Below are 72089 nucleotides of genomic sequence, written 5' to 3'. Positions count from 1 at the left end.
CAAATCCACTGGCAGATTATTCCATACACGTACTACCGTCTGTGTGAAAAAGTTGCCACTTAGGTCTCTTTTACGTTTAGATTTCTTAAAGTGTGGAAACAAGTCTACTCTGACCCGCCAAAGCACAATCCACCCCCCTTCATTTACCCCTTAACCTAACACTACAGGCAATTTAGCATAGGCAATTCACCCAGCCTGCACGTTTTTGCAGGAAACTCACACAGACATAGGGAGAAGGTCCATACTCCACACATCCTGAGGCAGGAATTGATCTTGAGTCTCTGGCGTTGTAAAGCAGCATCACTAACACTGTGCCACCATTCCACCCAACATCTTCCTCCTCTCACCCTAAACCTATGCCCTTTAGTTCTGGAATCCCTGACCCAGGGAAAAGACTTTATCCAGTTATCCTCGCCATGCCCTTCATAATTTTGTACATCTCTGAAAAGTCACCCCTCATCCTCCAACGCTCAAGAGAAAACAGCCCCAGCCTGTACAGCCTCTCCCTATACCTCAGATCCTCCAACTCTGTCGACATCCTTGTAAATCTTTCCTGAACCCTTTCAATTTTCACAACATATTTCCGATAGGAAGGAGACCAGAATTCCACGCAATATTCCAACAGTGGCCTAATCAGTGTCCCATACAGCCGCAACATGACCTCCCAACTCCAATACTCAATACTCTAATCAATAAAGGAATTCAAACCAAACGCCGCCTTAACTATCCTATCTACCTGTGACTCCACTTTCAAGGAGCCATGAGCCTGCACTCCAAGGTCACTTTGTTCAGCAACACTCCCCAGGACCTTGCCATTAAGTGGATAAGTCCTGCTAAAATTTGCTTTCCCAAAATGAAGCACTCACATTTATCTGAATTAACCTCCATCGGCCACTTCTCAGCACATTGGTCCAGCTGATCCAGATCTTGTTGTAACCTGAGGTAATCTTCTTCGCTGTCCACTACACCTCCAATTTTGTTGTCATCTGCAAATTTACTAATGTTACGCTCACGTCCAAATCATTTATGTAAATGACAAAAAATAGAAGAACCAGCACTGATCCTTGTGGTACTCTACTGGTCACAGGCCTCCAGTCTGAAAAACAACGCTCCACCTCTACCCTCTGTCTTCAACCTTTGAGCCAGTTTTGATTCCAAATGGTTAGTTGTCCCTGTATTCCGTGAGATCTAAACTTGATAATCAGTCTCCCATGGAGAATCTTGTCGAACGCATTAATGAAGTTCATATAGATTACATCTACCCCTCTGCCCTCTTCGTTAGTTCTTCAAAAAACTCAATCAAGATTGTGAGATATAATTTCCAACGCACAAAGCCATGTTGACTATCCCTAATCAATCCTTGTCTTTCCAAATGCATGTACCTCCTGCTCTTCAGGATTCCCTGAAACAACTTGCCCACCACGGACGTCAGGCTCACTGGCCTATAGTTCCCTGGCTTTTCCGTACCACCCTTCTTAAACAGCGGCACCACGTTTGCCAAACTCCAGTCTTCTAGCACCTCTCCTGTGACTATCAACGGTACAAATGTCTCAGCAAGAAGCCCATCAATTGCTTCTCTAGCTTCCCACAGATTTCTATGACCCGTTTCAAGACATCCAGCACTTCCTCCTCTGTATTATTTTTCAAGGTGTAACCATCTATTTCCTGACATTCTATATCTTCCATATCCGTTTCCACAGTAAATACTCATGCAAAATATCCGTTTTGTATCTCCCCCATTTCCTGCAGCTCCACAAAAGTGCTGCCTAACTGATATTTGAGGGGCTCTCTTCTCTCCCTAGTTATGATTTTGTCCTTAATGTATTTGTAAAAACCCTATGGATTCTCCTTAATTCAACTTGCTAAAGGTATCTCATGTCCCCTTTTTGTCCTCCTGATTTCTCTCTTAAGTGTACTCCGACTACCTTTATACTCTTCTAAGGATTCGCTCGATCTATCCCATGCTTCCTTCTTTTTACCAATCAAACCCTTTAGTTAGTCAGCAATCCCTATAATTTCTAGCCTTTCCTTTCATCCTAACAAGAATATACTTTCTCTGGATTCTTGTTATCTCATTTGTGAAGGCTTCCCATGTTCCAGCCATCCGTTTACCTGTGAACATCTGCCCTCAATCAGGTTTTGAAAGTTCTTGCCAAAATTAGCCTTTCTCCAATTTAGAACTTCAACTTTTAGATCTACTCCATTCTTTTCCATAATTATTTTAAATCTAATAGAATTATGGTAGCTGTCCACAAAGTGCACCTCCACTGATACCTCAGTCACCTGCCCTGCCTTATTTTCCCAGAGTGGGTTAGGTTTTGCACCTACTCTAGTAGGTTCATCCACATAGTGAATAAGAAAATCTTCTTATACACACTTAATTAATTCCTCTCCATCTGAACCCTTAACGCTATGGCTGTCCCAGTCTCTGTTTGGAAAGTTATATTCTACTTCCATCATCACCATACCTTCTTACAGATAGCTGAGATCTCCTTCCATGTTTGTTTCTCAATTTCCCTCTGACTATTCGGGATTCTATAATACAATCCCAAAAAAGTGATCATCCCATTTTTATTTCTCAGTTCTACCCAAACAATTTGCTGAAGAAGGGTTCATGCCCGAAACGTCAACTCTGCTACACCTTGGATGCTTCCTGACCTGCTGCGCTTTTCCAGCAACACATTTTCAGCTACCCAAAAAACTTCCCTGGATGTATTTCCAGCAATATCCTCCCTCAGTACAGCTGTAATGCTATCCCTAATCAAAAACGCCACTCCCCCTCCTGTCCTGCCTCCCTTTCTATCTTTCCTGAAGCATCTGTACTCTGAAACATTTAGCTGCCAGTCCTGCCCATCCCTGAGCCATGTTTCTGTAATTTCTATGATATCCCAGTCCCATGTTGCTAACCGCGCCCTGAGTTCATCTGCCTTCTCTGTTAGGCCCCTTTGCATAGAAATAAATTCAGTTTACTTTATTAGTCATACGTTGTTCCTGCATGCCCTGACTGTTTGTCTCGTTTCTGTTCTCAATTGTCCAAATCTCAGATTGATGTACTTCCTCACTATCTCCCTGCGCCCCCGCCCCGCCCACTTTACTAGTTTATATCATCCCGAGCAGCTCTAGCAAATCTCCCTGCCAGTATATTCGTCCCCTTCCAATTTAGTTGCCATCCGCCCTTCTGGTACAGGTTCCTTCTACCCCAAAAGAGATTCCAGTGATCCAAAAATGTGAATACTTTTCCCATAAACCAGCTCCACAGCCATGCATTCATCTGCTCTATCCCTCTACTCCGGCCCTCACTAGCTCGTAGCACCGGGAGTAACCCAGATATAACTACTCTCAAGAAACTCCTTTTTAAATTTCTGCCTATCAGCCTTCAATCTCTGTCCATAATCTCAAACTTTTCCCTTCCTATGTCGTTGGTTCCAATGAGGACAATAACCTCTTGCTGGCACCTCTCCCTCGTGAGAACATTCTGCACCCTTTCTGAGACATCCTTGAACCTGGCACCAGGGAAGCAACACACCATTCCACTTACTTCTCTGCTGGCCATAGAACCGTCTGTCTGTACTTCAGACGAGCGACTGCCCTCGTGGAATCCGACGTTACATTAGCATCAGTCTCCATACCATAAACTTGCCTGTTCTTGCTACGTTCCCCTGTGAATCCATCACCCGCTACAATTTCCAAAACAGCATATTTGTTTGAAATCGGGACATCCCCTGTGGACTTCTGCACTAGATGCTGGACTCTGTTGCCTTTCTTGGAGTTAACCCATCTATGCAACTGCATCTGAGACTTGCCCCCTTCCTATAACTGCCATCCATCACATAGTGTTGCTGTTACCAATTCTTCACTTTCTTAAACTGGCTCTCCAGCTGATCCATTCGATCTGATAGGATTAGGAACATGAAGCATTTATTGCAGATATAATCCGCATTAACCCTGAAATCCTCCTTAAACACCCACATCTGGCAAGAAGCTCATATGATTCTACTAAGACCATTTGTGCTCCTTCACAATCTACAGACCCAGAAAAATAAAACAGCCTTATTCCCCTACAAAACACTGCCCAAGGTTAAATTGATGTTGATGGCTTATATTTTAAGATTAATCAAGAGACATATCTCAAAAACATATAATTAAGGAAGAACCCACTCTACTCACTTCTGCAGATTTTCTCTAGGTCACAGTTAAAACAATTCACTATCTGGCTGGGAACTTTGTCCAAACATTTCCTCCAAACCAGTAGTAAATTTCATTGTTTGTTAATTTTCCTAGAGGCACTCCGATATCCAGCGATACATGAATTCAAACAGCAAAGGCAGTAACTGTGCACGTATGCTATCCTGTGAGTTTCTTCCCCTCACCATGTGCTTCCTTTGTCTGTACTTTTCCCTCTTAAAACTGCTGTTGCTTTGACTTTTTCCCCCAAGTTCCAAAACAGTGCAACAGCATACAAAACAGTAATTGCTGCTTCGGGAATTCGAGGAAATCACCTCCAACACCTAAAATACCTCAAAAAAAGGAGCAGCTGTTCCAGCCAGAAATTTTTCCCGTCCACAATTCTGAAAATCCAAATGCACTACTTCCACTGGTTGTCTGTGGTCGATGCTGCAAGAAACAACTTCAGTAATTCCGAAGTTTGTCAGGCATGATTTCACTGTCAGAAATGCATTGTCATTCTCTGCAGTTTTTCTGTTCATTTCTAAGTATCCAATATCACATCTTATATAATGAATTCCAACTCTTTCCCTACATATGTCAAATTAATTGCTCTGCAGTCCTCCACATTATCTCTTCTTCCCTGTGGACATAGATGGATCATGTTTACTACCTTTCAGTTATCTACAATGGCTATGACCTTTGCAGGATCTGCAAGAAAATAAAACACAGTCACCGACATTTCAATTGATATGCTGTTTTATTTCTGACATTTTGCTATGAAGTATATATGGCCCATCAGACTTAACAATGATCAATTTAGCTAAACTTTGAAGTACTACCTTGTTGCTGATATGAAAAGACTTTATGTCTTAAGTTCCACAATCCCATGTGATCAATTCCTTTACACGGAGATTTCCTGGCGCTTTCTCCATGAAGAGAGATGCAAAGTAGCTGGTTAGTTTTTCTGCCATTTCCTTGATCCCGTAATAAATTCTCCAAAACTTAAAAAGTTCCACATTTGGCCATATTTTTGGTTTCTTTGGTATATGGATCATGGATTTGAGCAGTCTTTGTGTTTCCTGTTTGTTTGTTTTCATGTTCTTTTTGATTTCCTTAACACTTTCTTTGCCCTTATTTTCAGAAAAGTAAATGCCTCAGAATGCTCAGGTTTGCACAATATCTGGAATTCTTTTGAAGCTGCTTCCTTAGATTTAATGAAATCATTAATTTCTTACGTAAACCATCAATGAGTCACCCTCCCTTCCTTTGGTGTTTGTAACTTAGTGATATGTACGTATTTTTTCAGACTTTACAGTATTTCTATCACGAACAGCCAATGTGTGTCTTACACTAAATGTTATATTGTATTTTTCCAATTCACTTGACCCTCTAGCCTTCGGGTTTCCATGATATTTGAATGTAAAGTTCAAACATTCCATATTGCTTGCAGGTGCCGTGTAAAATGCAACATATTAATGTCACGATTGCCCAATAACTGCCTCAGAGCACGGTAAGAAATTAATCCTTCTGACCACACAACACCACGCCCGAAATAACCTGTTCTCCACTTTGGTTCACAACATGCTCTTCAACCTACCTCATATGCCCATGAAATTTATTTTTCACAGCATTAGCAATGATTTAGTTAACGCAGTTTAGATGCAATTTTAGACTACCCAGTATTACTGCAGCACGCACGATATTTGCATATTTAATTTCCAGAGAATCGGATGCAGAAAATTGCACAATAGTTTTGGTATAGTAAGGCACCAATGTGTGTTCCTCCTTGTTGTTTACAAGATCCATACAAACTGATTCTGAGGAAGCTGTGGGATGTGCTCTGTGGTGTTATTCGTGATAGACGTGGACAAGATGTTGGGGAGGCTCAGATGCTGAGATGATCTGAAGAGATGCCCGTCGATTCAAGACAAGTAACGATAACTTTCCCCGCTCGGCCAAGACAGATGTCTCCCTATTCTCTCTACTTGCTCACACTCTCTGTATATCTGTTACTGCACCTATCCCCGAACAAGGCTCTTGCTCCACCACTCTCACTATTGCATGCAACAGTCTCTTTCCATCACTCTGTCTGTCACTGAAAGCAAATCGAGATTGGATTTATTGTTTTGCCAACATTGAACCAGTGAGACAATTTGGTGCTGGGTACATAAAAATGCGAACATTTTGAAAATTATGGAGATAACAGATGCCATCGAGACGGGAGAAGCCTGGGGATCAATAATCTTGCTCCGCAAGAAATTAGGAAATACTCACTATCATATATATTTTTTCATATGACACATATTCACTGTAAATAGAAATACGACGACCCAGGGAATTCATCAGCCAGAAGAGTAACATCACAGAGGACGGTAGTGGCTGTGTGGTTTTGAAATTAAGTTGATGTAATCTTTCTCAGTGTCTAATTGAAACAGTGTATTGTTAGAGATTTGGTGGCAGTTGTGCCGGATGGGTGGGTTAAAGTTGTATTTAATTGTGGAGTAATTTTCATTTTTATAGTTAAAAATAAATTGGCGTTATTTTCTTTAAATGGAGAATTTGGGAGTTCTCTGTCACTCATACTCTAATAGCTTACGAGGTGAGGTGAGCTTTCCTGGGTGCTTGGTTTAATTAACAGATGCATTCCCACTATGTTGTAATACTCGCAAAGACTAACTGAGAGCAAAAAAAAAGAAATAAGGAGTGAGAAGATTAAAGATGAGGGTAAGTAAGCCAGTCATGTAAAGAAAGAGTGTTAGAGCTTCTTTCGATACATAAAGGGCAAACGAGAGGCAAACATGGGCATCTGATCGCTAGAAATTGTCACAGGAGAGATAGTAATGTGGAATAAGGAAATGGCTGAGGAGTTGAAAAATTACTTCGTGTCTGTCTTCACGGTTGAAAACACGAGTAATATCCCAAACATTGAAAAGACTTAGTGGACAGACCTGAGTAAAGTGGCCATCACCTATGAAAAGGTGCTGGGAAAACTGAATGGCCTGAAAGTAAGTAAATCACCTGGACTAGATGGACTCCACTCCAGATTTCGGAGGCAGATAGCTGATTAGACTGTGGACGCATTGGTGATGATCTTTCAGGAGATTCAGGGAGATTCCTAGAGGCCGAGAAAATCGCTAACGCGATACCCCTATTTAAAAAGGGAGCACAGCAGAAAACAGAAAATTACAGACTGACTAATCTAAACCTGGGTCTGGGTAAGATCCTAGAATCCATTGTGAAGGATGAGATTTCTGAATATTTGGGTGTGGATGGTGAATTAGAACAAAGTTAGCATTGTTTCATCAAGGGGAGGTCATGCCTGGAAAATCTGCTAGAAAACCTTGCGAACATAACGATCATCTTAGATCAAGGAGAGGCAATGGATGTCATCGACCTGGACTTCCAGAAGATCTTTGACAATGTGCCGACATGAGGCCACTGAATAAGGCAAGGGACCATGGTTTTAGAGGCAAGGTGCTATCATGGAAAGAAGTTTGGCTGTCTGGAAGGAAGCAAAGAGTGTCGATAAAAGTGTCCTTATCAGCATAACAGCCAGTGACAAGTGGTGTTCCATAAGGCTTGGCGTTGGGACCACAATCTTTCACTTTATACATTAATGATCCAGATGAAGGATCTGAAGGCATTCTGGCTATGTTTGAAGATGATACAATGATAAGTACAGGGACAGGTAACGTCGAAGAGGCATGCAGCCTCAAGAAAGATTTGGATAGTTTAGGATAATAGGAAAAGAAGTGGTAGGTGGCGTACAAAGGGGGAAATTGTGGAAACATGCACTTTGTTAGGAAGAATAAAAACATGGACTGCCGATAAAATTCAGTAGTCTGAAGTTTAAAGGGACTTGGGAGTTCTACTCCAGGATTCTCTCAATGAAAACTTGCAGGTTGAGTCAGTAGTCAGGAAGGCAAATGCATTGATGGAATTTATTTGGAAAGTATTTGAATATAAAAACAGGGGCGTACTTCTGAGGATCTATAAGTCTCTTGTCAGACCATATTTAGAGTATTGTGCGCTGTTCTGAGCCCCATATCTCAGGAAGCATGTGCTGACCTTGGAATGGGTTCATAGAACGTTCACAAGAATGGTCCCAAGAATGAAAAGCTTAACATATGAGAGCGTCTGAGAACTCTGGGTCTGTTCTTGGTGGAGTTCAGAGGTATGTGGGGGGATCTAATTGAAACGTTCACAATAATAAATAGCCTGGATAGTAGGAGACTCTTGCACCCAAGGATGCAGCCTTAGAGTAAAGGGAAATCCTTTTAGAACGGAGGTAAAGAGAAACGTCTTCAGCCAGAGAGTGGAGAATCGATGGAATTAATTTTCACAGAAGGCAGTGAAGGTCAGGTCTTTGTGTATATTTAAGATATAGTTAGCTTCTTGAGTATCAAAGGGATCAAGTGTTAGATGGAGAAAGCAGGAGAATGGTGTTGAGAAACTAGTCAGCCATAATTGTATGCTGGATCAGATTCGATGGGCTGAATGTCCTCGTTTCTGTTCTTATATCCGATTATCTTATGGCCGTCAGCCATAGTCTACTGCTACCCTCTCTCTCTTATGTTGTCCCTCCTGACAGCAAAATTTGAGAGTAAGAAATCCCTGAGTCATCTTTACCAAACTTGGAGGATTCCTTTTGAGGATTCATGGGAATCGCTCCACTGCTTTAAGGAAAGGAAATTCTGCCAAATCCAACTGTTCCAAGAAGAAGTCTTGCACCAGCAGCTTGTTTGAGTAGAATAACGTCGAAGACAGAGTATCAATTGGGACACATTATCTCTTTTCCATTTGAAATGAGTTAAACTACTATGAAACTCTGGAAACTTTTTCCTATTCTTTTTCCTCTTCAGACATGCGTGACTGTGTATGTGTCTTCACATGTGTGAGTCTGTGTCTCACATTTGTCGAGAGAATGACCTAGGCTACACTTCAAACCTGTTGTAACCAGTGGAGAAGTGGGGCTGGAAAAGGACACAGTGACACTCCAACATCGGTCGGAGCAGAAATGAGAAATTCCCATAGGCTGTTTAAATGGGAAGTCTCTTCCCTAGGGGTTTCATCCCAAGATGGCAGCTCAACATCACCACTTCCAGCGTAATTAGACATGGTCCATAAATGTTAGCCTGTCAACAACACCCACATTCCATGAACAAATCTAAAATGATAACGGCAGCAAAATTAATTGGATGGGAACAAGATGTTAGATAAATGCCTGTTGCCTTCCAGGATTGTGCTGCCTATGTACTTTGGATTTGTGCAGTTTCCTAGTATTGTGCCTGGGTGCTTGCATTTATTCAATGTTGTGTTTTGCAACATTTGACAGACATGTGAATGGAGGAAAATTGTGGACAGACTGAAAAGTGCTGCGCAGACCATAATCAGATCAGCCATGATCTTATTGTCTGGTCGAGCAGTGACCAAGTGTCTAATGACCCACTCAGGTTCCTCAGTACTCTGTTCCTATGTTCCATTCAGTCCTTAAAACCACTTATATAGGAGCAGATAGAGACCACTTGCTCCGAATATCTGGTCCGCAGTATTACAGGATATCATTCAGTCCCTCTACATTGTGAGGTTTGCTGTGGGTTGGAAAATGTGATGGGAAATCCAAGCTGGATATGAATGTGATCTCCCACCTCTTCAAAGAGTGTCTTACCTCTGCAAGTGGTGTTTCATTTGTTGGTCATGTTGTCGACCCAGATTCTCTGTGAACATCGGGACCATATCTCTCCCAGAGATGGTTCACAAAATAATTTTCTCTCACTGTCCTCAACATTCAATAACAACACTTCCAGGAAAATTAAAACCATTCACTTTCTAAAGACAGAATATGAGGACATAAGAAACAGGAATAGGTAATTTGGATGCTCACGCCATTGTAAGCTATCATGGCTGACTTACTGTTGGCATTACCTCTTCTTTAATGCGCAATTCATCACGCCCCTCATCTCTCTGACAGGTCAAAAATCCATCTACCTACTCTTTAAATACTTGGAGTGATCTCGCATCCCTAACTTTCTAGGCCTGAAAATTCCTGACCTTCAATACCCTCTATGAGACAAAAACACTCTCCACACAGACTCTATCACTTATTAACATTAACAAAAATGTTTAACTGACCTGATTAGGTAAGAGGGATTGACCCTGATATCAAGGCAGGATTTGATTGAAGATTTTATCCTCAGGGGCACTTAAATATCCATAATCATGTATCCCGAGTAAAATTAAGAATACAAGCCATGGAATGTATCACATTCTTCGTGCCTGCGTAGAACATAACGAGTCCATCTACATCATTTGTGGGCGGCACGGTGGCACAGTGGTTAGCACTGCTGCCTCACAGCGCCAGAGACCCGGGTTCAATTCCCGACTCAAGCGACTGACTGTGTGGAGTTTGCACGTTCTCCCCGTGTCTGCGTGGGTTTCCTCCGGGTGCTCCGGTTTCCTCCCACAGTCAAAAGATGTGCGGGTCAGGTGAATTGGCCATGATAAATTGCCCGTAGTGTTAGGTAAGGGGTAATGTAGGGGTATGGGTGGGTTTCGTTTTGGCGTGTCGGTGTGGACTTGTTGGGCCGAAGGGCCTGTTTCCACACTGTAAATCTAATCTAATCAAGTTTCAATGGAATGACCTCTTATTCTCTGACAGTGCTACAGATTAACTTTCAATCACTCCTCTTTTCCCATCAGCCCAGGGAGTAGTCTTGTGAAATTCCTTTACACAGCCTCTATTGCAATGAGATAATTCCTTTTAAAGGAGAAAAACATCTATCCATAATACCCCAAATACTGGCTCAACCACACTCTCAGTGATTATCACAATAATTCCTTCCCCTCACTGCCTGGTCTCTGTACCTTTATTAGGCACTGCCACTGTTGTCGAATTTAAAAGTTCCTTACGCCTGCATGTCAGCATCAGTAAAGCCAGCAAAAGAGGTGCCCGTTGAGATGAACATCACTACTAGGGAGAGACTGCACTTTAAATAGGAAGCGATCACCTACCTGAATGTAAATGAAGTGTAGTAATAAGGAAAACAGGCAGAGGAAGGGAGCTAACTTTACCTTTGTTCTTCTCTCAGAGGATGTGTGCAACCCTGGCCATACCAGCAGGTTATGCTGAGCCTGAACTGAATGGCTGGTTCAGCTGTTCCACAGGACAATAGAGAGTAAAATACATTGCTGTGGGTTTGCACAGACATGTCTGGGGAAGGATAATGCATTGACTTCTCTGAAGGACATGTAGCAAGCAGATGGGGCTCTTCTCACAAACGACGACAGTTTCAATTCAACTGCATCAATCAAGAGATACCAACAGATTATTATTCTGTGCCTCTAAATTATGTGTCAATGACTTAAGCAGCACGCAGTATCTGCCCATCTGACAGAATCTGTGCAATGAACAAGTTCAAAGTACTCAAGAGCAATTATTCTGTAATTGACATGGTTTAGAAGGGACTAGATAAATTATATCCAGATTTAACAAAGGCACAATTGATGATTTACTCAGAAGATGCACTGAGGCTGAAGAGGAGACGGGGATAACATAATGGTGGTACTGGACAGGAATCGAGAGTGGGGAGGATATAGAAATATAGATCTGTGCAGGGCGAGAAGTATTATGGAGTTTGAGAACAGTCTGGTTCTTCTCACACTTTGGTGAGTAATTTGTCCTGAATAATTTGCTCGATATAATTTGTGAGGAATGGAATATTTCATTGGAATCGAAAACCTTGACATCTACCTTGCTAAATTTTAAATTATATGAGCAGCAATTCAGTCCAACCTGGCTTCATGAACAGATAGAATGACGTACCAGGAACACCAACTGTAGCGAGGATGGGATAGTAACCAGCTTGAATAACATAGATCTATGATACATCATAGATCCGCAAAACTAACGACATCCAAAGATGCGAAAGCCAGTAAAAACTCCCAGATATACTCCTGTCCATTGTTGGAACATTCCAGTCTAATGTTCTCAGATTCTGATCCATTCTTGGAACATTCCAGTCTAATGTTCTCAGATTCTGATCCATTCTTGGAACATTCCTTTCTAATGTTCTCAGAATCTGATCTCATCTTCCCCTCTCTCTCAACCTGCTGATGCCTGATCGTGCTGTCGCTGATGCTCCCGCGGATACTATGGGATAACCCATTGAACCGAGACCCTAATTAATTGAAGAGGAAAGCCCTCCAGTGACATATTTAGGATGTAAGGAGACTGACATCAATCACAGTCGCTGAACAAATCACTCCCGTTGAACAATTTCACATCAATACGTTTTAAATAAAATTCAAAAATCTGATTAAAATTTACACATTCTGGATGGGATATGTGGGGGTGACTGAGTGACCAAATGTTGGGTCTGGTAGATCATTAGCAGAAAGTGAGGACTGCAGATGCTGGAGATCAGAGCTTAAAAATGTGTTGCTGGAAAAGTGCAGCAGTTCAGGCAGCATCAAAGGATCAGGAGAATTGATGTTTCCGGCATAAGTCCTTCTAATGCCCAAAACATCGATTCTCCTGCTCCTTTGATGCTGCCTGACCTGCTGCGATTTTCCAGCAACACATTTGTAAGCTATGGCAGATCATTCATGTGTAAGCATTCAATCTGCCTTGGATATGGGAGCAATGCCAAAGGTTTATTCGAACATGCGCATGCTTTTCAGTTTATAAATTTAAACATACATTATCTATCTACTGATCAGGCACTGCAATATCAGTAAGACATTGAGCGAACTTTTATCGTCCATGATCTGAGAAGGAAACATCCCTAAGACGACGTGCAGTTATAACAGACAACGGCATGGTTGTGTTAACAGCGAAATGTACCTAAGAGACAATGGGGACTGCAGATGTCTGATAATTCAGTTTATCAATGTCCTGCACAATCGCAGCATGCCTTCCCAACTTCTAACATCAAAGGTCTGAACAACGAACTAACCTAAAACACTCTGAGCAACAAACTTCATAGAATTACACATGCACTCCGGGTCCCTCTCTTCTATATAACTACAAAAGCCCAGCATTAATTGTGTAAGCCCTCCCCTTACTTGTTTTACCAAAATGCAATGCCTCACATGTATCCATGTTAGACTCCATCTGCCACACCTCAGCCCAGTGAGTTATATTACTGCCCCCTCACATTCCCCCTTCGGATTAAAACGACAATCCCCTCTCAAGAAGGCCCACAGACACCAGCCTTGAGTTTCCCAAAGCCCCAGAGCTTGGTTTGCCTTGCGCAGGCAGAGGGAGGAGTCGGTAAGCAAAAGCTGGAAAGGAAACAGTTGCTTTGTATCAATGCATGATTTTAGGAAGCGGGAAGCCACATGTTAGAGATTTGAAATAGTGACCGGTGTTTTGGGATCAGCATTGTGATCCTTCCCCATCGCTGGTGTTCAGTATTGATGTCTACTCGAGATCATGCAGAGTGTGTTGCAGGATTTCTTCCTCTAAAATAACTACTGATAATAGCCACTTAAACCAGAAATGATAGCCACGCAATTAAAGGTCTTCATTGTTTGTCTCAATGGCACAGCAAATGCTCTCAACATCCTGTAGTTAAGGCGAATAATTTGTACTTTTTTCAATGAGAAATGTCCCCTGTATAATTTGGTAATGTTAACCAGAACTTTATAAATCCATACAATTAAAATATTACCCAAAATCTGGACATGGTTTAAACCTTGTTTAATGGTTTGTGCCCACGTTTCTGAGGTGGAACTCTGGAGTCGATCCAGTCCATGACTGTCTGGTAGTGCCCCGATCACTGGAGAAGGTGGTGTGTATTTGAGTTTTTTGCTTCTGTCTTTATGAAAGAAACGAACTTTGCAGTGAATGAAACCTTTGACGAGCAGGTGTGCATGCTGGAATGGATAGAGATAGAGGACGCTGATGTGCTGAAAATCTTGTCAAACATTAAGATTGACAAGTCGCCAGGTCCGGACCAGATTTGTCCTCGGCTGTTTTGGGAAACGAGAAATGCAATTGCTTCGCCACTTGCGAAAACCATTGCATTCTCGCTCTCCACTGGAGTCGTACGTGAGGACTGGAGAAAGGCAAATGTTAACCCTCTCTTTAAGAAAGGAAATAGGGAAATCCCCGGCAGTTGCAGACCAGTAGGTATCACGTCTGTCGTCTGCAAGGTGTTACAAATAATTCTGAGGGATAGGATTCATGACCATCTGGAAGAGCGTGGCTTGATTAAATGCAGTCAACACGGCTTTGTCAGGGGCAGGTCATGCCTCACAAAATTAATGAGTTATTTGAGGATGTGACTAGAAGATGTGATGAGGGCCGAGCTGTGGATGTGGTGTGTATGGACTTGACTAAGGCATTTGATAAGGTTCCCCACGGTAGGCTCATTCAGAAGGTCAGGAGGAATGGAGTACAGGGAAACTTAGCTGTCGGAATACAGAATTGGCTAGCCAACAGAAGACAGCGAGTGGATTTCAGGGAAAATATTCTGCCTGGAAGTCTGTGGTGAGTGGTGTTCAACAGGGGTCTGTACTTGGGCCTCTACTGTTTGTAATTTTAAATAATGACTTGGATGAGGGGATTTAAGAATGGGTCAGCAAGTTTGCAGACAACACAAAGGTAGGAGGTGTCGTTGACAGTATAGAGGACTGTTGTAGGCTGCAGCGGGACATTGACAGGATGCAAAGATGAGCTGAGATGTGGCAGATGGAGTTCAACCAGGATAAATGCGAGGTGATGCATTTTGGAAGGTCGAAGTTGTAACGATTAAGTATTAAGGATAGGATTCTTGGCAGTGTGAGGAACAGAGGGATCTTGGTGTGCAGGTACATAATTCCCTTAAAATGCCCACCCAAGTGGACAGGCTTGTTAAGAAAGTGTATGGTGTTTTGGCTTTCATTAACTGGCCGATTGAGTTTAAGAGTCCTGAGATCTTGTTGCAGCTCTATAAAACTTTGGTTAGACAGCACTTGGAATACTGCGTCCAGTTCTGGTCGCCCTATTATAGGAAAGATGTGGATGCTTTGGAGAGGGTTCAGAGGAGGTTTACCAGGATGCTTCCTGGACTGGAGGGCTTATTTTATGAAGAGAGGAGAAAAGGAGGAGGAGAGGGGGCCTAATCGAGGTTTACAAGATAATAAGAGGCATAGGTAGAGTCGATAGCCAGAGACTATTTCCCAGGGCAGAAATGACTGACACGAGGGGTCATAGTTTTAAGCTGTTTGAAGGAAAGTATAGAGGGAATGTCAGAGGCAGGTTCTTTACACAGAGAGTTGTGAGAGCATGGCATGCGTTGCCAGCAGCAGTTGTGGAAGCAAGGTTATTAAGAACACTTAAGAGACTCCTGGACACGCACATGGTCACAGAAATTTGAGGGTGCATACATGAGGATCTGTGGTCGGCACAACATCGTCGGCTGAAAGGCCTGTTCTGTGCTGTAGTGTTCTATGTTCTATGTTCTATGTATTCATGTGGTGATTAAGGGTTTAGATAGGGTTGACCATGAAGACCTTTTTCCGTGTATGGAGTCAGATATAACGAGGGGGCATAGATTTAAATTAAGTGGTGGTAGGTGTGGGACTGATGTTAGTGGTAGATTCTTTACTCAGCGAGTCGTGAGTTCATGGAATGCCCTGCCAGTAACAGTGGTGGACTCTCCCTCTTTATGGGCATTTAAACGGGCATTGGATAGGCATATGGAGGAAAGTGGTCTAGTGTAGGTTAGGTGGGCTTGGATCGGCGCTACATCGAGGGCCGAAGGGCCTGTACTGCGCTGTTTTTTTTCCTATGTTTCTATGTCCTGGGGAGGTGTGTCACAGCATGTTACAACAGGCTGATGAACAAACCCACAGGCGCATCATATTGCAGTTTTAGCGGCTAAAGCTAAATGATCGTAGTGTCCCTATCAATGGGCCGAAAATTCCAGTTTTAAAGGCAACAGAAACGTTTCATAATATGTCTGAACAAGGTGATTAAACTCTTTTTGGAATCGTGCATTGATGGAGAAGGAAGAGGTGCGACTACTGAATTTTCGAATTTAGACGCAGGATGAATGGAAACAAAGCCATTCGTGTTGATTAGAGTCACATTTGCACTTTCTAGCAGTTTATAAAATGATGAAGCGCGTGGATAGGGTGAGTGGTCAAGGGGCACCTGAGGTACATCTGGAAATACAGAGTAGTCATCATTATTCATTTCGTGTTTGGAAAGCTGTAACTAGTGGAATTCTTCAGGGATCTGTGTGATGTTATCAACAAATTACAATCCATAACAATGAATTGGATGAAAGGGATGAGCTCACTTTGCTCTTGCACAAGGATAGTCATTCAATAAGATGTCAAATGGAGACAGAGCGTCTGCAATGGCATATAGACGGGGGGAGGGATGAGCGTCTGTAATGGGACACAGACGGGGGAGGGCAGAGCATCTGCAATGGGATAGAGACGGGGGAGTGCAGAGCATCTGCAATGGGGTAGAGACAGGGGAGGGCAGAGCGACTGCAATGGGATAGAGAGAGGGGAGTACAGAGCATCTGCAATGGGATGCAGACAGGGGAGTCCAGGCTGTCTGCAATGAGATGCAGACAGGGGAGTATACGGCGTCTGAAGTGGAATACAGACAGGGCGAGGGCATTGCGTCTGCAATGGGATGCAGACAGGGGGAGGGTAGGGCGGCTGCAACGAGACACAGACAGAGGGAGGGCAGAGTGTCTGCAATGGGATACAGATGGGTGTGAGGAGAGCGTTTGCTTTGGGATACACAGAGGGGAGAACATAGTGTCTGCAATGGGATACAGATAGAGGGAGTACAGAACGTCTGCAATGTGACACACATTAGGGGAGGTCAGAGCATCAAGCAATGGCATACAGACAGAGGAGAGTTGTGAGCAAACCTTCACCAGAAAAAAAAAATAACAAGGACAGTGCAGACATCAGTGGTACCGAGAGATTTGCGCGTTCTGGTACATGACTCACCAAATTACTCTGAAGATGCAGCACATGATTTGGAAGGTGAATAGAATGATTCTGTTTAGTGCAAGGTGTGTTGGGTTTGATCTTAGCGATGTTTTTCTGCATCAGGCAGGGCATGACTGAGATCACATCTGAAGTATTTTATGTAGTCATAATTGCCTAAAGTGAAAAAAAAAACAAATTGCTTTCGAAACGTTTCAAAGCTTTTTTTCTCTTTACACATTCTTGGGATGAAGGCATTACGTTATGAAGAATTAACAGTTCAGCCTGAGAATGACGGTTGTTGTATTGACCATATAAGATCTTGAGAAGAGTATAGTTAGTGAATACCGGATGGATATTTCTTCTTGTGTGGGAGAATAAAACTGGGGAAATAATTACCGAATAAATCAGTTTGAAAGGAAAGGTCATTTGACTGTAAAATTGAACTCTGATTTCTCTTCATACATGCTGCAAGAAAGGCTTAGCTTTTCCAGTAATTTCTGTATTTGTTTAACAATAAAGCATATTCATCTTAACACAGATATTGTGAAGATATGAAACGCTTATTTTTACATTATGCAGGCACATATTAACAGATCTTCAAAACAAGTAGGGCCATTTATTGTTAATAAAATTATTCTGTATACGACAACAGCAATAATGCACTGACCTGGAGTCGAGAATTTGATCGTGTCATATAATTCGGACAATATTCAAGGAGAGCTCACGTGGTGCAGTTTGGGGTCTGATAACGTTATTGATTTAACTTAGAGATGGAAGAAATGTAGCCTATCTGTGAAGGAACTGTCGATTGCTCCTTTTATGTTTCCCAGTCGCTTATCACCGTAACGTGTGGGAGTGTATAGAAACAGTCGCCTTTCCAAATTATTGAGGATTTATGATGATGATTCATTGAAATCTCCCCACTGCCTGAAGCAAAGCAATTCAGCCAAATCCAACTGTTTCATGAAGAAATCGCATTGTCAGAAGGTTGTGCGAGCAGAATAACTTCAGAAGTAATTATTCAGACTCGATAGTGATGGTGACAGACAAGAGATGCTCTGGCTGCAAATGGGAATCCCGGATGGTGTTTGGCGGTCCACGTGCCAAGGTCCAGGATGTCTCAGAAGAGATGTAGAACGTTCTCACTGGGGTGGGAGTGCAGCCAGAAGTCATTGCACACATTGGTACAAATGCCACAATTAGAAGTAGTGATGAAGGTCAGAGTGAGCATAGTGAGCTAAGAAAAAGCGTAAAAGACAGGATCATGACAGTGATAATATCCAGTTTACTTCCAGTGCTCCGAGCTAGTGAGGGTAAGGAACAGGAGGCTATGGCAGATGAATGGGTGGTTAAAGAATTGGTGCAGGGGGGAGAGACTTAGATTTTTGGATCACTAGGATATTTTTTGTGGCAGATGTGATCTGTTTGGGAAGGACGGGTGTACCTGAACTGGAAGGGGACCAATATCCTGGCAGGCAGATTTGCTCGTGCTGCAAGGGAGGGTTTCAACGAGTTTGGCTGGAGTTGGGGAGGGGTGATATCCTCAACAGGAGGGAGGTAAGTGTGAGGCTGGAAAGAGATACAGTAATCAGAAACAGTACAGTGAAGAAACAGGTTAGGCTGGAACACGACAGGGAGTAAGGAACATCTGTTGGATTAAATTGTATCTCTTTCAATTCACGATGGTTGACTGGTAAGGTTGAGGAACTCAGGGTGTGAATAGATATGTGGGACTTGGATATTATAGCCATTACAGAAATATGGCTAAGGGAGGGACAGGACTGGCAGCTTCATGTACCAGAGTGCAGGTGCTGTATGCGGGACAGAAATGTTGGAAGGAGAGGACGTGGAGTTTAATTTTGATTGAGGCGAGTATCACAACAGTAATCAGAGATAAAATAATTGATGGATCATCCAATGAGGATTTGTGGATGGAGCTGAGCAATACGAAGTGAATGGTGATAGTATTTGGGTTGTTCTACAGGTCCCCAATTAGTAAACGGGGATTCAGAGGAATAAAAATATGCAAAGTGATTGGGGAGACTTGCAGGGTCAATAGGATTGAAAATGTGTTGCTGGAAAAGCACAGCAGGTCAGGCAGCATCCAAAGAGCAGGAGAATCGACGTTTTGGGCATGAGCCCTTCTTCAGGTATTTTCTCCTGCTCCTTGGATGCTGCCTGGCCTGCTGCACTTTTCCAGCAACACATTTTCAGCTCTGATCTCCAGCATCTGCAGTCCGCACTTTCTCCTCTAAGCTTTTAACCGGACTGCAAATCCTCTTGAAAGGATGCCTATCTTGAAGGAGTTCTCTTCCAAAATCTCCTGCTCCTTGGATGCTGCCTGACCTGTTTCTCTTTTCCAGCAACACATTTCCATCTCTGATCTCCAGCATTTGCAGTCCTCACTTTTTCCAGGGTCAATAGGATTGTCATAGTAGGAGATTTAAAATTTCCGAACATAGACTGGGAATGACATAGAATTAAGGACTAGGTGGGCTGTAACTATTAATTGTGTTCAGAAAAGTTTTCTCAAACAGTATTTAGGGGTGAAACTCGGGAAGGACGAAACTTGACCTACTCTAAGAACTAGGGCAGGACAGGTGACTGAGGTGACAGTGGGCGAGCATTCTGGGACCAGTGCCCATAGTTGTTTAATTTTAAAATAGTTATGGAGAAGGACAAAACTGGCCCACATGTTTAAGTTCTAAATTGGGGCAAGGCGAATTTTGACGGAAGTAGGAGCTTGTAGGAGTTGGCTGGAGGAGTTTGTTTGCAGGTAAAAGGACTGCTGGCAAGTGGAAGGACTTTAAAAGTGAAATGTCTGCAGTTCAAGATGTATATGTTCCTGTGAGGGTAAAAGGCAATGTTGGCAGGAATACGAAACCCTGGATGTCAGGAGATACTGAGGCTTTGACCAGCAAAAAGGAGGCGTGGCTCAGATCCATGCAGCTGGGATCAAGGGAATCCGTGGCGGTGTACAGGGGATACAGGAATTTACTGAAGATGGAAATCAGGCGGGCGAAAAGGGGGCACACGATAGCCTTGGCTGAGAAGATTAGGGTGGATCCAAGGACGTTATTTATTGAAGTAAAAGGGATAACTAAATGAGAATATGACCCCTCAAGGTCCAAAGTGGACATGCATGACCTCAACAGTAGGAGATTTGCGAGATTCTCAATGATTATTTCTCCTCTGTCGTTACTGTGGAGAAATATATGAAGACTTGGGGGCTTAACAAAGGTAGTGTTGTTATTTTGGGGTGAGTCAATATCACAGGAGAGGACGTGTTGGATGTATTAGAATGTATGAAGGCGGATAAATCTCCTGATCCTGAACAGGTGTATCCAAGAACACTGCAAGAGGCGACAGAAGAAACTACGGGGACTTGATTGATATTTTGCATTATCGTTAGCTACAGGTTAGGTTCCAGAAGATTGGAGGGTACCAAATGTCATGCCATTATTCACGAACGGAAGTAAAGAAAAATCTGGGAACTATAGGCCATGAAGTCTAACATGTGTGGTACGTAGATGAATTGAGAAGTCTCTGATGGCTAAGATATACATGCATTTGGAAAGATAGCGTTTGAGTAGAATTTTTTTTTCAGATTCTCACAGTATGGAAACAGGACATTTGGCCCAACAAGGCCACACCGACCCTCCAAACAGTAACACACCCAGTCCCATTCCCCTAACCTATATTTACGCCTGACGAATGCGTATCACTCTATGTGTAACTTAGCATGGCCAATTTACGTAACCTGTACGTCTTTACATTGTGGGAGGAAAATGGAGCACCCGGAGGAAACCCACACAAACACAGGGACAATGTGCAAACTCCACACAGAGTCTCCCGAAGCTGGAATCAAGCTCAGATCCATAGGACTAAGAGGCAGCAGTGAGCCACCATGCCACACTAGCTTGTTGTCAACACAGTTCAAAGACACAGGTACGAAATCTATTCTGCCCTTCACCCATGATGCAAAATCCAATAAAACATACTATGGATAGTTTATTCTCCACTGAAAATGTCATATTATTATAATTATTAATTGTTTGTTGTTATCAATTTTAATAATTATTATTAATTGTTGTTTTTTTTAGACTGGCTTTGTATGTGGGAGATTGCGCCTCACAAATTTGTTTGAGTTCATTGATGAAGTGATTAGTAATCTTCATGAGGGCAGGGCGGTAGATGTAATCTGTATGGTTTTCAGTAAAGCCCTTGACAAGTTTACCATTGATAGGTTGTTCTGGAGGGTTAGAATCACATGGAATCCAGAGGGAGCAGGTAAATTGGATACACAGTTGGCTTGATGGTAATAAGCAGAGCGTAATAGTGGAAGGATGCTCTTGTACTGGAGGCCTGAGACACATGACGTTCCTCTGGGAACAGTGCTGGGTCCATTGCTGTTTATTATCTATGTTAATGATATTCTTGAGAACGTACAAGGCATGATTAGTAAATTTGAAGATGACACTAAAATAGGTGGTATCGTGGACAGTGAAGAAGTATATCAGAAATTGCAGCACAACCATGATCAACTGGAGAAGTGGGCCGAGCAATATTTTTGCAAAGTTAGATCAAGTAGGACTTTCATGGTAAATGGTAGGGCCTTAAGGAGTGCAGTTGAGCAGAGGGACCATGAAGTTCAGATGCACCGTACTCTGAAATTGGAGTCACACGGGGACATGGCAGTGAAGAAAACTTTTGGCACACTGGCATTTATCAGTCACCACATGGAGGAGAAAATTGGGATTAAATGTTACAGTTATACAGGATATTTGTGAAGCTGCACTTGTAGTGTTGTGTTCAGTTTTGGTCACATTGCGATAAGAAGGATATTTTTAAATTGGAATGTGTGCAGACGGAATTTACAAAGATGTTGCCAGGACTCAACAGTGTGACATATAGCTGAAAATGTGTTGCTGGAAAAGCGCAGCAGGTCAGGCAGCATCCAAGGAACAGAATAATCGACGTTTCGGGCATAAGCTCTTATTCAAGAATGAGGAAAGTGTGTCCAGCAGGCTAAGATAAATGGTAGAGAGGATGGACTTGGGGGAGGCGCATTGGAGATGCGATCGGTGGAAAGAGGTCAAGGTGAGGGTGATCGGCAAGAGTGGGGTGGGAGCGGAGTGGTCAGGAAGAAGATTGCAGGTTAGGAAGGTGGTGCTGAGTTCGGGGGATTTGACTGAGACAAAGTTGGGGTGAGGGGAAATGAGGAAACTGGAGAAATCTGAGTTCATCCCTTGTGGTTGGAGGGTTCCTAGGTAAAGATGAGGCGCTCTTCCTACAGCCGTCGTGTTGCTATGGTCTGGCAATGGAGGAGTCCAAGGACCTGCACGTCCTTGGTGCAGTGGGAGGGCCAGTTGATGTGTTGAGCCACGGGGTGGTTGGGTTGGTTGGTCCTGGTGTCCCAGAGGTGTTCTCTGAAATGTTCCCCAGGTAGGCGGCCTGTCTCCCCAATATAGAGGAGGCCACATTGGTTGCAGCGGATGCAATAAATGATGTGTGTGGAGGTGCAGGTGAATTTACGGCAGATATGTAAGGATCCCTTGGGGGCTTGGAGAGAAGTAAGGGAGGAGGTTTGAGTGCAAGTTTTGCATTTCCTGAGGTTGCAGGAGAAGGTGCCGGGAGTGGAGGTTGGGTTGGTGGGGGGTGTGGACTAGACGAGGGAGTCACGGAGGGATAGTCTTTTTGGAACGCTGATAGGGGAGGGGAGGGAAATATATCCTGGTGGTGGGGTCCGTTTGGTGGTTGCGGAAATGACGGCGGATGATACGCTGTATATGGAGGTTGGTGGGGTGGTAGATGAGAACCAGTGGGGTTTTGTCCTGGTGGCGGTTGGAGGGGCGGGGGTCAAGGGCGGAGGAGCGGGAAGTGCAGGAGATGTGGTGGAGGGCATTGTCGATCACGTCTGGGGGGAAATTGTGGTCTTTGAAGAAGGAGGCCATCTAGGTTGTACGGTCTTGGGACTGGTCTTCCTGGGAGCGGATGCCGCGGAGACGAACGAATTGGGAATATGGGATGGCGATTTTACAGGGGGCAGGGTGGGAGGAGGTATAGTCTAGGTAGCTGTGGGAGTCAGTCGGTTTATAGTAAATGTCCGTGTTGATTCGGTAGCCCGAGATAGAAATGGAAATGTCTAGGAAGGGGAGGGAGGAGTCTGAGACGGTCCAGGTGAATTTGAGGTCGGGGTGGAAGGTGTTGGTAAAGTGGATGAATTGTTCAACCTCCTCGTGGGAGCACTTGGCAGCGCCGATACAGTAGCGGATGAAAAGGTGGCGGATGGTGCCAGTGTAGCTGCGGAAGATGGACTATTCCACATATCCTACGAAGAGGCAGGCATAACTGGGGCCCATGCGGGTGCCCATGGCTACTCCGTTGGTTTGGAGGAAGTGGGAGGATTGGAAAGAAAAGTTGTTCAGGGTGAGGACCAGTTCAGTCAGTCGAAGGAGGGTGTCAGTGGAAGGGTACTGGTTGGTACGGAGGGAAAGGAGGAAGCGGAGGGCTTTGAGTCCTTCGTGATGGGGGTTGGAGGTGTTCAGGGACTGGATATCCATGGTGAAGATAAGGCGCTGAGGGCCGGGAAAGCGAAAATCATGGAGTACTCTGGAATCCTAACTTTCTCCTCGAAGATTCTTACCTATTGCAAGGATGCCTTCCTTGCAGAAGCTCGCTTCCTCCCTATACAAGGATCTTAGCCTGCTGGACACACTTTCCTCATTCCTGAAGAAGGGCTTATGCCCGAAATGGCGATTCTCCTGTTCCTTGGATGCTGCATGACCTGCTGCGCTTTTCCAGCAACACATAGTCAGCTCTGATCTCCAGCATCTGCAGTCCTCACTTTCTCCTCGAAGATTTTAACCTACTGCAAGTCCTCTTGCAAGGATACCTTCCTTGAATAAGTTCTCTTCCTCCCTCAACAAGGATCTTAGCCTGCTGGACACACTTTCCTCATTCCTGAAGAAGGGCTTATGCCCACGGCGATTCTCCTGTGCCTTGGATGCTGCCTGACCTGCTGCGCTTTTCCAGCAACACATCCTCAGCTCTGATATCCAGCATCTGCAGTCCTCACTTTCTCCTCCAGTGACATTTTGAGAGAGGTAGGACAATCGAGAACTTTTTTCTTTAGAGCGTAGTAGACTCAGCGGGATCCAATAGAAGTGCACAAGATTATGACAGGCGTGGATAGGGTGAATGGACTTAACCAATTTTCCAGAGTTGTGGAATTGAGGACAAGAGGACATCAGATTCAGGTGAGTGGGGAAGTATAAAGGGAAACTGATGGAAACTGTTTTACACAGTGAGTGGTACGCAAAGGGAATGAGCTGCTGGCAGCAGTGGTTGAAGCATTTATATTAACAATATTTAAATGGTATTTGGACAAGTACATGGGCAGAAAAGGAAGAGACATCTATGGGTCGAGTGCTGAGAAATGGGGTTAGTGTGGATGGATATTTATGTCAGTATGGACCCGTTTGGGCCAAAGCGCCTCTCTCCATGCTGAAGGACTTGATTACTCTATTAATAGAATAGCATTTGGGTCAAACTCTCGTTTTTCCTTTGGTCATGAGTTCGAATAATAATTGGACAAAGTTCTTTAAAGTTAACTTTGCAAATATTTTGCTTTTCAGTTTGTTATCAAACGTGTGTGTGTGTGTGTGTGTGTGTGTGTTCCCCAGTATTTTTCAAAGAGAAATATCAATGTACATATTTGCAAATCCTCTCGTCATTCTTGTTTCCATCATAGTTTGAGGAAATTTGTGTTTGTCGTAAACGTGTTGTTTTAGCAGATTAAAGAAATCCATGTGACTTGTTCCTAACACTGACTCTGACACACTCTGAGAACTATATCCTTGGCCATTTAACCATGCTTGTTTTTTTTATGGAGGAGTGGGACTAGAAAAGGGAACCGTGATACAAAAGCACATGAAATTATAGATTCAGTGAGCCTAATGTCAATATAGGGGAGTTTGTTGGAGGGGATTCTGAGGAATAGAACTTCCATCCATTTAGAAAGACAAAGACTGATTAGGGATAGTCAACATGGCTTTGTGTGATGAAAATCATGTCTCATTAATGTGATTGAGTATATTGAAGAGGTGGCAAAGAAGACTGAAGAAGGCACTGTAGTATATAATGTTTACACAGACTTCAGCAAGATATTTAATAAGGTTCCCCATGGTAGGCTGTTTACTAAAGTTCGTTCACAAGGAATCCCGGGAAAGCTAACCAGTTGGATACAAAATTGTCCTGAAGGTAACGGATTGTTTTCCAGATTGGAGTCCTATCGCTCGCGATGTGCTGAAAGAATCAGTGCTGAGCTCACTGCTTTTCATCATGGATATAAACGACTTGGATGGGAATAACGTATGTATGGTTAGTGAGTTTACAGATAACATCAAAATCATGGTGCAGTGGACAGTAAAGAAGATGATCTCAGAGTACAACGGCACCGTTGACCATCAAAGGGCCAAGGACTGGCAGATAAAGTTAAATTTAGATATATCTGAGGTTTACGTTTTGGTAAGTTAAAGCAGGGCCGTGCCCTGAGGAATGTTGCTGAACAAAGTAACCTCCGGGTGCAGGTTCATAGTTCCTTGAAAGTGTAGTTGGAGATAGACAGGGTGGTGAACAATGCAGTTGGCATGCTTGCCTGAATCGGTCAGAACATTGTGTATAGAGGTTGGGGGAGCATGTTGAGCCTGCACAGGGATGCTTGTGAGGCCACATTAAGAATATTGCGTCCAATGTGATTGGCTCTGCTAAAGGATTGATGTTGTTAAGCTTGAAAGGGTGCATAAAAGATTTATAATGGTTTTCTGGAACTTGATTGTTTCATCGACAGGGAGAGGATGAACAGGTTGAGACTTTTACCCCTGGACTGTCGAATGCTGAGGGGTAACATGAAAGTGGTTTATAAAATCAAAAGGGGTAAGGATAGCCTGAATGGCCAATGTCTTTTCCCCAGAGTCGAGGAGTCCAAAAGTAGACGTCATAGGTTGAAGGTGATGGGGTAGATACAGAGGGTGGTGCATGTACGGAAAGTGCTGCCAGAGAAAGTGATGGAAGCGGGTACAATTACATGTTTAAATGTACCTGGACAGGTGCATCAACAGGAATGGTTCAAGCTGAAATAAAGGATCTGTTTTAACGCTTTATGACTCTCTAATTGAATAAGAGGGATGAGGAAAAAATTTTATGGAGGGCCTTTCAAATGAAACTTCTCTTCTGCAGAAGTTTGAGATGCCTCTCTGATTACAAGAATTCAAAGCTGGGTTTGTTAAATATTTGACAGAGAAGTGAGTCACAGATAATGGAATGCAAACGTTAAAGTGGGGCTCACAACACAACCTGATCAGCCACAATCTTAGTGAATAGTGGAAAAAAACTCGAAGTGTCTCGTGACCCACTCCTGCTCCTCAGTCCCATGTTTCTGTGTTCCATTCAGTCCTTAAAACCTGCTAGACAGGAGCAGTTGGAGACCACTTGCTGCTGTAAACTGGTGCCAGACACTGAGGCTACCATTCAGTCACTTAATACTGTCACATACAGTTTGGGGTGATTTGGAAAATGTAATAGGAAATCCCAGAATGATTATGAAAAATAACCCGCATCTCTCCTTACATAGCTGTCCCTCTCTGCAACTTGTGTGTCATTTATTGGTCATGTTGTAGACCGATATTCATTGTCAATACAGCCCCCATACCTCACTCGAGATGGATCGCTAAATTCTCTGGTCTCCCAGGCCACAACGTTCAAACAAACCTTCCAGGAAAATAACACCCACTAACCTTCCAATAACAGAATGTGAGAACATCAGAAACAAGAGCATGTTGTTCACCCCATCCCTCGCCCACCCCCACCCAAGCCTGCCTTGCCCTTCACTAAGATCGTGACTGATCTTGTCTTAGTCTCAAATCCTCTTTAAAGTCCAAATCTTCATAACTCTCAACTCTCTGTTAGGTCAAAATCCATCTTCAACCTCTCCAAGCACATCCATCGAATACAGAACATTGAACTGTACAGCACAGTGAAGGCCCTTGATCCTTGATGTTGTACCACCCGTTTATCCTCCTATAAGATCAGACTCACTTACATTCTTCCGTGCACTTTCTTCCATGTCCCTATCCAAGACTCCTAAGTTTCTCTCGCGTATTTGACTCTACACCCACCACTCTTTGAGTGAAAAAAACTACCGCTGACATCTCCCCTAAACCTTCCTTTAATTACCTTAAAATTATGACCGCTGGTGATAGACATTTCCGCCCTGGTGAAAAGTCTGGCTGTTCACTCTCTCTTTGCCTCTCATCACCTTTTATACCTCTATCAAGTCACCTCTCATTCTTCTTAACGCAAATGAGAAAACCCCAGCTCCCTCAAACTTTCTTCATAAGACCTGCCCTTCAGTCCAGGTAGCATTCTGGTAAATTTACTCTGCACCCTTTCTCAAGCTACCTCATCCTTCCTATATTGGGTTGACCAGAACTGAACAAAATACACAAGGTGCGATCTAACCAGGTCTCTACAGAGCTACAGCATAACCACACGGCTCTTAAAGCTAACATACCATTCGCCTCCTTAACAACCCTATCAATTTAGGTAGTAACTTTGAGATATCTACGGACATGGACGCCAAAATCCCTCTGTTTTTCCACACTGCAAAGAATCCTGCCTATAACCCTATATTCTGCGAATTTGAGCTTTCAAAGGGAATTAATTCACGCTTTTCCAGCTTGAATTACATCGGCCACTTCTTAATCCAGCTCTGCATTGTCTCAATGTCCTGTTGCAACTTCGAAAAGCCCTGCAAACACCCATGCAAAACATTACAAATATTTGTGTCATCAGCAAACTTACTAACCCACACTTCCACTTCCTCATATAAGTCAGTTATAAAAATCACAAAGATAAGAGGCTCCAGAACTGATCCCTGCGGGACACCACTGGTCGCTTTCAGTGATTTAGCTCCCCTAACTCTCTGTGCAAGAAAATTGCTGACATTCACTATCCTCTGTGTGAACAAAACATTCTCTGCTTCTACACCATGACCTATTGATGTGAACAAAAGAGGAAACACGAGGGATTAGACAGAGAGAGACTAGCCCTGAACTCAAGGCAGTATTTGACTGAATTGACATCACGGAGTCTGAGGAAAATCGCACTTAATGAGAATTGATTATGGACTCTATACTGATTGGTCTCATTCACATCACAAGGGAAGATGTTTATAATCAGTGGACACCAGTCATCTCAGCGTGGTGCATCACTGTAAGAGATTCTCAGGGTAGCTCCCTCAACCCAGGCATCCCCAATTTGTCATGATAGAATCCTTACAGCGTGGAAGGAGGCCATGCAGTCCACTGAGTACAAACTGAGCAGATTTGGGGATATTCACTGACGTTTACATAGTTTTCAGAACAAGGTGAGTCTCAGCTCTTGAAGTAGACTGTGTCCATGTGTAACAAGAACTGGATACCGTTCAAGATCGTGCTATTAAAGTCTGGGTAACATTCATGTAACAGCACTGATAGACACGGTACATTTCCACAGTAAAATGTACCGCTCATTCGGCACCTCAATCTGTGTTCACAAGTACATTTGGAAGTCATTCAACTATTGGACAAGATGTGTGATAGCTCATTCAGTCCATCCTGCCAAATACACAGGAAGAGAAGGAATCTGCTCACTCCCTCATTTACATGGGATCAGAAAGAGAGTGTTTTGCACCTGGAGTTACTTACTGAGGGGCAGAAAGCGATAATTCAGCTTCTCAAGTCACTACCCCAGGAACAGGAAGGTGTCAGAGATGTTCCAACTTCACAAACAAATGCAGCAGGGACTAAACAGATAGACTGCACCATCTTGTTCCTCGTGGTTTAATTGCTCATAGTACATATGTGTAACTTTAACATGGTTTTCTGGCAGAAGGAATGCAGCCAACTTTTTATTGCCAGTCACCAAGGTGTTTTGCATCTCCAAGACATGGAGGTCAGAAGGTGGTGCAGAATTGTTAACTCTTTCATATCGATGGTATTGTGACTGCTGATTGGATTGTGTCCAAAGTGACATTCAATTCAGTGTCACACAGTAACAGTGCATTAAAATGTCATGGCTCATTCAGAGTCTGCATCTCACTGTCAATGGACATGAGGGTTCTGCACAGGTATATAAACTATCAGGAGTCAAGCACCCAGTTAAAAATACGGAATTTCCACCCTATTCAGCTGTTTGGGATGCAATGAGTATTTGTCTATAGCCATCAAGTTTCAACTTCTTATTCTCTCACAGTGCTACAGATTAAACACAGAGTTATACCCTCTCTCTGCATGATGCTATCATGCCAGGGTTTAGTCCGTTGAAACTCCTTTGCATTGTCTTGGTGACAGAGAGATCATTATTGGTAAAGCTGACCAAATGTGTACACAATGCAATAAAATACTCTCTCAACGAAACACACCATTAGGAAAGATACACTAACTCTGGCTCTTTGTACGAAGAGCCACATATCATTTACTTCCTGTCCCGTATGAATTCTGTTCGTGATTTATAACCAAGGATAATCAGGTCCTTTTCAACAACAGAACTTCCCAACCTCTCACCACTTAATAAATATAAAAGAGAATCATAATAGGAACAAGTCAAATACTCACACACACGGTGCACCCATTTAGTGCTGAGAATGTTTCTCTTCTTAGTGGAAAAAAGCCGTTCCATCTTTCCACAGTCGCACACTCACAGTTCCTCTCTCCAAAGAAGCAGGCAACAATGTAACATTACCTTTCTCTGTATCTCAGCAACTATAATGGCAGCACTTGCATTGCAGATGGAGTAGATCACCACACTTAGAGAAGAAGGACAGAGGGAATATAACTCAATTTAAACAGGGACACATCAAAATTAACATGATATTCAGGAATATGGGAAAAGGGGAAATCTGAGAATAAGCTCCCATTTTATTTTCCTTCTGGTTCATCATCAGCAGTCTCTTTGTTCGCTTTTCATTTCTCTCTCTCGCTCTCTTTATCTATTTTTCTCCTGACGCTGCCATACGTGCTGAGATTCTCCAACGTTTTCAGACACTGGAGAATTTTATGTCAGATCTCCATCATTTAGAGTTCCTTGGTTTATTTCACCTTTAATGCAGTTGTTTCACAGAATGTCAGCATCACTGGCAAGGGCAGCATTTGTCATCCATCACCAATTGTCGTTGACTGCGAGACCATTCGTTCAGACAATATGGAGCTGATCTTTTTTTTTTGTCATACGTAGTTTCTTTACCAAAGGCTATCAGTGGAATAATGAAAGAAAACGTGATTATTTACGGTTGCCGTTTGTAAAATGAGATTTCATTCCAATTGTTGCCAATCAAATTTAAGTTCTATCATCGGCTGTCGTCGGATTTGAATCAATGCTTTTAAAGTCATAACTTGCGCCTGTGAACTGCATCTGAATTACGTGGCCAGTGACATTATTAGTCTGATATGAGGTCCCTATGATGAAATAACTGGAGAGACAAAAAAAAAAGTTTGCGGTCAAAATATTTGTAACTAGTTAGAGTGGTCAGAGAAGAACGGGAGCTGCAAAATATGAAGTTATGAAGGAGGCAGATGATGGCTAATTCATCAACAGCACTGAGGTAGAGTTGGAGACTGGGGATAATATAAAGTTAGGTGTAGGCAGGTTTGATGACAGAGAGAGTACAGAGTTATAAAACATTTCAGGGAAAAAGGTAGACTCAACGGTCTGAACAGTTCCATCTTTAGACGTTTATGAGTGAGGAGTCCGATATTGATGTGCATGAAGTGGAGTTTGTGACTGAAACTGAAGATAACAATTTATGTATTTTTAATATTGAAATAATCGAAATAGCAATAACCTTCACCATCGTTTATAGAATGGGCGGAAATTGGCTTACCAGGAACACCAATAATAGCGAGGATCGGATAATACCCAGCTTGAATAATCTTCTATCCTCAACTCTATCCATGTCCAATCCTGAGAAAGCCAGTAAAGACCCGCAGATAAACCCCTGTCCATTGTTGGAACATTCCAGTCTAAAACATTCAGATTCTGATCCATTGTTGGAACATTCCAGTTGAATACTCTCACATTTTGATCCAGTGATGTAACATCATAGTGAAATGTTCTCAGATTCTGATCCATTGTTGGAACATTCCAATCGAATGTTCATAGATTCTGATCCATTGTTGGAGCATTCCAGTCTAATGTTCTTATATTCTGATCCATTGTTGGAACATTCCAGTCTATTGTTCTCAGGTTGTCTTCCTCTCCCTTTCCCTGTAGCTGCTGATCCCAATCATCTTGAGGATGACAGTGCCGCTGATACTTTGTGATAACAGGTTGAAAAAAGCCCCATATTAATAGAAGAGGACACAGTTAGGATCCATGAAGACTGACATCAATCACAGTCACCGAACAAACAGCTCAATTTAACCCCTTTCAAAACAACCATGGCAAAAGGCAATAATACTTGGTCTTCCTGAGATGTTGACATCGCTGACTGTCGGACTAATAGCACGTCACGAATTGTAAAGTTAGAGGTGAGGCAGAGAGATGATGTTTTCTCTTCACTAGCTCCGTGATTCTCCTTTCTTTTGGCAAGGTCGGAATTGCTGGGCTCCTGAGGCTATGTCTGATTACCAGGTCTGCTGCATCCTTTGGCTTTATTTATTTCTATTTAACTTTGGCATTTATCTTACCGACATTGCATGGCTTTACGTAGGGTTAGGCATTTTTGAGAGATCTTCTACACCTGTATAGACGGTGTAGATACAATCCATTCGTTGCTGTCCTTGCAGCCAGTGCCTGTACCTGTAGAGTGATCAACATATTCTCACTGAACCAGGATTCTTTGTTTTACCTTTCACCAGTTATTGCTGGCGCCACAGCAGGGGGTGAAAGGCAAGAAATGCCTTGCGGCTGCTGCACGCTCTGAGATTTCTCTCAGATTTGGCATTTGATATTCATTCCTCCTGGATTGGAGAACTACAGGTCAGAAAATATGTTTTCTCAGTTGGTTTTGGACAAATGTGCGTTTCTAGGATGTTACCATAATGGAGCAGTTACTGTTTAGTAATTAAATAACCTATTAATCTGTTAAGTTTTCCAACAAATTAAGTTATTCCAAGTTCCTCTTTTTTGATGTTTTTGTTTGTCTGCAGTGTTTGAATAAATTGCCTTTTGCTTAATGTCAAATATTTTGACCAAACGAATTGCACCTGAAACACAGCACTTCACAATTACCTTTAAAATAAGAAAACGTTCGGGTCGAGACGACCTTCGTCATATATTATGAGGGGTGTCTGTTCGGGTCCATAACAACAAGGACAGATATTCATGTTTTAATTGGATAATTATTAAATGGACAATAAGTTTCAGGAACACGAGGTTTGAAAGCGGAATGCGCAGAGCTGGATGAGTGATAACTGTATCAGGAATTATATCAGATACACAATCCACACCACAGTTCGAGCCCAGATATGTATAAGACCAGGTGAGATAGCTGCTCAGCACGGAGTACTGTGCAGACCAGGCTCAGTACAACTCAGCAATCTGTCCAGGATGGGATACTGTGCAGCTCTCAGTAATACTCGAGCTATCTGTCCAACATGGGGAGCAGTACAGATCGCACTGGTGCGTTGGTTAAAACGCCTGGACAAAACGGTCTGTCCAGCATGGGTGGTATGTACCCCACACCAGAGTCTTCCTCTATAAACGCGGACAAGGTATCATGTTCAGTGTGGGGAGCTGTATTGTGAATAGCAGTGATTGCATCAGTTACACTCCCACCATGCAGAGCTGTGTGCACCACCCCAGTACATTGTTCAGTAACATTATGTTAGATACCTGCCCAGTGTGGAGGACCAAGCAGCCCATGCTGGAAGTGACAGGATATGCAGCTCGCGTCCATTTACAGCTCCATATCTCCGTTGTGCAATGACAAGGGGTGCTGTGGGTGCGTGAGTCACTGGCAAAGATTGCTGACAGAGGAATCAGTTAAAATACCTGCAAACAAAAGCATTTCATGAAAAAGAGAAATAGAGATTGAGAGACAACTTCATGGAAGATCACAGGTTTCAGAATGCTGAAATGAAGATATTTCGGGAGCATCCTACAACATGAGCCAGCAATATCAGGAATGAAGGTTGAATGGGACATCGGTATCATTCCAGATGATGGAGAATTTTGTATAAGCTTTTGTTCTGCAGCTTTGTAACTGGGAGTGAGGTGAACAGAGTGTATGACTCATTGGGCTGAATCGAACAATAGTTTGTCTCTGCCATTTTCATTGAGTGTGACAGAGGGATTATCTGTACAAGGCTGAGCTAGTTTCCTGGTGCTATCTTATGGAACTCACCTCATTAACCGCCCCACCCCATGGTGTCCCACTCATTCAATGGCGCTCCCTCTACTGCATGCAACTCTCTCTCTCTCTCTCTCTCCTTTTCTCCCTCTCTCTCCACCCCACCCCCCTCACCTTTGCAATACTCCACACGGCGATAGAATGTTCTGAAGAATGCCAATTGTGGAACGTTCCAGACAACGTTCCAACCAATTCCAATTTTCAGAAAAATGCCAGTGCCCCAGTATGGAATACGGAGTGGGAAGGTGTAGAGATGTATGTCTTTAAAATCACATACTATTGAAATCCATCATGAGACCATTCAACCACTTAAACGTGCTCTAGTATTAATAAGATCGGGCGAGAGCTGATTGCGCCCTGAGCTCCATCTTAGAGGAGCTACAGACATTCAACCCCTTGGGTTTATGCCACTGACCAGACGACACTCAATAACTTTTACCCCTGTTTTCTTCAAGCACCTGTTCGAGGCCACTTCCCATGGGGGCGGACTCTCCTAACAATATATTCCACCAGATTTATACGTCTATGTAATGGTAAGTACATTTTACACAAACCAATCAAAAATATACTCTTATTTTATGGTTATCAATACCAAATTACAATTAATAAACCTGGTTATTTCACTTGTTTCGCCTTATTGCATTCAGCTAAAGACAGCTTCTAAACAGTTTTCTCGTTATAGCATACAAATCATAGCAAAGAACATTTTTATCCTCAGCCGTTATCTTGACCATTCTCTGAATTGTACCTTTGTCTTTGTTATGAAAATTTCTATTGCCTTTTGTCTGTGACTTTTTCTGTATGTAGCAGTTACACAGCCTCCCACTCAGTTGGCTGGAAGGCCAGTTTGTGATGTACAGGGAAACCAACAGCCCAGGTTCAATTCCCCACACTGACAGAGGTTACGCTCTCTTAACATCACCCCATCACCTGAGGTGTGGTAATCCACAGCGTAAACCACCACGAGTGGTCTCTCTCAAAATTGATAGAGCCGCCCCATGGTCCTTTTGAACTGTATTCTATCACTGTTAACATTTTAATATGTTATCCATACCATCATTTCTTTTTGCCTTACATTCCTGGATGTTGTGGAGCAGTGCCATTTGTACCACTGTCAGCATGATCCGCACACTGTACATTCCTGCTCATTCTCGAAAATTCCATGACTCTGTCGTTATTTATGAACCTTGCGGTCTGTGTCTCAAAAAAAATCAACATCTCTGCCTCCAATGATCTGCAAAGAAATTAACAAATTAACAAAAACAAAGTTAACAAAATTAACATCGTATCTGTCAGATTTGTTTTGTCTCCTTACCTGAGAAAGAATATAATTACATTCGAAGCAGTTCAGAGATGATTCACTTCACTGCGATGAAGAGCTTATATTATGGAAGCTTTAACAGGTTACTCTTGGAATGACGCATGATTTGATTTAAACACACAAAACATTGAGAACAGTGGATCAGGTAAAGGCACACTGGGAATGTTTACAGTCCAAACTTGTGTCATTTTCTTAGAACTTCGACAATGTTGAAGCACGACATTCTGTCCATCGAGTCCACACTGACCCACTGAAAAACATCCCAGACAGCCCTTCCCGCTCCACGTAACCCCCCTTTTCCAATGACTTACCCACCTAACCTGGGCACTGTGGGAAATCTGGCATGGCCGATCCACTCTAAATTGCACATCTTTATATTGTGGGGGAAAACTGTAGCACTGGGAGGAAACCCACAAAGACACGGGGTGAATGTTAACACATCATATAGAGGGTCGCCCAAGGTTGTAGTTAAGCTCAGCTGCCTGGTGATGTGAGGCATCAGTGCTGAACACAGATCCACCATGCTCCTGTGTGGCTTAAGAAAAATAACTTTCTGACTTGTTCCTGTCACTGAACCTGACCCAGTCTGAGACCTTTATCATCGGCCATATAACCAGCCTGGTTACATTTAAAGTTTGTTGTGAGTAATGGAGGAGTGGCACTAGAAAGGCAAAGAGTTGACACCCTCCAACCTCAGTCAGGGCCAGAGTGAGGAGAAATTCACAAAGTGGGATTTCATTCAAGTGGGAATTCTCTTTCCCAGAAGTTTGATGGCTGAATCTTTATATTATGTCGATGCTGGATTCGTCTGCTTTTCCATGGACAAGTGAATCCGGGATAAAGGTGCATGGAGAGACAACAGCAGCTGGGAACACAATGAGATGAGCCACGTCCTTATTTACTAGTGGAGTGTGTCAAAGGGCTGAAAGGCCCAATCGTCTCTGTCAGCCCTATGCTCTGATGTTCCATTCAGCCCTTCAGACCTGCTATACTGGGGCAGATCGAGGCAACTCCGATGGTTAAGTGTAGTTTCAGAAATATACTTGGAAAATTCAGGATGAGTCGGGAAGTGACTGCCACCTCCCAATCCCTCTTTCCAGGCCTCCCCTCTTTGTAACTTCTGCTCCCAACTTGGTTATGTTACAGACCCAGATTCGTTGTGGATACAGCCTCCATACCCCACACAGAATTAACTCAAACAAATCCTATACTCTACCTGAATGCAACATTGCACAAAACGACTTCCAGGAAAGTAACCAGTTACTTTCCAAAAGCATAACATAGAAACAAAAGAAATAGGAACAGCAGGGGTCTGTTCGGACCCTCAAGCCTACACTGTCAGTAGATGGCTGATCGACTCCAGGGCTCAACTCCAATTTCCTGCTAACCCCTTGTATCCTTCAACTCGCTGATATGTCAAAAACCATTCCACTCCGTCTGTAAATACATACAGTGACCCAGCTCCCACAACTATCTGAGTTCGGGTACTCCAGATATTCACTACCTTCAGAAAGAAGACATTTTTTGCATCTCCCCGATTTCAAGACTCTGGCCAAATGTGGACCCATCTTCTCTACATTTATCTTTCAGCCCTCTCTGTATTTTGTACGTTTCATTAATATCACCTCATTCATTTCAGGCACAATGGATAAACGCCTCACCAATTCAGATGTACTCAATAATTCAATCTTTTCATCCCAGGAACCGCCTAATGAACTAACATATTTACTTGCTTCATCAGCATGCCGATTTATGTTACATACACAGAACTGCTTTGAACTGCTCCTTTTTTGGGAGTCATTTTCATTAATTAACAGCCTGACTTCTGGTTCTCATTGTCATCCACAAACTCGGATATATACTGCACTCAGCGTCCACCATCAGGCTGTCAGTACAGATGGTCAATAACTCATGCCATCGGACTGATATTGGTGGTACTCCAGTTGATACATTTTATCATAAAGATCTATTAATCGTTACTCTCCAATTTCTATGTGTTAACCAATCGTTATTCCATTCAATATATTATCTGTCTTATTATGGCACCTGTATTGTGTAAAAAACTTTATTTTTTGATACCTCATGGAAAATCTTTCGAAATCCTCATGTCTATCAGTTCCCTTTCATCAAGTCTGCTTGTTACATTGTCAGGGGTATCCAGATAACGTTTGCATGAATTTTTTAAAATCCCCTTTCATAAAACCATAATGATTCTGCTGGAAGCATTACCAAATGCCCTGCAATTCCCTCCTTAATACCAAACTCTCGCAGATTCCCAGCAATAATGGTGAAACTAAATGTTTCCTGCTTTCAGTCTCGCTCCTTTCTTGAAGACAGGCGCCACATTGCAGGTACTCCAGTTTCGCTGGAACACTCCTGTAATCCAGAGCGTTATGGAATACTTTACACAGTGCCACCAGTCACTCTGTAACCACTTCCTTTAAATCCAGCTATGAATTTCTGCTGATCTGTCCCTCCATCATTACACTTCTCTATTTGTTTTAAAAAAAACTTGTTCCTTTTGTTCGAACTTCCCTACTAATACCATTTTGTTTATAGCATTGAAATAGTTACAGTGCCTCACCTTGTAGTAGTAGTAGTAGTAGTAGTAGTAGTCATGGATAGTAGTCATAGGCGATTTCAACTTCCCAAATATAGATTGGAAGCTCTTTAGATCAAGTAGATTGGACGGAGTGGTATTTGTGCAGTGTGTCCAGGAAGCTTTTCTAACTCAGTATGTAGATTGTCCGACCAGAGGTGAGGCCATATTGGATTTGGTACTTGGTGACGAACCGGGACAAGTGATGTTAGTGGGTGAGCATTTTGGTGATGTTGATCACAATTCTGTGACAGTCACCTTGGTTATGGAGAGAGATAGGTGCGTGCAACAGGGTAGGTTTTACAATTGGGAGAAGTGTAAATACGATACTGCAAGTCAGGATCTGAGGAGCATAATTTGGAAGCATAGGCTGTCAGGGAAGGATGTCGTTGAAATGTGGAAATTTTTCAAGAAACAGATACGACGTGCCCTTGATATGTATGTACCTGTCAGGCAGGAAAGAGATGGTCGTGTGAGGGAAGCTTGGCTGATGAGGGACGTTGAAAGTCTTGTAAAGAGGAAGAATGAGGCTTACATAAGGTTGAGGAAACAAGGTTCAGACAGACCGTTGGAGGAATACAGGATAGCCAGGAGGGAGCTGAAGAAAGCGATTAGGTGAGTTAAGACAGGGCATGAAATATCTTTGGCGGGTAGGATCAAGGATAACCCCAAGGCCTTTTATGCGTATGTGAGAAACATGAGAATGACAAGACCGAGGGGAGGTCCGATCAAGGACAGTAGTGGCAGACTGTGTATTGAGTCGGAAGAGATAGGAGACTTCTTGAATGAGTACTTTTCTTCAGGATTTACAACTGGGAGGTACCGTATTGTTGAAGAGAAGAGTATGAAACGGATTGGTAAGCTAGAGGAGATACTTGTTATGATGGAAGATGTGTTGGGCATTTTGAAAAACTTGAGAATAGACAAGTCCCCCGGGCCTGACGGGATATACCCTAGGAATATGTGGGAAGCAATTGAGGAAATTGCAGAGCTGTTCGCAATGATCTTTTCGTTTTTACTGTCAACGGGGGTGGTACCAGGTGATTGGAGAATGGTGAATGTTGTGGCCCTGTTCAAAAAAGGGAATTAGGGTAACCCGGGGAATTACACGCCAGTTAGTCTTATTTCGGTGGTAGTGAAAGTAATGAAAAATGTACTGAAGGATAGGATTTATGAGTATCTATAAAGACACTGCTTTATTAGCGACAGCCAGCACGGATTTGTGAGCGATAGGTCTTACCTTATTGAATTCTTTGAGGAGGTGACCAAGCATGTGGATGAGGGTAGAGCAGTGGATGCAGTGTACATGGTTTTTAGTAAGGCATTTGATAAAGTTCCCCATGGTAGTCTTATGCGGAAAGTCAGGATGCATGGGATATTGGGAAATTTGGCCAGTTGGATAGAGAACTGGCTAACTGGTCGAAGTCAGAGAGTGGTGGTAGATGGTAAATATTCAGCCTGGAGCCCAGTTACAAGTGGAATTCCGCAGGGATCAGTTCTGGGTCATCTGCTGTTTGTAATTTTTATTAATGACTTAGAAGAGGGACTCGAATGGTAGGTCAGTAAATTTGCAGACGATACAGAGATTGGTGGAGTTGTGGATAGTGAAGAGGGCTGTTGTCGGCTGCAGAGGGACTTAGATATGATGCAGAGCTGGGCTGAGGAGTGGCAGATGGAGTTCAAACCTGTCAAGTGTGAGGTTGTCCATTTTGAAAGGACAAATTAGAATGCAGAATACAGGGTTTACGGCAGGGTTCCTAATAAGGTGGAGGAGCAGAGGGATCTTGGGGTCTATGTTCATAGATCTTTGAAAGTTGCCCCTCAGGTGGATAGAACTTGTAAGAAGGCTTATGGTTTATTAGCGTTCATTAGCAGAGGGATTGAATCCAAGAGTCGTGAGGTGATGTTGCAGCTGTACAGGACTTTGACAAGGCCACACTTGGAATACAGTGTGCAGTTCTGGTCGCCTAAATTTTGAAAAGATGTGGAAGCTTTGGAGAGGGTGCAGAGGAGATTAACCAGGATATTGCCTGGAATGTAGAATAGGTCGTACGAGGATAGGTTGAGAGTGCTAGGCCTTTTCTCTTTGGCACAGCGAACGATGAGGGGTGATTGATCGAGGTTTATTAGATGATTAGGGGAATAGATAGAGTAGACAGTCAGAGACTTTTTCCTCGGGTACAACAGAGTGTTACAAGGGGACATAAATTTAAGGTGAAGGATGTAAGGTATAGGGGAATGTCAGGGGTAGATTCTTTACCCAGAGTGGTGGGGGCATGGAATGCGCTGCCTGTGGGAGTGGCAGAGTCAGAATCATTGGTGACCTTTAAGCGGCAATTGGATAGATACACGGCTACGTGCTTAAGCTAGGACAAATGTTCGGCACAACATCGTGGGCCGAAGGCCCTGTTCTGTGCTGTATTGTTCTATGTTCTCTGTTCTATATTAGAGTAAATTACCTGCAAATTCCCTCTGGGTAATTCCCACGTCACAGCCTCAAATATCCTCAATATACTTTCCTGACTTCATTTCCAGAAAAAGGTCATGCACTCATCCTGAGTTTTTTTTTCTTATAAACACAGAAATTCGCATGTTGTTCGTTTTTATATTTCTTGCCAATTTACTTACATCATATCTTTTGTTTCTTTTCCCTCACTTTCTAGGTTCGTACAGTCATATCACCCACAAACAGACCCTTGTCCATTCTGACCAATTTTTCCACACTAAACTAGTTCCACCTGCTTGCACTTGGCCCAAATGCCTCTTTACGTTTCCCATAAATACGTTTGTCCAACTGTCTTTTCAATATTGTCGCTGTATCTACCACTTTTCCTCTGGCAGCTCATTCCATGCACACGTCACCCTCTGCATGAAAAAGTTGCTTCTTCGTCACTTTTAAATCTTCCCCTTTTACCTTAAAGCTATGTCCTCCATGCTTGAAACTCATTATCTTGTGGAAAAGACGTTGGCTGTTCAACCTATCCATGTCTCTCAGGACTTTATACACTTCTTTCATTTCACCCCTCAACCTCCTACACTCCATTTGATATTAACTTCAAAACCAAGCATTTAAAAATAATCACTGGAAAGTTGAAACAATATTAAAAGCGAATGGTAAACAACACTCAGCCCCAAACTTCATACCGTGATTTGTATTTCTCCATATTATATTACTAAAGCAGCATGAAACTCTTACTCGTGCCAATAACGAGTCAAACACCTGAATTTCTTTATTTGAAGGGGACGAAGGTCTCTCCAGTGAAAATGTATCTCTGCCCAAATCTATGGAATGTCACATAAACAACATTCTTCGTCCTGGTCTCCCTATTTGGTTGTGCCCTCTATAGCTTGCACTCAGTATAGAGAACCTTTTTCCCCAACTCACATCTTGTTTTAAACTCATTTTACATCATTTTCTCGTTCGCCACTGATAAAAGCCCGATTTATCTTTTGCCACACCCTCTTCACTCTGTCATCCATCCCCCACATCTGACGAGAGAATAAAAAGACCATTTTCCAATCCCTTGCAATTCTGAACAAGCATCACAGTGGACTTGAAACTCTAACTCTGTTTCTATATCTCTCCAAATGCTGCCAGACCTGCTGAGTTTCTCCAAAATAAGCACAACACAAATGTTCAATTAAACAAACACTATGGATACTGCTAATAAAATACAATAAACGCTAAAGGATATGGGAGCTTTGTAGAAGGGACAATTAACCGAAAGATTAACTCTGCATTCATTCCAGAATGTGCTGCCAGACCTGCATAGTTTGTTCAGCAATTTCTGTTTTTGAACAAGTTCCAAAATTGTGCTTCAAAGCTGCTCATATGCCCTGTTCAGCATGGACTTCCATACACCAGGAAGTGAACGATAACACAAGGTGCACAAATTCCTTGGTTCCATAAGTCTGCCATCTCTGATACTTAGAGCTATTAATCGTGCTCAGGGAGAGAAACAAAGGGAAACACATTCACTTCAAACACAGAAGATGGCATTGCGGGAAAGGACAAGATTGAGATGAATATGTTAAAGTGTTTGAGTAATGTAACAGATTGGAGGCGTAACACCCTGGAGAAATCCTCAGCAGAATGCGAACATGAAAATTGAAGTGTTACCACATCGAAAACCAGGTTACGTCACTGTACAGGGCTGATGGGTAAATGGGTCTCGGTATGAACTGCGTGACGGTCAGGAGAATGGAATCGCAGATATTGCAGTTCAAACTGGCCCTATCATGTGATGCTGTGGACAACAGCAGCAGCAGAAGTAGCATTGTAATCAATCACAATCTGTCAGTGTTTACCCAGGATAATCCATCAGTCTACCATGAGCATCAAGCTGATCTATTGTTCACAGACAGAAGTTGGGTGAACGTGCCAGAGTCAGAATCATGTGTATACCCCAGATATACCACCATCCTAAATAATGGAACAACCCTGCACGTCAATGTAAAAGACAACAATGCAGTGTATGCACAATCCTCAGCCAAAAGTGTTGCTTGGATGATGTAGGTCACCCTCGCCATTATGCCCTCGATTTGCTGCACGTGTGATGAAGAAACAGCTGAACACAGCAGATGCAACAAAGGCAATGGGCCCTGACCCCATTCCTGCAATAGGACTGAACACTTGTGCTGCACCACAAGCCCTGTCCCAGGGGAAGCTGTTTCATTTCAGCTCCAACTCTGACATCTCCCTGGCAATGCAGAAAATTAAAGTATGTCCAGTCTGCTAAGTGGACAATAATTACAATCTGACAAATTACCACGCCCTCAGTCCCATCTGGATACTCGAATTGGTGGGATTTCTTTCTGACAGAGTTGTCAAGCAGCACAGAAATAACCTGCTCAGTGCGGTTTCTGATAGGTCCCCATATGGAGATGGTGCTGCTGTGGAAATGTCACAGGATTACTAATCCAGACCAGGCTAATGCTCTGGCAGCTGGTGGAAGTCAAAAACAATAAATAACATATAAATATCTAAAATCTGGTGTCAGTAAAATGGTGACACTAAAGTCATTGTCGATTGTAAACATCTATTTCTTTCTCCAATGTACTTTCAGGAAGTGAATTTCCCGTGCTTTCCTGGTCTGGTCAAAAAGTGACTCCAGACACACAGACATGTGATTAACTCTTCAATGGTCTCTGAAACGGCCAAGTAAGACACTCAATTTGTCAAACTGCTTCGAGTACATCAAGGGTAAAACCGGACCCAATACACAGCACTACACTCCGTATTGAAAAAGGGAGAGGGAGACACAAACCTTTCGACCCTGAAGAGATTTCGTTACGAACATGTAAGAGCTATTGACAACATTTACAGAGCTTTCGCACAGACTGCGCAGAAACATCAGGAAAGGAGTAGGGCATTGAAAACATTGAGGCTTCCCCATTCAAGCTAATGGAGAAAATTTCCTCAGTGCAGTTTTCCTCACGCAATATTCGTATCCCTTAATATGCTTAAACATCATGAAATATGTCATAAGAATTACTGTCGTCCCTGTTGTCCATCAATTATTTTGCTCCTCCAATCAATATGCAGGTCGTGCTGTGATGACTCATGCCTATTAATCATGATTTGGCTGCAATGCCGTTCATGAATTGTGTACTTTAAGAAAAAATAAAGCAAGTTCGTCTTCACTGTTACATGATTCCATCCCCAACATTGGCTGAATAGCAAAATCCAAACTCGTGAGTCTCAATCTGCAAGATGCACACTCAGTATGTTCAGCTAAAACAGGGATGCAATCTTCTCTGTAAACCTTGAAACTGAGCCTCAAACTGAGAATTGGAGGCTACGTTTCGAAGAAACACCACTTCAAACTGGGGAGAATTTTGGGGAGAACTGGAATTCCACGGCAATATCACTTGGTCAGTCAGCCCTGAAAACATCTGGTGAAGAGCATTGTGAAAGGTACAGCACTGTAGACTGTAGCCGTAGTTTTGAGGTGTTACTTGTAAAGCACTATTTCATTGCAATATATGTTTTAAAGATTAACTTAGACTGTGCTGGTGCGTGTGTGTTAGACCACCTTTCATTTTTGGTTTTTGCTGATATTTAAGGTTAGCCCCTTATCCCCATAGCCCCCGTTATTTATGTTGCTCCATTATCAAAGCGCTCCAAGGTTTGGAACGATAAAACTGACAGAAGATTCGTTTTTGGAACAGGGAACGGGAAACACAGTCCTGTTGACACTGCAGAGATCTCCTTCTTAACATCTGAGAATCTGTGACAGCTGTACTCCAGCTGTCTGCTGATTCCTTTAGTGTCCAGCAATCCTTATTTATATTTACTGTCATGGCTTCCACAGCCTTATGTGGGAGAGAACTCCCCAGGTTCTCCAGTCTCTGAGTACAAACATTTATTCGCATATGAATGCAGAGTGACCTTCCTGTATCTAATACTGTGGTCCCTTGTTTTCGACATCCCAGTCAGGGGAATTACTATCCCTCTTCCAATCTGTCTCGCCCTGTCAAAGTATTATATACTTCTCTGAGATGTACACTCATTTTCCTAAAGCCCATGGAATACAGGCCCAGTCGCTCCAAACTCTGCTTCCACAAAAAGCCTGTCACCCCAGAGATCAATCAGGTCATCGTTCGCTGCTCTCCCTCAATGTCAGGTTTGTCCTATATAAAGTAAGGAGACCAAAACTGCATACAATACCGCACAATGTTCAAGATGGGGTCTCACCAAGGCCTTGTACAGCTGCAGTAAATTAAGACACCCTTACTCCTGGACGTAAATCCACCTGGAGTGAAGGTCAACTCACCATTTATCTTCCTAACTGCTTTCGGTTCTGCAATAGTGTTGTCAGTGAATGGTGTGGAGGGAGTTCCACGCCCTTTTCAATGTTACAGTTCCCCACTTGGTGGCTCTATGCACACTCGTCAGCGTGGCAAAGCCACTCCCAGTTATGACTGCTTGCCTCAGAATGCACTGTCTTTCAGAGGCCTGGGAGGCTGCCCAGAACGAAATAAAAATGCAGCATAAGTTATTTCATAAATCAATATTTATTCAACCAATTCCTTTTCAAATTGTAGGTTGCCGTCCTGTTTTCCCACCAAAGGGCACTACGTCACATCTACCCCCATTGCTCTCCATTTTCCACGCAGTTGCCTATTCACTCCACTTGTCTCAATCACCTTGGAGCTTTTTTACATCCTGCTCAACGACTCACAATCCGACATCGGCATTTATTGCCATCAGCAGAATTGGGAATATTGCATTTGATTCCCATAACCAAAATATTGGTGTTTATTGGGAATAGGTGGGACCCAAGCCCAATTCCTGCTATACCCCCAAGCTTTTCACTCGAAAACACATTGCTTTATTCCTATTCGCTGTGTCATGTCAGCTCTCCCATTCTAAATTATGTCTGCATATTAACCCCAGTCCCATAAGATTTGAATTTGTATGGTAGTCTTGGAGCTTTATCACCCATTTTCCTACAAATCCAGTCATATTGTATTGATTGCTTCCCCATAACATTGCTCAGTCTGTTTCTCAAATACGATTCCCTTTTCATAAATCTTTGTTGACTTTTTCTATGCCCATTACTTTCGGTTCCAATACTTCCTCTAAAACTGTTTGGTTGCCAATTCCATTCTATTTCCCTTCTTTCTCACCAAATTAAAGTTTCCTAGTATTGCAGGGAAGATCGCTTTTTTGATTTGATTTCTTCTTTGAAGACGCAACTGAGATATTTGCTCCATAGTTCTGCCATTACACTGTCCTCAATTCTCTGGTTTCAGACTGTCAGGAAACTGCACCGTTTTTCCCTTAATTTTGCCACGAACATGTTTTTCGAACTATTATAAGTTCACTTTTATAACCATTGCTAATATACTCTTCAGAAACCCATCAATTCCTGTCTTAAGCTGTTGAATGACTGACATTCCATAGCCATACAATCACAGGTGCATAGACTCTGTACCATCACAAATACAGCACGTCGACATTAGTCCCACGTTCTGACACACGATCCGTAACCGGGAATGCTATGGCAAATCAAGTGCGCAACTTTGTATCATTTTTAACGGTTGTGCGGTTACCCGTAACAACTCCCCTCTTAGAAAGTGCATCACCAGCTGGGTTTAAAAAGTCATCAAATTCTCATTACACCTCAAACTCTCCACTTTAAAATTGGGCTCTCCTGTTCTTGACCCTTTGACTAAAAGGAACATCTGCTGTCTATCCACGCTGTCCATGCCCCTCCATTCTTATCCTTCTGAATCACTTCTCCCTCAGCCTTCTCTGCTCCAAAGTGAGCAACCCGAGCTTATCTAGCCTCTCTCCACAGCTGATATGCTCCATCCCAGGGAACAGCCTGGTGAATCTGTACCCCTCCAATCCAATCACAATCTTCCTGTAATGTGGATCCCAGAACTACACAAATTATTCCATCTTGGATTAACTAAAGTTCCGCATAGCTCTTATAATCTAAGCCTCGATTAAAAAAAAGGTCATGGTTACAGTCCCTATGCTTTATCAACTTGTGTGTTATCCTGTCCATATCCATTCGTGGATTTGTGGAGAAGCACCCGCTGAGCTTCCCAGTTTGCTGCTACTCATTTAGTACTCCCCTTAATCATCGTCTTTATTAGAGTTACGATCCATCTGTCATTGATCTGCCCTTCTGACCATTCCATTGACATCTTCCTGTAAATTTTGACCTTCCTACTCATTTCCAACCACCTGACTAATCGTTTGTAAGATTACAAAATCACACCAGATTATAGTCAAACAGTTTTATTCAGAGGCACTAGCTTTCAATCAGGTGATGATGCGCTTTGAAAGCTGCTGTCTCCAAATAAACTGTTGGACTATAATCTAGTGTTACCTGACTTTTAACTTTGCCCACCCCAAGTAACAAGGGCACAACACTGATCCCTGTGGTGCACATTTGAACACCAATCCCCTGTCACACAAACAGCCTTCTAACATCATGCTTTGCATGCGAACACTAAATTGATTTGAATGCAATTTGGCAAGTCATTGATGAGTCCAAAGTGTTCCCTTGTTTTAGATTAGATTACTCAGAGTGTGGAAATAAGCCCTTCGACCAAACCCATCCACAAAGAGTATCCCCTCCAGACCCATTTCCCTCTGGCGAATGCACCACACACAATGGGCAATTTAGCATGGCCAAGTCACCATATTTGGACTGTGGGAGGAAGCCAGAGCACCCAGAGGAAACCCACGCAGACACAGATGCAATTGGCCAAGGTGGGAATTGAACCTGGGACCTTGGTGCTGCGAGGCAGCAATGCTAATCACTGAGCCACTGTGCCACTTGTTGCATCTGAAGAATACCTGGGGATTCTCCCTAATCTTACTCTTCCAGCAAGTTTCGATGCCCTGTGTTAGTCAGTCCCCTTCAAGTGATGGATTTGCTTCTTGTTGTTAGATTAGACAAGATTCCCTACAGTGTGGGAACAGACCCTCCGGTTCAACAAGTCCACACGGTCCCTCCGAAGAGCAACGCACCCTGACTAATGCACCTCACACAACGGGCAATTTAGCATAACCGATTCACCTAACCTGCACCTCTTTGGACAGTGGGAGGAAACCGGAACACACTGAGGAAATCCACGCAGACACGGGAGAATGTGCAAACTCGAAACAGTCAGTCGCCAGAGGCGGGAATTCAATCCAGGTCCCTGGCACTGTAAGGCAGCAGTGCTAACCACTCAGCAACCATGCTGCCTCAAGGTTCCACATGATAGGCTGCTCTGAAATGTTCGATCACATGGAATCTAGAGGAAGCTGGAAAATTGAACACACAATTGGCTTGATGGTAGGAAGCAGAGGGAAATAGTGGAAGGATACTTGTCGGATTGAAGGCCTGTGACAAGTGGAGTACCTCAGGGGTCAGTGCTGTGAACATTGCTGTTATCTCTATCAATGATTTTGTTGAGAATGTACAAGGCAGGATTAGTAATTTTGCTGATGACAGTGAGGAAGGTTATCAGAAATTGCAGCAGGACCATGATCAGCTGGGGTAGTGGGTCGAGAAATGGCAAATGGAGTTTCATATAGATAAATGTGAGGTCGTGCATTTTAGACAATCAAATAAAGGTCGGAGTTTCATGGGGAATGGTTGAGCCTGAAGGAGTGCAGTGGAACAGAGGGACCTTGGAATTCAAGTGCACGGTTCTCTCAAAGTAGAGTCGCAGGTAGACGACAGTAAAGATGGTTTGTGGCATACTGGCCTTCATTAGTCAGGGAATTGCACATCAAAGTTGGGGAGTTTTTTTTTAGATTAGATTAGATTACTTACAGTGTGGAAACAGGCCCTTCGGCCCAACAAGTCCACACCGACGCGCAACCCACCCATACCCCTACATTTACCCCTTACCTACGGGCAATTTAGCATGGCCAATTCACCTGACCCGCACATCTTTGGACTGTGGGAGGAAACCGGAGCACCCGGAGGAAACCCACGCAGACGCGGGGAGAATGTGCAAACTCCACACAGTCAGTCGCCTGAGGCGGGAATTGAACCCGGGTCTCTGGAGCTGTGAGGCAGCAGTGCTAACCACTGTGCCACCGTGCTGCCCAAGTTACGTTGCAGTTATACAGGATGTTGGTGAGGCTGTGATTGGAGTACTGTGTTCGGTTTTGTTCAATTTGCTCCAGGAAGGATGTGATTAAATTGGAAAGAGTGCAGAAGAAATTCACAAGGATATCGCCATTGCTCAATAGTTGATTTATAGGGAGAGTTTGGACAGGCTAACTCATTTTTCTTTAGAGTGTACAAGACTGAGATGATATCATACAGGAATGTTCATGATCATGTGAGACATAGATAGGGCGAATGCACTCAATCATTTTCCCAGCGTTGTGAATCATGGACTAAAGGGCATCAGTTTAACATCAGAGGGGAAAGAATGAAAGATAACCTGAGGGGGGAAACATCTTTTACACAGCGGCTAGTACACATATGGAATGGGCAGCTAGGGGTGGAGGCGGGTACATTAACAACATTTAAAAGGAATTTGGACAAATACATAGATAGGAAAGGATTAGAAGGATACGGGACAATGGCAGGGAGATGGGGTTAGTGTGAATGTACATTTTGGAAGGAATGGACCAGTTTGGACCAAAGGGTCTGCGTCTGTGCTTTAGGGCTCTATGACTCTAACAACCATTGCTTGCCTCCCACTGAATGTCATATTGTACTTTCCCACTTCACTGGAGCGAACTTGATCCTCTCGCCTCCAGGCTTCCATGATGTTTGATCATCATGTTCAACATTCAATATTATGTGCAGATGCCGTGTAAAATGCAACATATTAATGCCACTTTTCCTCAGAACAAGGTGATTAATTAATCCTTCTGAGCACACATCATCAAATCCAAACTAACCTTGTCTCTAGTGCGGATCACAACATACTCTTCAAGCAACCTGATACACGCCTCTGGAATTTATTTTTCACTGCATTAGCAGTCACTTAGTTTATGCAGTTAAGATGTAACTTGAGATAATGCAGTATTATTGCAGCACCAACAATACCAATTTCCCACAGCATAAGATGTATAACATTTACACGACAGTTTTGCACGGCAGAACACACCAATGCTTGTTTCCCGTTGCTAAGCTCTTCCCAAACTGATTCTGTGGGATCTGAGGGACAGGGTCGGTAGCATTATGAGTGACAGACCTAGAGAAGACGTTCATTGAAGCTGACCTCGACGCTAAGATGATCTGAAGAAATGTCCAGTACATTCGGTATCCTCGTTCTCCAAGGTTAAGTGTCACCGTATTCTCTCTGCTACCTCACACTCACTGTGTATCTGTTATAGCACCTACCCCCGAACAAGGCTTATGCTCCATCACCAAATAAAGTTCATGTACCACCACTTTCACTGTTGAACTCAGCATCTTCCTTCCATCATTTTGTCTGCCACTTATACAATACCCCCACACAAATAACACCTTATGGATTCTGCATTGTGGACTGACTCCCTCCAGACACTTCACCATTCAGCAACCCTCCCCCAACCACCACCACCTACAACACTAGGAACAGCTAAATCCCGTCTTCCATTTTTCCCATTCCAGGATAAACAGCCTGGAATAATACAGAAAGGGCGAAGCCGGGTGGTGGAGTGTGCGATATCCATTCCCTTTCCCCCCTCTCCCCGCCATGTTGGGATGATCCTGGCACAAGCCGGAGAGGACCGAGTGAATCGTATGGAGATTCTGTAATATCCACCTACTACCAACTGAGTAATAAACAAAGTTGTGTGGAGGGTAATGCTCACTTTAACCGCTACTTGGTTCCCTCCCAAAGCAACAAATATATCATTGCAGAAAGCCGTACAAACAGAAATACGTAGAGACATATGTCAACACCCCAATTAACTAACACTCATAGCACATGCACTGAGATGGACCCGCACACACGTAGAGGCATACAGAGACATACACAATCACACAGAGACTTAAACAGATAAAACACAGAGGCTAATACACGGAAGAACAAATCCATACACACAAAAACACAGAAACACAAACACGTGAACAAACACACAGGCACGCATGCAGATACACAGAAACGCAGGCACTTGTGTCTATAAGCCAGAGATAGATAGGTTTTTGATGAATAAGGGTACAAAGGGTTACAGAGAGAAGTCACTGGAATGATGTTGAGAAACCTCTAAGTCATTATTAAATGGTATTCAGATTTGATGGGCTGAATTGTCGAATTCTGATCTTTTTTAAAATGCTCGTGTGGTGTTTTGCTACCTTATATTCTCTTCCTGGGGCAAGAGTGGAGAATGAGTTTAATACATATTTGATTGGAAAGCATCAGTGGTAATGTTGGACAGGTTGTATAGTTTATGTCTATTCTTTCTTATTCTGTCCTTATGTTTCCAAAAAAGGTGACAATTTGATGCTAAGTTAACACAATTATAAAATAATGCGTCCTGCAATGAAATAAGGACGTTCCTTTCTCTTTAGTGCTGTGCTATCTGTTGTGCCCTTTTCCTCAGGGGGCAGTAAAGACACGGTTTTTGAAGATATTCAAGGCTGAGCTCAAGTGATCTTTGCTGGACAGGAGTGTCAATGTTTTTTGGGAACAGACCGGAGACAGATGGTCAGAACATTCGGATCAACCACGAGCATTTTGAATGGTGCAGCCGAATGGCCAATTACTGCTCCTATCCATGAACGTAGTCTGCACATGTAGCAAATGGTTTGAAATGATGTTGTTTCTGGGAAAGGGTATCGGGTTTAATCGCAACAATGTTTTACTGCATTTGGACAGCGAGACTGCAGATGCAGGTGGTCAGAGTCAGAGAGTGTTGCACTGGAAAAGCACAGCAGGTCAGACAGCATCCGAGGAACAGGAAAGTCAATGTTTCTGCCGTAAGCCCTTCATCAGGAATGTGCCCGAAACATGCCTCTCCTCCTCCCTGGACACACGTTCCTGGGAGGCCTTTTGATATGATGTATAGGTATTGGACGCGAAATCTTTTTGAACCATACTCGATTTTGAGGAAAAAGTAGCTGGATGCATATTTTCTCTTGTTAGTGTGTTTAAAACTACGGAATAAATGTTAAGAATAAATTGTATTGGTTGTTATGAACGCAAAGTCGTGTACTGTACCTTTTAAAGAGAGTGCGAGTTGGCAAGGACTTAACAAGCACAGAGTGTGCTGAGAGTTTTTTTAAAAAGTAACATTTGACTGAAATAAATAGTTGAGCTAAGTGGTATGGTGTACAACAAATTCGATTTCGGCCAATCAGTTTAACCTACACCCCAAGAAACCAAAATCCAAACGAATTTGATTTTTAATGCTATAAAGCCAATGAGACAATCTGATGATCAGGCATTTTGAACAGTTAGCCAGAGCAGCAAAAAACACTAATAAATACAGACTTCCAGCATAATCGCTCTCTGAAATGTACTTGTTTCTATGAAATCTGTGCAGTAGAAGACCACAGAAAAGACCCGGGAAAACCTGCAGAGGAAGATTCACAGGAAAATCGACGTAACTCGCCGGGGGTTTTGAAATGCATTTTTAAAAAATCTTAATCGGTTGGTTTTATTGGATCAGTATGTTGCTGTAGAGTGGGAAGTAGATAAATTTATCAGACAAGGGTTATTACAGTGTAGAAAGTTGTTGTTTAAAGTTCTCTTTTTTTCTTGGAGTAAAAGAATAAATTGTCATTGCTGTCTATATATAGTTGGATTTGGTCGTTTTTTTGTCACTCACCCTTTTACAAACTATAAGATTGGGAGATTTTTTCTATGTGTCTGGTTTAAATTAGCAGAAGAGCTTCACACTGTGTATTAACATTGATTTTAACGCACATATAATGAAGACATCAACCGATTTCTTAAAATTATGCAGACACATATAAATATGCCATCAAATTATAAAGCTGGGAGGTTTTTTTTGCTAAAGAAAGGCACTGCGTACAACAGGAGGAATGATGCACTTGTATATAGCCGCTAATCATCCATTCCAGAGAATGTTCAAGGAAATCACACGTGGTCCACTTTGGTGTTCAGTTGACATTATTGCATACTTTAATAAAGGGAGGGAGAAAAATGTTACCTGCCTAAGAAGCAGCAGCCTAGTGCCGTCTCTCCCTCTCTCTGTCTCGCATTTTGTTCCTCCTGACAAGAAAAAAAATCCTGCTTCATCTTTCCCAGTCGTGGATGTTGCCTGATGAAAGATTATTTGGCAATTGAACAAAAGCGAATTGAACAAAATCCAACTGTTATGATGAGATATCCCATTACCAGCAGTTTGTGTGAACGGAAGAACTTCAGAGGACAGATTAGCACTTGGGACAAATTCAAGCTGGGATCGAAATTACAGGATGAGGTAATTCGGCCAGTCAATTCTGCTGTGCCAATGTATACCATCATGGCTGATCCACTGTCGGCATCATCTCCATTCAATTCCCAATTATTCACATCCTTCAATTCAATGATAGTGGGCCGGAACCAATCCACCTCCTCTGTGAATGCTTTCAGTGATCTAGCTCCCCTAACTCTCTAGTCCAGATACTCCCTGATATTCACTACCCTACTGTGGACCAGGTAGTTAGAGCAAGTGGCCTCCATCTGCTCCTGTGCGGGGCTGAATAGAACATTGGAACATTTGAATGAGGAGAAGGAATGCGTCATGAGCAACTTTGCCACTGCTGTACCAGGCACTAAGTTCATGGCTGATCTGGTTGTGGTCTTTGCAGCACTTTTCTGTGTGCACCATTTTCCTTCATTCATACCTCTGTTCAATGCAAATACCAAGACATCACACATTTCTGGGAAAGGGAATTCCCACGTGTATAGCTCTTTCAGAACTTCTCATTCGTGTTCCAACCTATGTTACAGGGTCACTGATTCCTTTTGCAGTCACACACCTCCACTGGTTACAACAGATTTCAAAGGTTAGTGATAAGACCAATGATATAAGTGTCAGCCTGGCTCATCTTCGGGAAAAAAGTAACAAACACACAAACGTGCCCCTGCATGCACACATGAACACACACATTTTAAGACAAAACAGAAAAATAAGACATTTCCAGAGGTTCGTAATAGCTGAACTCTTAACAAGTGGCTCATGACGCACTCCTTCTCACTCAAATGTTCCAATGTTCTATTCAGCCCCGCACAGGAGCAGATGGAGGCCACTTGCTCCAACTACCTGGTCCACAGTACCACAGCCCCTCCAGACTGCCACACACAGTTTTGTGTGTGTTGGAAAATGTTATTGGGAAATTCAAGCTGGTTTCGAAAGACGCCTCTTGTCTCTTTACAGTGTGTTTCCGCTCAGCAACTTGTGGTTTACCTTTTTGTCATGTAGTGGACCCAAATTCACTGTAAATACAGCCCACAGACATCACTCAGAGATGATACACAAAATACTTTGTTCTCTCTGACTGCAACATTCAGGAAAATTACAACCATTACCTATCCAGTTCCAGGATATGAGAACATAAGTAACAGGATGAGGTAATTCGGCCAGTCAATCCTGCTGTGCCATTGTATAACATCATGGTTGATCCACTGTCGGCATCAATTCCATTCAATTCCCAATTATTCACACCCTTCAACTCAATGATAGTGGGCCGAAACCAATCCACCTCCTCTGTGAATGCTTTCAGTGATCTAGCTCCCCTAGCTCTCTAGTCCAGATAGTTCCTGATATTCACTACCCTACTGTGGACCAGGTAGTTGGAGCAAGTGGCCTCCATCTGCTCCTGTTCGGGGCTGAATAGAACATTGGAACATTTGAATGAGGAGAAGGAATGCGTCATGAGCCACTTTGCCACTGCTGTACCAGGCACTAAGTTCATGGCTGATCTGGCTGTGGTCTTTGCAGGACTTTTCTGTGTGCACCATTTCCCTTCATTCATACCTCTTTTCAATGCAAATTCCAAGACATCACACATTTCTGGGAAAGGGAATTCCCACGTGTATAGGTCTTTCAGAACTTCTCATTCGTGTTCCAACCTATGTTACAGGGTCACTGATTCCTTTTGCAGTCACACACCTCCACTGGTTACAACAGATTTCAAAGGTTAGTGATAAGACCAATGATATAAGTGTCAGCCTGGCTCATCTTCGGGAAAAAAGTAACAAACACACAAACGTGCCCCTGCATGCACACATGAACACATACATTTTAAGACAAAACAGAAAAATAAGACATTTCCAGAGGTTCGCAAAAGCTGAAATCTTAACAAGTGGCTCATGACGCACTCCTTCTCCTCACTCAAATGTTCCAATGTTCTATTCAGCCCCGCACAGGAGCAGATGGAGGCCACTTGCTCCAACTACCTGGTCCACAGTACCACAGTCCCTCCAGACTGCCACACACAGTTTTGCGTGGGTTGGAAAATGTTATTGGGAAATTCAAGCTGGGTTCGAAAGACGCCTCTTGTCTCTTTACAGTGTGTTTCCGCTCTGCAACTTGTGGTTCACTTTTTGTCTTGTAGTGGACCCAGATTCACTTTGAATACACCCCACAGACATCACTCAGAGATGATACACAAAATACTTTGTTCTCTCTGACTGCAACATTCACTATCCAATTACAGGATATGAGAACATAAGGAACAGGATGAGGTAATTCGGCCAGTCAGTCCTGCTGTGCCCTTGTATACCATCATGGCTGATCCACTGTCGGCATCATCTCCATTCAATTCCCAATTATTCACACCCTTCAACTCAATGATAGTGGGCCGAAACCAATCCATCTCCTCTGTGAATGCTTTCAGTGATCTAGCTCCCCGAACTCTCTAGTCCAGATAGTTCCTGATATTCACTACCCTCTGTGAGAAGAACACATTTCCAACACAGACACAATAACCTATTGATACGTTTAGAGGTGAACTCAGGAGCCCAGCTAAGAGCGACAGACACTGATATCAAGGCAGGAGTTGGCTCCGGATTTTATCAAGGAACGCTGACTAAATTAAATTTAATGGGCATCAGCCAGAAAATCTCGCTGGTTGGGGTCATCCTTTGCACAAAAGAAGATATGCGTCGTTTGTGGGCATCAATCCTTTCAGTCGCAGGGCATCACTTCCGGAGATCCTCAGGGGAGCTTCCTTAGCACAAACAGCTTCAATTGCTGCATCAATCCTTTCCTCCAACAAAAGATCAGAAGTTGTGATGGTCACTGAAGATCAGACAATTTTCAGAGCATTTTGTCCACTGTCAGCTCGTGAATCAATGTGTGTCCATATGCAGCAAGACCTGGACAACATTCAGGCTTGTGCTATTATAGTGTCGGTAACATTCATGTAACAGCACGGCCAGACACTACACATTTCCACAGTTAAAAGAGGAGCTCATAAAGCATCTCAAGATGGTTTTACATGGGTATGTGGGAGTCATTTAGGCCGTTAAAACGAATGAACAAAAGAAGGACAAACCACTTAACCCTTCTGCCTGTCCCACAGGGAAAACAAAACAGTCTGGTCAGTGAATCTAACTGCTAAACAGGAACACGCAATGTCCAACCAGATCCTTCAACATGTTCCTTGCGACCAGGGTGAGAACATTTATCCCATCAAGGGCAGGAATAGGAGGATGTAATTGATGCTTCAAAGTGACAAACAAATGGAGCAGATACTGCACTCAGAAACGGCTCCATGATGATCCTCGTGGCTCCATTGCACGTGGAACGTGCGCTATTTTAGCACGGTTTCCTGGTAGTGAGGAGAGAAGCCAAATGTATTGTGCGAAGTCTCAAGGAGGCATCTTCCACCTCCGAGAAGACAGACCCATGTTCACCATCGAGGACAGAAATTGTTGGGAATAGTTAACTGGTTTAGAGTGAAGTTATTGCGCCTGCTGTCGGGATTGTGGACAAATGACCTTCATTGCAGAATCACGCACACCGAATGCACTATATTAATATGGGGATAGTGTATGTAAAGCCTGAACCTGTCGCTGTCACTCGACATGAAGAGCGGGGCTAAAGTAGGGGAAACGTTCTCAGAGGCACTTAAACTATCTAGAATTATAATCCGAGTAAAAAAACAACAAACGTTGAATTTATCATGTTCTTAGTGTCTGTTTAGAGCATAATGAGTGATTGTCCATTCCCCTCAAGTTTCAATGCAATCACCTTTTATTCTCTCACAGCGCTGCAGGTTAATCTTCCCTCACTCCTCATGGTACCATGATCTCAGTGATTACCCTGTTAAAACTCTTTCAAACTCTCTCTGTGACGAGATCATTCCTTATAAAGGAGAGAAAATCTGCCCACAATACCCGAAATATTGCCTCAATAACACTCTCAGAGATTATCACAATAAATATATTCCCTCACTTTGCCGTCTCTGTTTCTTTCTCATGGTGTGAAAAAGCCATTCCTTCCCTATGCCCTGAGACTGACGTGAAATTTACAAGTTCCTTACGTTTGGACATCAACATCAATAAAACCAACACCAAACATTGGGATGAACATCACTCTTGCGAAGAATTTCAAAGAGATAGAATACATCTAAAGCGAGGAATGGTCACCTACCTGAATGGAAAGCTGTCGGAATATGGTAAACAGGCAGAGGAAGGAGCTATCTTTCCTTTGTTCTTCTCTCACGGGATGTGTGCAGCCCTGGTCAGGCCAGCATGTTATACTGATCTGAACCAGACTGGCTGGTTCAGCTGTTCCACAGGACAGTTAAGAGTAAACTACATTGCTGTGGTTTTTGCAGGCACACAGAGACCTGACCGGGCAAGGATGATCCCTTGCCTTCTCAAAGGGCATGAGGCAAGCAGATGGGCTTTTTTTCTCACAAATGATAATGGTTTCATTTTAAATATATCAATTTCCTTCATGAGATATCAATGGATTATTTTTCGATGGCAATAGGTTAAGAGTCAATGTCTTGAACTCTAAATACTGCCTTACATCTGACAGGTTCTGTGCAGAGAACAAGTTCAACATCTCAAGTGCAATTATTTTGTAATGGACGCGTGGTCTGAGGAGACTTGAAGGAAGAGCTGTATCGGATTTAACAAAAGCACAAACGATGGCACATTCAGGAATTGCACTGATGTTGAGGAGGAGACTGGGATATCATAATACTGGTATCGAACGGGATTGGGTGGGCAGGAAATGGAATTGTAAATTTTTGCAGGGCAGAAAGGATTATGGAGTTTGAGAACAGTCTGGTTCCTTATCGCATATCAGTGATTAATTTGTAATTGGCTTTATATATTTTATAAGGAAAGGAATTTGATTGGAACCGAAGACATTGATTTCCATTTTCTAAAATTTACATATCATGATCGAAAATTCAGTTCAACCCAGTTTAACAGTCAAAGAGAATGACTTACTAGGAACACCAACCATCGCGAGGATGGGATGGTAAACACCCTGAATAATCCAAAGGATACTCTGGATCCGCCATACGAATGATATCCAAGACTGAGAAAGAAAATAAAGACCCATGGATAAACTCCTTTCCATTGCTGGAACATTAGACTCTAATGTTCTCAGATTCTGATCCCTCCTCCTCTTCCCTCTGGAGCTGCTGATCCCTGATAGTGCTGTTGGCGATGATCACTCTCACACTATGGGATAATACATTGACAGAACCCATTTATCGTTTAACGATGAAAACCCTGCACTAGGATAATTAGAATCCACAGAGATTGACAATAATCAGTTAGTGAACAAATATCTCCAGTTAACCCCTTTCGATTCAATAATAATTTTATTCAAATTCAAAATAACGTTTTAAGTTTACAAATTCAGCTTGGGATATGTGGGAGTGACTGAGGGAAGGGATGTTGGAGATGGCAAATTTTTTGTGTGTAATTATTCAATCTGCCTTGGGTATGGGAATAATGACAGAGGATTGTTGGAACATAAGCAAGTTTCTCCACTTATAAATGGAAACTTACAGCCTAAAATTATTGATCAGTGATTATATTGATGAGTGAGCTTTTATACTTCATAATCTGATGGGAAAATGTGCTTAAGACAACGTGGATTGTAACAGGCAAACTGCATGGATATGTTAACAGAGAATTGTACGTGACAAATACAATTCAGATTGTTATTCGAGGATCAGAAGAGTAAAGTGAGGGTAATGCTGTTGATGTTATTGATGTCAATGAACTATGATGAAGTATCATTTGTTGGGCTTGAACTACTGTGTGATTTTGACTTTGGGGAGGAGACAGACGTCAGAGAAAATTGGAGGAAATGGCTGCTGCGACTGGAGGGAGAGCTAATGGTATTGTCAGTCATCATTATTGGAACGTGCCTCTTTATAAATCATAAGGTCAGAATCATGACGCTTCTGTAGTGAGGGATGAGGACAGCCAACATTAACCATAAGACCAGAAGACATAGGAGCAGACGTTTGGCCTTTCAGCCCAATGAGTATGCTCCACCATTTGATCATAGCTGTTAAGCTTCTAAACATCACTCTCCTGCTTTCTCCCCATAACCCTTGATCCCCTGGACAATCAAGTACCTATTGATCTCAGTCCTCAATATACATAATGACCTGGTCTGTACAGCTTCTGTGGCCGTGAATTCTATAGATATCCGACTCTCTGGCTGAAGAAGTTTCTCCTTATCTCTGTACTAAAAGGTCCTCTCTTTGTGCTGGACCCTCGAGTCCTAGTCTCTCCTATCAATAGAAACATCTTTCCAACATCCTCTCTATCCACGTCATTCAGTATTTGGTAAGTTTCAATTTGATGCCCCAGATCATTCTAAACGCTATCCAATATTGACCCAGAGTCCTCAAATGTTCCACATATGTTAAGCTTTTCATTCCTGGAACATTTCGTATGAATCTTTTCTGAACATCCTCCAGTATCAGTGCATCCTTCCTGAGATACGAGGCCCAAAACTGCACACAATCCTCCAAATGTAGTCTGACCAGAGCCTTACATAGCCTCAGACGTATATCACTGCTTTTATACTCAAACCCTTTTGAAATTAATTACATCATTGTATTTGCCTTCCTTACTACTGACAACTTGCACGTCTACCTTGAGAGACTCCTGAACTAGAACTCCCAATTCTCTTTGCACTTCAGACTTCTGATTTTACTCTTAATATTGAAAATAGTCCATGCCTCTTGTCTTTCTGGCAAAGAGCACGACCACGCACTTTTGCATACTGTACTCTACCAGCCAGTTCTTTACACAATCTCCCAAACTGCGTACATCCTTCCGCAGGCAATGGTGAGGACTGCAGGTGCAAGAGATCACAGTCCAAAAGTGTGGTGCTAGTAAAACACAGCCAGTCAGGCAACATCGGAGGAGCAGGAGGCGCGACATTTCAGGCATAAGTCCTTTGTCAGGATTGAGGAAGGGGGCTGAAAGATAAATCGGAGAGGTTGAGGCTGGGGGGATGCTGGCGTGGAAGGCGATAGTAAGACGATGGTGCGTTGTGATCGTGGACGGGTCAAAGGGGCAATGTGAAGTTGGAGTTATTGATCTGAGATAAGGTGGCGGAAGGTGAGATGAGGAAACTGGTGAAATTGACAGTGATACCGTGTGGTTGCACGGTCCCAAGGTGGAAGTTGAGATGTTGTTCCTCCAGGTGTTGGGTGACTTGGGTTTGGCAGTGGAGCAGCCCCAGGACTGGCATTTCCTTGTCGGATTGGGAGGGAGTGTTGAAGTTTTCGGCCATAGGTCATTGTGTGTGTGTGTGTGTGTGTGTGTGTGTGTGTGTGTGTGTGTGTGTGTGTGTGTGTGTGTGTGTGTGTGTGTGTGTGTGTGTGTGTTCCAGAGCTGTTCCCTGAAACGTTTCAAAACTTGACATCCTGTCTCCTCAATGTACAGGAGACAGCGAACAATGGACACAGTACAATGTCGACAGGGTATGCAAGGATCCTTTGGGCCCTTTGCTGGAGGTGAGGGGGAACGTGTCGCCGCGCGTTGTACAAAACTTGGGATGGCAAGGGAAGGTGCCGGGAGAGGATGATGGATTGGCTCTTTCCTGTTTGGAGGCCTGATTAAGAATCCAACTGTAATTGCTTTAAAATTGTCCTTCCTCAATTTTACCCATGCAGATTCTACACCATCTGACCGTATGTTATTTCTTGCTATTGATTTAATTTAATTTCTTACTAATAAAACAACCCCACCTCAACAGCCAACCTGCGTATCTTTTGGATAGGGTGCATTCGCTTGAATATTTAGCTCTCAATCCTGATCCCATTGCAGTCATGTCTCCTTGATGCCCATCGCGTCATACCTGCCAATTTCAAGCTGTGTCACGAATTCAATTACCCCATTCCTTATACTGCGTGCATTTAGATATAACACTGTCAGTCCTGTATTAACCATCCCTCCTCTCATTGTCATTCATTTTCCAGTGCGCTTGAAATTTGTTTGTTAATGATTTCTAGCTACTCTATCCTATTTATGTCTGCGATGGAGATATTAATAATCTATCCTGAATTCTGTACTGTTGTGGTTCTGTTCGCCGAGCTGGAAGTTTTTGCTGCAAACGTTTCGTCCCCTGGCTAGGAGACATCCTCAGTGCTCTGGAGCCTCCTGCGAAGCGCTTCTTTGATGTTTCTTCCGGTATTTATAGTGGTCTGTCCTTGCCGCTTCCGGGTGTCAGTTTCAGATGTCCGCTATCGTGGTTGGTATATTGGGTCCAGGTCGATGTGTTTGTTGATGGAGTTTGTGGATGAATGCCATCCCTCTAGGAATTCCCTGGCTGTTCTCTGTCTGGCTTACCCTATGATAGTAGTGCTTTCCCAGTCGAATTCATGTTGCTTGTTGTCTGAGTGTGTGGCTACTAGGGATAGCTGGTCGTGTCGTTTCGTGGCTAGTTGATGTTCATGCATGCGGATTGTTAGCTGTCTTCCTGTTTGTCCTATATAGTGTTTTGTGCAGTCCTTGCATGGTATTTTGTAAACTACATTAGTTTTGCTCATGCTGGGTATCGCTCCTTTGTTCTAGTAAGTTGTCTGAGCGTGGCTGTTGGTTTGTGTGCCGTTATGAGTCCTAAGGGTCGCAGTAGTCTGGCTGTCAGTTCTGAAACACTCCTGATGTATTTTAGTGTGGCTGGTCCTTTTGGTTGTGGCATGTCCTTGTTCCGTGGTATATCTCTTAGGCATCTGTTGATAGAGTTGCGCGGGTATCCATTTTTGGCGAATACCTTGTATAGGTGTTCCTCTTCCTCTTTTCGCTGTTCTGGTGTACTGCAGTGAATTGTGGCTCTTTTGAATAGTGTCCTGATGTAGCTTCGTTTGTGTGTGTTGGGGTGGTTACTTTCATAGTTTAGGACTTGGTCTGTGTGTGTTGTTTTCCTGTGTACCCTTGTGGTGAATTCTCCGTTCGGTGTTCTCTGTACTATCACGTCTAGGAATGGGAGTTGGTTATCCTTTTCTTCTTCTCTCGTGAATCGGATTCCTGTGAGTGTGGCGTTGATGATCCGGTGTGTTTTTTCTATTTCCGTGTTTTTGATGATTACGAAAGTGTCATCGACATATCTGACCCAGAGTTTGGGTTGAATTTGTGGTAGGGCTGTTTGTTCTAACCTTTGCATAACTGCCTCTGCTATGAGTCCCGAGATTGGTGATCCCATGGGTGTTCCGTTGATTTGTTCGTATATCTGATTGTTGAATGTAAAGTGTGTAGTGAGGCACAAGTCCAGTAGTTTAAGTATGCTGTACTCTTACCTCCTCTTTTAATTCCGGTTTCTAATTACCCCCATAACTGATTCCCGTTCCCCTACCGCCACCACCAGTCTATTCCATTTGCATCCATGTCCACCGCCCTAGTTATGTGATTTATTAGGGCTCTGTTCCCAGCATGGATCCCATAAAGGCTGTCCCATCAGAACAGGTCCTTTCTTCCCCAGAAATGAAATGTGCTATTTAACACAAAATATGGGGACAAATCGATTTTCTTGAGAAACCGAAATACGAAATGTACAAAAAGATAAAATTGTTAAAATACACTCATGATATCGAGCTATATGAAGTAAAATGTGGATTACGAAACCATGGAAGTGGTGTGCAAACTTTTTCAGTCACTATTTGACCCACAGTCGATACGCTGATTTCCTCTCTGACAGTGATCCCCCTCACTGAGATTCTCTGGCCCAGTCTCTCGCACAGTGACTCAGGAGGTTATCGGTTCCTGCTACTGTTGGCATAGTCTATTTAAAATAATCCACCTTCTCTCTGGAGCCAGTCAATTGGTCTATTGGATTCTGTTTAGCTGTCAGCCACTCAACTCTCTGATATTACAGGAGATAAGTGATCTGGGATCACAACCAGTATCAGCATGGTGCTCACAGGGTATGGCTCTCAGCCAAAGAGCTTGCAGTTCACGGGACATTTTAAATGAAACTTCCATCTTCTGTCTATTTCGCTTCATGCCATCTTCTGATCTATCTAATTTCATCCCTGTTTCGCACCCCTTCATTTCTCACTCAGTCTGTCACTCCATTTTCTCTCTTTTCTGTTTATCTCCCTTCACATTTTTCTTAATTTCATTCTCTCTCTCTCTCTTTCTATCTCCAATAACTCTCTCTGCTTTCAGATAGCCTAGTTGGAGAGCTCGTGGGTGGACGAAGGACTGAATGGATTCTGTCTGTGCTCTATTAATTCTGAGGTTCTCATACCCACAATAATAACGTTAGGTGCCTGTAGAGACAAGCTGGTTCAGTGAAGGACACATGTCACAATCATGCATTAGCTCTTGCTTTTGTCTGGTACACAGCGACTTCGAAATATCTGTTCAAATAAAATAGATTGAAATTCGAACAGTCGGGAGGACGCTCGCCAGATGATATTGCAATCAGGATTTAATAAACAGTTGCCACACACAGAATGTGGATTTGCCTGATAGCTACTCCCCCCCAATTAATACTCCCTAGCTCCAGTCTGATACTGATGTAACTCGTCTTACTCCAATTCCATAGCTTCTCAAAAGGTCATGACTTATCCATGTTCTTAGCTATCTTAGCTGACTGAGTTTCCAAAATGATTCCACAGTGTTGTCCCCCTGAAATGTCAGTTACCTGTCCAGGCTCATTAGCCAATGCGAGGTCCAGTATGGCCCTTCCTGTAGTGGACTATCCACATACCGTTTCAAGTAACCCGCTTAGATGCACCAAACAAATTCTGCCCCGTCTAAGCCATTGCTCTCAGGGAGCCCCAGTCCATATTAGGGATGTTGATGTCGCTTATGATGACAACTCTGTTTTTATTACGTCTTTCCATAACTGGTCCATACATTTGTTCTCAAAGTCTCGGTGGCCGTTGAAAGGACTATAGTACAATCCGAACGCAGCAATTGCAACAATCTTATTTTTGTGCAGAACTCATATTGCCTCAGTGGATGACCCCTCCAGTACGACCTCTCTGAATGCAAATGCAACATTATCTCTGATTAGTAATACAGCTCCTCCACCTCTTTCACCTTCCTCTCTATCTCGTCTAACACAACCAAACGCTGGAACGTTGAAAGCCCAGTCCTGTCCATCTCCAAACTAGGTGCCTGTAATGGCTGAAACATCATGGTCCCATGTATTGAATCAAGCTGTAAGCTCATCTGCCTTATCCAAAGCAATCATGGCCTTGACATAAATACACTTCAACCCAATACCGTCAGTCCTATGTCGATAGGATATACACAAGATGGACGGGATGGATCTTAATTGTAGCAATCTCCGATATATGGATCATTGTGATTTGCAGGTTGGTAGGATGTACACAAGAAGAACGGGGTGGACCTGAACTGGCAGCGATCTCCTGGCAGGCAGGTTTGCTGTTGTCATGATTTCTTCATACGAAGAGCGGTCGGTGCCAGGATCATGACGTATCTGAGCATGTTCAGAGCATACTGAATTTGGAAGGTAAACAGTCAGCTGTCGCGGTTCACATTGGTACCATTGACATTGGTAAGAAGAGTGAAATGTTGAAAGGGCCGGCAAAGAAATTTTAGGGAGTTAGCAGTGAGTTAAAAAGCTGGATCTCCAGGGTTGTAATCTTGGGATTTTTTTCTGTGCCACCTGAAATTGAGACAAAGAAGAGGAAGATCGTACAGTTTAATATGTGGCAAAGAGCTATTTTCGGAGGATTGTTTCTGATTTTTGAATGATTCGAATTGCTTCCAGCGCACGTGGGAACTGTACAAAAAGGAAAGTGTGCCCTTTAACTGTAGGGGCCCCAAAATCCTGGAAGGGAGGTGTGATATTGCAGATTTAAGCTAATGATACAGGAGGCTGGGAACCAAAGCTGAGCAGAAAGGAAATGTTAGTCAAATTAAGAGGCAGAGCCAATTTAATGACCATGCTGAGGGAAGGAATCATAACAAATTTAAAAATCTCAAAGTGATCTGATCATTAATCTGCAAACTGTAGAAAAACATTCATATTTCTAAATATATTTTTGGTTTTAAAATACTTCAAGATTTATATTCCCCGCCGAAAAATGTGATGTTGATGCAGAGGTTGCTTTGTGATCCAGGTTCCCCATTCCACGTGCTTCAGTTGTGCAATCTGTTCATTGAAATATACATGGGTTTTCAACTCGCCAACGTGCTCAAACACAGATACATTTTTCAAACCTAGTTTCATAATGGTTATGGAAAAGAATAAGCCTTTCATTTTTTTTTTTATAATTGGAGTACCATAAATTTTAATGGCATGGGACAAAGGCGTACGAAGTTTGATTGGAGTAGACTGTTATCAGGTAAAACGATGTCAGACAAATGCGAGGCATTCAACAGTGTAATGACGGGAACTGGAGGCATTACATTCCTGTTCGAGTGAATGGTAATGCTGGTAAGATAAAGGAAAAATGGGCAACGAGAGTAAGTGAGCTTTTATTCAAGAATCAAAGAAAACCTTACTTTAGACAAAGACAACTTTATTCTAATTAATCTCTCAGTCAATATAAAGAGTGTGGGGCATTATTTCGAGACAAATCAGGAAAGCAAGAAGGAGATATGAGATAACATGGGCCGATACGTTTAACGATAATCCGAAGATATTGTGCAACGACATTAACAGCAGGAGGGTAACCATAGACAAGGTAAGGCCTCTCAAAGATTATGAATAATACCGATGTTTTGAACACAGGAGATGGGAGTAAAATCATCCCATTCCTGATTCACTAGACAGCAACAAATACACATAATCGCCTGCACCTCACTTTCATCCAGCTTGAATTCTGTCTGCTATTTGTCACTCTATTGACACATTTCATCGCAATCGTTTTGTATTCTGAGAAAACCATATTCGATGGCCACTGTGCCACCAGTTTTGGTGTCATCTGCAAAGTTACGAACCATGCCTTCCATATTCTCACACAAATCATTTACATAAATGACAAACAATGAAAACCCAGAACCTGTATAACCTGTCATTAAACAGTCTGTAAATAAGCTATAATTCTGTCAATCACATTTAAAATTGTCCTATTCTATTTACATTGTCGTTCAGCATTCCATGTACCAAAAGTCATCTGTTATGTTGTTCTGCATTGCATTTCATTCCATTTGTCGGAATGGCTGAATACTCGTGACTGGGAGATAGTGCTGCACCCTCCTCAGGTCTCCTCATCCAGTGGCCGCAGCCCTTTCTGTCTCATAGCCATTATCATTTTCATTCCACTCATTAATTCATGACTTTTAATAAACAAGGTTGTTGTACATTGCTATGGACCACGCCTGGCCCCTCAAAACAATCCATCATGTTGTCATTTGTTGAAGGTAAGTGTATACTGGATATTCCCAGAGAGAATTAGTTGGTCCGACTGCGGACTTTTAAACAAACAGAATGTATTTGCAAAAAATAAGAAATGAAACATAACGAACCGAAAATACCGTACCTGATTATTTCACCCTATCCAAGTATGACATCGAATTAATGAGCTGATCCAAGTTACTTGCCACAATCCCAAAAAACAAACCCATGAGCACAAAGAGTAAAAATTACATAATAAACGTTTCGGTTACGAAGTCGAAGGGCTGAAGGAGTGGGAAGATTGTGCAGTTTCAACAGTGAGCCTGACTCAACTAACCCGCGAACTGAAATGACCCGTGCGGCTGGAGAGCTGGCCACATCTCCTTGATTACACCAGGTTTTTTTGATTAAAAAAAAGCTTGAAAGCCTTCTTTCCGAGGCATTATCTGTGATGTAAAAACCAAAGGACTCCAATGCAGCATTCAAAATTGAGACATGTTAGAACCTTGGGTCGTTTAGAACCTCTCTGAAAAAAGTTCAAGGACAACATAACCTTGTAAAGAGATCCCTTTTGACAACACCCCAAATATAAAACTGAATCTTGAATATCCAAAGATGGCTTCAGTTTTTAAAATTCCCAAAAATAGTGGTTTTTACTCTAAAATGAGCATGTATATTCGTTTACTATAAACATGCAAACATGCACAACTGCATCCAGATTCAGCATGTGATACTTCCATCATTGAGTTTCTCTATTTGTCACTCAAACTCAACAATGCATTGGCTGTCATGTTTTCAAGATCTGCCACGTGCACAATTTTCAAATTGAATGACTGTAACAACAGGCTCCAGCGACAGAATTTCGCAGTATTTTTCTTAAATATGTCCAAAAAGACTTAATTGGGTTCTGATCAGTGTAAATGGTTGTCTCTCACCCGTTGCTGGAAATATGAACACCAAAATGTCGTCGTCCCAAAGCAAAGCTCACAGTCTATTTCTCAACTGTTGAATATTTCTTCTAATGAATATTCGACTTCTTGGAGAAATATCCAATAGATCTTTCTGTCTTCTCGTCATCTTCCTGCAAGAGGCCAGCACCGATATCCACATCGTTCGCATTGAAATCCACCGTTAATGTTTTTGCATAATCAGGTGTGTCTGATCGTGGGGCAGTGGTTGACACATATTTCATGCCGTTAAATGCCTTCTGACAGTCCGCTGCCCGCTGAAACTTCTTGCCTTTCTTTAACAAGTCAGTGAGTGGAGCAGTCACACTGCGAAATGAGGCACTCAGTCCCATGAACTGCTCCTTTTGTTAACGGTCTGGGAAATTCGTCAATTATCTTTACATTTACATATCATGGCACCGTTTATCTATGTCTAATATTGTGGCCAAGAACGGTGACTTTTGCTTTGCAAAATTCACTTTTCGCTCGGTTTACCACCAAGCCTGCCTTCCGAAGTTGATCAAGCAAGTCCGATAGGTGCTCTAAATGTTCCTTCCTGAGTCACTAAAAATCACCAAATCAATGTACACCACACGTTGGATAATCCGGCAATTTGTTGGTTAGTCCCTGAAATGTAGCCGGAACATTTTTCATACCAAATGTAAGTTGCTTGACCCACATTTTCAACACAGTCTTCCAACCACGGACCTGGATATACATCAATCTTTTTAACTGCATTGACTTGACGATAGTCCACACATTACCGTTGGGTACCATTTGGCATTGGCACCATAACTATGGGTGAGTTCCAGTCACTGTAACACATGTTGATTATGTCTTTTTGGAGCATGCATTCAATCTCCGACTGAAACTGTGCAAACGTCAGAGGATGATGTCTGTAAGGATGTTGCTTAATCGTAACAGCATTTCCTATAGCTGCATCATGCACAATTAGGTGAGTACTTCCAAGTCAATATCTGCATATCTCCCAATATGATACAAATAGTTTTTTTCTGGCCATTTCGATTTTTCTCAGAAAGGTAAACCAATAAATTATCCCAATTTTAGACAACTACCTAATTGTCCACTTTTATTTGAGGACTGTCGGATTCAGAACCCTCTGAACTTGGTTCTTCCTTCTGAGCCAAAAACATTAACACCTTTTCCTCTGCCTCCTGTAACCTGTCAAATTGCATTTTGTGAGATTTCATTCTGTCTGCAGTCCCTATCAAGTAGTTATTACCCTCACTCAATATCCGTTGTATTTGATAAGGTCTACTAAACCTTGCTTTTCAAGGTTCGCCTATAACTGGAAGTAAAAGTAATACCTTATCCCTGATTGCAATTTTTTTTGATTTCCTGTCCGCTTCCTGTTTTATTGCATACTGTAATAATTTTAAATGTTTTCTAGCCAACTCCCCAGCGCTATTAATCCTTCCTTAAATTTTGAGACCTAGTCCAAATGTGTGGCCTTTGAACTCTGATTTACTATTTTCTCCTTAATCAATATCACTTAATGCCCCAAAAATAATTCCAATGGAATAGATTTGCTCTGTTAATTTGGTGCATCCTTGATCACAAAACGTGCAAATAGAATTCCCTGAACCTAATCATCTGGATAGTTCTGATCATAACCCATCAATATGATCTTTAATGTTTAATGTCACCTTTCTAGCGCTCCTTGCAATTTTGGATGTTATGCAGTCGATTTGAATTGCTTTATTCCAAAGACATTGTAGTGAAGAAATTAGATGCGAAGTTTGAACCATGATCTCCCTTTTCCTCTATTGGTAGTCCGTATCTATTTTTTCAAAAAAAAGTCATTCCTTTGCAATTCTTCTAGCTGTGATACTGCAGCTTGGAATGGCTTCTGGAAACCTAGTCGATGAATCCATTATTGTTAACATATACTGGTGTCCCCTTTTTTGTTTGTGGTCGGGACCTAGCCCATCAATAAAGACTCCTGTGAAAGGTTCCTCAAATGCCGGAATAGTTAAGAAAAGTGCAGGTTTTATTTCTGCTTGTGTTTTTCCAATTACCTGACATGTATGACACAACTGGCAAAATTCAACTACGTCCTGTTGCAGTCCAGCCAGTAAAATTTCTCTGTATTCAGTCCGTTTTTTTTCTCACTCCTAAATGAATTCGAGATGGTAACTCATGCACCATTCGCAACACCTCCTTTCTATACCCCACTGGCAATATGATTTGATGAATCTCTTCCCATTTCTCATCTCCTTAAATATATATCAGTCTCCATTTCCTCATTTGGACATCATTTTAAGATAATAACACACAGGGATACATTCAACATTCCTAAAGTATATTTAAAGTTACTTTAAAGTTTTATCATTCTGCTGTCACTTAATTAGTTTAGCTGAGCAAAATATATTCACATGATCACCTATTTGCTCCTGTTTTGTCTCAACTTTCTAATGGAACAAAGTATCTGTTCATGCCACTTAAGCTTCCTTATCTTTATATTTTCGGTATTTTCTGTTTCAACTGGTGACATTGGGGCTTTGTTACCCACAATCAGGAACATTTCAAGGATAAGACTCCTACATTGATTCAGTTGCTTGCGTCTCCACTGGCTTTTCAACCAGAGTAGCAGTAATCCTACCACTGAATCAGCTATATTAGTCGCAAGAACACATTGTACTCCTGGAGCTGAGAGTTTGTCCAATACTCCTACCACAATTTCCCCACACCTTTCTGGACACGCTATGCTCACTTTACATGATTTTCACCTTTTGTCTCACGGTAAATTCCCTTTTGCAGTACCTTTTCTGGAAATACCCTTCATGAGTACCTAGCTCCTTATCTATTCACAGACGATCCTCTTTCTCTTAATATTGCATCTTCTTTTCCTGCCCTATGTGAATAAAATTTCCCTTTGCAGGTGCATTTTCTAAGCAGATCAGGCACTTCCTCCGGAACAAACCTCCAATCAGCTTGTGCACTCTGATGAGGCTTTCTCGCTTCCACTGTGCTTTCTGTTACCGCTCCATCAAAACTCCCAGACATATCCATTTTTCCTGAGTCTGTGTTTTTTTTTGGAACACACCAAAACAGTGATTTAATGTGTCCTAATTTGTTGCAATGAAAACACCAGAGCTTTTTATCTTCTTTGCCTCCTTCAAGTATTACCTTTTTACCCTTGATCTTCACCAAGATCGGCGTCTCCCTTTCTACGTGGGGATTTCTCTCTGCCCCAATTTCTATCCATCATGGACTGAAATTGATTCTGGAAGCCAAAACAAGCCGTTTCATTCGTCATGATCATCAGCAACTTCAGCTGCCCGTCTTGCCTTTTTAACTCTTTGATCTTCCAAATGAGTTTGCACTATGTGAATGCTGAAACGCCTCCAAAGTTATTGCCTGTCTCGGAGCATCGTAGGTTTGCTCTCTTTTTAAAGTTCTTTTACATCTATCAAAATTACTTTGTTTGATTCTTGCAAACTCATTATGGTTTCGAGCAGGATCTTTCCTTAAATTCCTGAAACGTTGTCTGTAGGCTTTTGGCACATACTCATATGTATATTCTCCACACCTCATACTCCCAAGATCCCTCCTCCGATAGTGTTGTGCATACCTCACTGCCTCTACATGCAAGTTTTGTCTGGGCCAACAAAACCTACATGGCGACTGGCCACTGAAATTCTTTAGCCACTTTCCTACTCGTCAAATGTAGGCAAGCTGTTAATGTACTGACACACGTTTCCCACCAGGCTTTGGACTACCGTGGGTTTGCCCATCTTCAGTCTGTTCCTCACTAAGCTGACTTTCAGCCTTCATCCTCATCCTTTTAAGCTGACTTTCCATTCCAAGTGTCCATCTCTGAAGCTCAAATGCTCCCTCTTTTTCTTTCTCTCCTGCTGAAACTTTTTTAAAATCTCTTTCCTCTGCTAAACCGAATCGTTATCTTTCTTCCTCTTCTGATTTTAGACGTAGCTCAAACTCGTTCATTTCTGCTTCTAACTCAAGCTGCTTCGTTTGCGATTGAAGTTTACTCATCTCCACAGATCCTGATGGAGTTTACAACAAATTGGAATGCTGAGCTACTGCTGCAATCATCTCATCTTTCCTCACTTTAGACGGTAGCTTCAACTCCCTTTGTCTACTAATTCCCGCGGCTCAGACTTATCTGCATTTTGTAAAAACCCCAAGGTCATTTTCTCCACCTCCAAAACATGCTCTGTTCCTGCAAGAACCATTGCTATCTGAAGCTTTGTTTACTCACCAAATCAACACACGAAATAAGAAACAATAACACCTGCCACTCGCTGTCTAAATTCCACAAAGGCCCTATCATCTGTTATGGATCACACCCGACCCGTCAAAACATTTTAAGCAGGTAGCACAGTCCGTAAATTTGCTATTTTTTGAAGGTTAGCGCATAGCTGATATTCCCAGAGTGAATTAGCTTGTCAGACAGTCGAGTTTTAAACAAATAACATTTATTTGCCTAATTACCAAATTAAACCTAAGGAACTGAACCTAACAGGCTATCCCGATTTAAGAATGCTGTAACAAAATACTTGCAATAATCCCAATAAACAAAACCCCTTAGCACCAAGAGGAGAATTGGTACAACCGCTTACAGGTTATAAGGTCAGAAGGGCAGAAGGAGGCAGATAGCGTCCATTGATCCAGACTCAACTAACCCCCGATCTGATCCAACCTGTCCAGCTAGGGAGCTGGACAGGACCTCTTGATTATACTACTGTTTACAGACGTGAAAGGCTTCTGCATGAGGCATTATCTTTTAGGTATAAACAAACGGTTCCCTACGAACTTGTCAAGATTGTGACATATTGAAATCGCGTCGTTTAGACGCTTTTAAAACAATCAAGGACAACATAACCCTGTAAAAAGACCGGATTTGTGAGAACAGTCCACCTTTGACTTAGGACTAAATTCCAAAAATTTAAGTCTTATGACTTTGAAGCCAAAATAATGTAATAAGTTGTTTCTTCGTTTACATAAAACAGAGATCAATCATATTGTGTGTTGAAGATTCTGTATTGTCACGAATGGAATGTCCAGACAGATCCACAGTTTTTGTGTATAATCAGGGCAAATATATTCTCTGAGAATCTGTTGCTTGGTACATATTATAGCGGAGGAGAGACCAGCATGGAAACCACATCTAGATTGTAATTTTTGTGGATGGTCATGATGGAGCGTTCAGGTGGTTACAGAATTGCAAATGAGTTACATAGCAGAATCATCTAGCCTGTGATAAGAAAATGTCCATAATTCTCCCTCACAACTAACTTCACGAGAGCAATTGGTGATGAGAGATGTAACCATTAGCCAGCGACGTCAACATTCAATTCAACCCAGTTGTTATCTTTAACTGAAGGTCCCATTCTGAAAGTAGTTATTTGGATCTGTTTGTTCAGTGACTGTGATTGATGTCAGTCTCCATAGATCCGAATTATGTCTCGGGATGGTTTTCCTCTTCTATTTTTACTGGTTTTCTTCCAATGCTTTATCCCATTATTGCTGCAGATGCATCATCTGCAACACTGACCAGGATCAGCAGTTGC

Source organism: Hemiscyllium ocellatum, chromosome 46 (genome assembly GCF_020745735.1).
Source record: "Hemiscyllium ocellatum isolate sHemOce1 chromosome 46, sHemOce1.pat.X.cur, whole genome shotgun sequence".
Taxonomy (NCBI): domain Eukaryota; kingdom Metazoa; phylum Chordata; class Chondrichthyes; order Orectolobiformes; family Hemiscylliidae; genus Hemiscyllium; species Hemiscyllium ocellatum.
This window is presented reverse-complemented; position numbering follows the sequence as displayed.